Raw genomic sequence first — 72,089 nt, forward strand, 5'->3', positions numbered from 1 at the left:
GATGCCGCCGAGGGTTTTCTCGGAACTCTGCTCAGATGCCGCCAAGGGTTTTCTTGGAATTATGCTCAGATGCCGTCGAGGGCTTTCTCGAAATTATGCTCAGATACCGCCAAGGGTTTTCTTGGAATTATGCTCAGATACCGCCAAGGGTTTTCTTGGAATTATGCTCAGATGCCGCCGAGGGCTTTCTCGGAACTATGCTCAGATGCCGCCAAGGGTTTTCTTGGAATTATGCTCAGATGCCGCCGAGGGCTTTCTCGGAATTATGCTCAGATACCGCCAAGGGTTTTCTTGGAATTATGCTCAGATACCGCCGAGGGTTTTTCTCGGAATTATGCTCAGATACCGCCGAGGGTTTTCTCGGAACTATGCTCAGATACTGCCGAGGGTTTTCTCGGAACTATGCTCAGATACCGCCGAGGGTTTTCTCGGAATTATGCTCAGATACCGCCGAGGGTTTTCTCGGAATTATGCTCAGATACCGCCGAGGGTTTTCTCGGAACTATGCTCAGATGCCGCCGAGGGTTTTCTCGGAACTATGTTCAGATTACATTTAAATTATGCTCAGTTTATATTCAAATTATGCTCAGTTTATACTCAGATTATGCTAAATTTATGCTCAGGTTTTACTCAATTTCACACAGTGCACACACTTGCACATTTGCACTTTTTAGTCAGGGAGAATTCTCTAAAATTCAAGGATCTGACACCATCAGTGAGAGTTTGCGCTCAAGGACCTGACAACCTTTTAATTCGGGGAGAGCTTTACCCTCAAGGATCCGAACACCTTGACAAATTGCTAAATCAGGCTGCAAAATGAACTGTCACTAGCTTTGGCATTCAGATATCGCACTATCTACCAAAATAGATTTGCTATCTAATTTGCTTCAACCCTCTGCCAAAGAGGGGCATCTGTAGACACCCCATTTTTGCACTCGCCTGATTAATCAACTCGTCAATCCGATTGCAATGATTCCCAATGATGGATGTGTATTCCATTGCTTTACTTTGTTACCAGATTTGTTTCAGAAATCCAGATGAGGTATCTCGAATTGACAAAACCTTAGAAACCACGCTACGCTAGGAAAGTACGACCCCAGAAACATAGAAATCATCATCTTGCAGACCAAAAAGAAGCTTCACGATAAAAATCACTAAAAATTGATCAAATTACCAAAATACCCCTGACATCAAAACAACCCTAGAGCCTACGTTACGCTTAGGAAAACTCTCTCGAACACATAAAATAACAAATCGAAATCAAATAGATCATTTCATCAATTTTAACAGAATTTGACAAAATTACGAAAATGCCCCTCATAAAGTTCACAATCATTTCACATAAAAATTTTCATAAATGATACAAACCAACGTTTCCATTGAATTCCTTACAAAAAACTGATTCTAAAACATCCTAGAACATCAAAAACTGACTTAAAATGTGAAAAGTCCTCTCCGGGGGCAAAACGGTAATTTCACAATTTTCATAATTAAAAAATTCGAAATTAATAAATAAAATATTAAATAATTAAAGTAAAACATTAATGAAATTAATTTAAAATTTTGAACCTAAAAAATCGATCAATCGGACTCTCAGGCAAAATTGTTGAGGGTTCGTGGGATATTTCTTTAAGGACCCCTCCATTGGGGGTCCAAAGAATTAAAGAAAGAATAGAGGGGGGTTCTCCAAAAATTAAAAGTAAATCAAGCAAGACTGAAGTCAAGGTATTAAAGTCAATCAAGTGAGACTGAAGTCAAAATTAAAGTCAATTAAGCAAGACTGAAGTCAAAATATTAAAAGTCAATCAATTAAGACTAAAGTCAAAACATTAAAAGTCAATCAAATAAGACCAAAAGTCATAATAGAATTCTAATTAAATAATAACTCTATCTAATAGAGTTCTAACTTAAAAATAATTCTACCTAAAACAATTTGAATTAAAACATAATTCTACCTAAAACAATTCTAATTAAAACACAATTCTACCTAAAACAAGTCAAACTAAAACACAACTCTAATTAAAAGATCTCTAATTAAACACTAACTCTATCCAAATCAACCCCTAAAAAACATCTATAAATAGAGGTGCTCACACCCTATTTTCGTATCAAATCATAAACCCTAAGAGAAGTAGGTCTAGAAGCTCCCCTAGCCCCCCATAAACCCTAGTTTTGGAGCCCCAACTCCTTAGCTAACATCCCTCCTTCAATTTTAGTCTAGAAAACACCCAAAAGCCTTCTAAAAATACTCCCAAATCCTCAACGAACTTGAAGAATTTAGATTCAAAAACAAGGAGATACCTTGCCTCGGAGATCCGAAGTCAAATCAGGAAGCAGAACGAAGCAAGGGAGCACGGTACAAGGAGCTCTTTTTGTCAGATCTGAGGGAATAAAGTTTTTGCATCGGAAAGGTATTTTTTTTTATTATTTTCTATTTTTATCTAGGTTTTAGCAATGTAATTTACTTAGGAATTTAGTAGAGACCGGCTTTGGCCGGGCGGGATTGGTGCCTAACACCTTCCAATCCCGTAACATGATCCCCGAATTCAGTTTTTTTTTGGTTTTAGATTAGTTTTATCCGTTTAGAGTCATTGATCGGTTCCTAGACCGTAATAACTAGGTGGCGACTCCCAAACCTCAAGGGTCAAAAGCGGATCCACGCACCCCGCGGATCGAGGGCGCTTTCAGCCGCCAATCAGAATGGGTATGGAATAGGAGCAGTCCTGTTTTCTCCGGAAGGATGTCACGTTCCGATTGCTATTAAGTTAGCTTTCTCTAACACCAATAACACAGCTGAATATGAGGCATGAATTGCTGGACTTGAAGTTGCGTTGAATCTGGGCATTACAAAAATCGAAGTTTTTGGGGATTCAGCCTTGGTCATACACCAGTTATTGGAAGAATGGAAGACTAAGGACGAAAAGCTGAAGCCTTCTCATGAGTATTTGTTAAACTTAGTGAGTAAATTTGAAGCTATTCTGTTCCAACACGTGTCAAGGGAAGATAATAGATTTGCTCACTCGTTAGCCACTCTATCTTCAATGATCCATTTGCCCCCTGGCATGGAATTGAGGTCGATCACTATCGAAGTAAAAAACAAACCTGCATATTTCTGTTAGATCAATATTGCTACTCGACTGCCTGATGGAAAGCCGTGGTACACAGACATTAAGAAGGTGTTGGAAAAACAAGAATTCCCAGAAGAAGCATTGAGGAAGGAACGACAAGCCTTACTAAGATTAGCATCTCAATTCATCCTGTACGCAGGAAGTTTATACAAAAGGTCTTATGATGGGATTCATTTGTCGTGTGTCGATGAAGATCAAGCTGAACGGATAATGGTTGAACTACATTCAGGAGAATGCGGCCCTCACATGAGTGGGAAAATGTTAGCTAAGAAAATTATGAGACAAGGGTACTACTGGCCTACAATGGAAACAGATTGTTATCACATGGTCAAGACCTGCCACAAATGCCAAAAACATGCAAATCTCATACATGTGCCACCTTCTCGATTAGTTGGTCTGACGTCAATATGGCCATTCTCAATTTGGGGAATTGACATTATTGGTAAAATATCGCCTAAAGCATCAAACGGGCATGAATACATTTTGGTTGCTATTGATTATTTTACTAAGTGGGTCAAAGTTGCCTCTTATGCTGTCCTCACTGTGTCTCGAGTTGCAAAGTTTATCCAAATGAACATCATTAGCCGGTACGGGGTACCTTCGGAACTGATTTCTGACAATGGGTCACATTTCAAAGCTGAGGTTATTACTTTGTGTTCAAAGTTTAAAATCTCACACCACAAATCATCTCCTTACCGCCCTCAGACTAATGGAGCAGTCGAAGCAGCTAATAAGAATCTTAAGACTATCATAAGGAAAATGTGTCAATCACATCGAGATTGGTCTGAAAAGCTGTCATTTGCACTATGGGCATATCGAACTTCAATTCGATCCTCCACTGGAACTACTCCCTACTCTTTAGTGTACGGCATGGAAGCGGTCTTGCCAGTTGAAATGGAAATTCCATCTCTCAGGGTTTTGTTGGAGAGTCAGTTGTCAGAAACAGATTGGGTTCGCCAGCGGTATGAAGAATTGAAATTGATCGAAGAAAAATGACTAAGAGCTCTGTATCACTGCAAGCTTATCAAAGAAGGGTCGCCCGTGCATTTGACAAAAAGATCAAGGCCCGTCACTTACAAGTCGGGGATTTAGTACTCAAAGAGAATCGGGCACCTATCTTTGACCCTAAAGGGAAGTTCAAACCAAATTGGGGAGGTCCGTACATCATCAAGGAGATATTACTAGGCAAAGCTGTCAGGCTTCAAGATCATGATGGAATCGAGTTACCAGAACCAACCAACCTTGACCAAATCAAACGGTACTACATTTAAGGAGGCCATTTTTGGTCGAATCAATTTTTCTATTGCCTAGTTCATTATCTCCTTTCTCAACCCCTTTGCAGCCTGTTCAAAAAGAGAAAAATTGTGCCTTTTACTTCTTAGCCTGATTACCTAACCCAGGGGAGGGAAAAATCCGAACTACGTTTTGATCTGATCCTAAAAATTTGGGGTACGTAGGCAACCTGAGAAGTTACTTCAGGCCCGACCACACCAAAATAAAAAATAGATTCCCCGACAAAGAAAAAATCTAAAAAGAAAAAATTCAAAAGAATGGGAAAGAAAATTCAAGAAAATATTTTAAATGAAATGCTACACAAGGGGCATTTGGGTTGTTGAGCCTCAAAATCCCTTTCATTTTATGCCTAGTCCCAAGCCTACCTATAAAAGTCCTCCTAAATACCATGTGAAAAGGTCAAGGAGGGTAGTAGAAAATGATCAGACAGTAATTCTAGAAGGTCAGAGGAGAAGAAAAAGATAAAAAAATGATGAAGCCTGCTAAGTTGAAAATCCGAAAAGGGCGACTTAGGCAAAAATTAAGGCAAGCTCGCAAAGTTGAAAATCTGAAAGGACAACTTTGACAACAATCAGAGCCAAGAAAAAAAAAAGCTCGCTAGATCGAAAACCTGAAAAGGCGATCTAGGCAAAAGTTAGAGCAAGCTCGATAGATTGAAAACCTTAAAAGGTGATCTAGGCAAAAGTTAGAGCAACAAAAAAATAGAAGAAAATCCCAAGCTGAGAGCGGTCCGAGCTGAAACATCAAAAGTCCGAATAATCAAGTTCAATACTCAGCTTAAACCAAACATAGATTTAGAAGCCACAAGTATCTTGTCTATGATCAATCTGAAAATTCTTACTTCCCCAAGTGAACCAAGGGAGAGAAGAATGAATTCTATGATGAGTCTCAAAAGGGAAATAATTTTGTTCTCGTGAACCTGACTCAAAACCTTCAATAAAATTAATCAAAATTAAAAGTTGGATCTTTATTGCGCTTGTGGTAATCAAATATTTCAAACCTTCATACAAGGGGTATTTTTCTTTTTCCTCTAAATATGTAACTTTTCCCCCTTACACTAGGGGCATTTTTTTTAATTTTTACACAATGTATTCAATTATTTTCAATGCCATGTTTATTGTCAAACTAGGGGCATTTTATTTTTGACCAATGTTAATCCTAAAAGATAATGAGAACTCCAAACTTAAGGTTACCCTCTTGATAACAGTTTTTCGAAAAACTCTTGAGGTTCAAACTCAGGTTTTAAATTCATAAAACTTTTGAATAAAACCTTGAGGTTCATACAAATGCATTTTGGATCTCACATAGGAGATAGGGCATTCATTCTGGCCCAAATCTGTTCGTTCCCAGATTCAACCCCTATTTTTCAGATTCATTTTCAATCGTTATTTCCTAGATTTATTCCTTCATTCTTAGTTTTACTCAGCCAGATGCCGCCAAGGGCTTTCTTGGAATTATGCTCAGATGCCGCCAAGGATTTCTTGGAATTATGCTCAGATGCCACCGAGGGTTCTCTTGGAATTATGCTCAGATACCGCCAAGGGTTTTCTTGGAATTATGCTCAGATGCCGTCGAGGGTTTTCTCGGAACTATGCTCAGTTACCGCCAAGGGTTTTCTCGGAATTATGCTCAGATGCCGCCGAGGGTTTTCTCGGAACTATGCTCAGATGCCGCCAAGGGTTTTCTTGGAATTATGCTCAGATGCCGTCGAGGGTTTTCTCGGAATCATGCTCAGATGCCGCCAAGGGTTTTCTTAGAATTATGCTCAGATGCCGCCAAGGGTTTTCTTGGAACTATGCTCAGTTACCGCCAAGGGTTTTCTTGGAACTATGCTCAGATGCCGCCGAGGGTTTTCTCGGAATTATGCTCAGATGTTATGCTCAGTTACCGCCAAGGGTTTTCTTGGAACTATGCTCAGATGCCGCCGAGTGTTTTCTCGGAATTATGCTCAGATGCCGCCAAGGGTTTCTTGGAATTATTCTAAGATGCCGCCGAGGGTTTTCTCGGAATTGTGCTCAGATGCCGCCAAGGGTTTTCTTGGAATTATTCTCAGATGCCGCCAAAGGTTTTCTTGGAACTATGCTCAGTTACCGCCAAGGGTTTTCTTGGAACTATGCTCAGATACTGCCGAGGGTTGTTTCGAAATTATACTTAGATGCCGCCGAGGGTTTTCTCGAAACTATGCTCAGATGCCGCAAAGGATTTTCTTGGAATTATGCTCAGATGCCGCCAAGGGTTCTCTTGGAATTATGCTCAGATACCGCCAAGGGTTTGCTTGGAATTATGCTCAGATGCCGCCGAGGGTTTTCTCGGAACTATGCTCAGATCCCGCCGAGGGTTTTCTCAGAATTATGCTCAGATGCCGCTAAGGGTTTTCTTGAAATTATGCTCAGATGCCGCCAAGGGTTTTCTTGGAACTATGCTCAGTTACCGCCGAGGGTTTTCTTGGAACTATGCTCAGATGCCGCCGAGGGTTTTCTCGGAATTATGCTCAGATGCCGCCAAGGATTTTCTTGGAATTATGCTCAGTTTATGCTCAATTTATATTTATTTCATACTCAGACTTGACTCACTTCTAACTCAAATTCTTTGAAATCTATCTCAGATTTTAAGTCCACACACTTGCACAGTTGTTACATCAGTCAAGGAGAATTTTCTAAAATTCAAGGATCTGACACTGTCAGTGAGAGCTCGCGCTCAAGGATCCGAATACCCCGACGAATTGCTAAATCAGGCTACAAAATGAACAGTCACTAGCTTTGGCATTCGGATATCGCATTATCTACCAAAATAGATTTGCTATCTGGTTTGCTTCAACCCTCTGCCAAAGAGGGGCATCTGTAGACACCCCATTTTTGCACTCGCTTGATTAATCAACTTGTCCACCCGATCGCAACGGTTCCCAATGATGGATGTTTATTCCAGTACCTTATTTTGTTACCAGATGTGTTTCAGAAATCCGGATGAGGTATCTCGAACTGACAAAACCTTAGAAACCATGCTACGCTAGGAAAATAAGATTCTAGAAACGTAGAAATCATCATATTACAGACCAAAAAAAAGTTTCACGATAAAAATCACTAAAAATGACCAAATTACCAAATACCCCTAACATCAAAACAACCCTAGAACCTACGTTACACTTAGGAAGACCCATTCAAGCACATAAAACCACAAATCGAAACCAAATAAACCACTTCACCAATTTTCACAAAAAATGACAAAATTATGAAAATACCCCTCATAAAATTCATAATCATTTCACACAAAAATTTCATAAATGATAAAACTAACATTCTCATTGAATTCCTTACGAAAAACTGATTCCAAAACATCCCAGAACATTGAAAAACGACTTAAAACGTAAAAAATCCTCTCCGAGGGCAAAATGGTAATTTTACAACTTTAATAATTAAAAATTTCGAAATTAATAAATAAATCATTAAAAAATGTAAAGTGAAACATTAAATTCAATCAAGTAAGAACAAAGTCAAAACATTAAAGTCAACCAAGAAAGACTAAAGTCAAAGTATTAAAGTCAATCTCATAAGACTAAAGTCAAAACCTTAAATCAAAACACTAATCAAGTCAATCTCATAAGGTTAAAAGTCAAAACCCTAAATCAAAACCCTAATCTAAACTAATCAAGTCAATCTCATAAGACTAAAAGTCAAAACCCTAAATTAAAACCCTAAAGACTAAGTCCATCTCATGAGACCAAAGTCTAAACCCTAATTGAAACCCTTAAAGAAACCCTAATCAAACTCTAATGCTTCTAAAAAAATTTATAAATAGGAGCCTTCACACCCTATTTTCGTATCAAAGAAAAAACCCTAGGAAAAGTAGGTGAAGAAGCCTCCACAACCTTTCCAAAACCCTAATTTTGGAGCCTCAACTCCCTACCTAACACCCCTGCTTCGATTTTAGCCTAAAAAACACCCAAAAACCTCTCAAAAACATCCCAAAAATCCACAACAAATTTGAAGCACCCAGATCCAAAAAGGAGATACCTTACCTCGGAGATCAGAGATCAGATTCGGAAATAGAACGAAGTAAGGAATACGGTATAAGGAGCTGTTTTCACCAAATCTGAGGGAAGAACACTTTTGCAGATCGAAGGTAAGATTTTCATTATTTTTTTAATCTAGGTTTGTCATTAGCGATGTAGATTTATTTGTGATAAGTAGAGACTGGCAATGGCCGGGCGGGGTTGGTGCCTAACACCTTCCAACCCTGTAACATGATCCCCGGATTCAGATTTTTTGTAGTAGATTAGTTCATTATCTGTTTTAGAGTCAGTTTGGTTCCTAGACCATAATAACAAGGTGGCGACTCCCAAACCTCAAGGGTCAAAAGCGGATCCGCGCTCCCCGCGGATAGAGGGCGCTTTCACTATCCCAACAAGAAATTTATCGAGTACGAAGTAAAATATTCAATGCTTGAGAAGACTTGCTGCGCATTAGTCTGGGCATCTCAACGACTGTGTTATTATTTGCTTAGTTGCCTCAACTATGCTTATAGCCAGGATGGACCTGCTGAAGTATCTACTCGAAAAATCAGCTCTAACAGGTCGCACAGCAAAATGGCAATTATTGTTATTTGAGTTTGATATCACCTATGTCACTCAGAAGGCCATCAAAGGGCAAGCCATTGCAGACCACCTAGCCGAGCACCCATTGCTTGATTACAAGCCATTAAAAACAAACTTCCCCGATGAAGCCATATTATTTACTAAGATTGAAGATGATGATGATGAACCAGGCTGGAAGATGTATTTCGACGTAGCAGCAAATCAAAAAGAGAACGGAATAGGGATAGTCTTGATCAAACCAGATGGGTCCCATGTGCCATTTGCTATCAGATTGAAGTTCCAATGTTCTAACAATGAGGCAGAATACAAAGCATGCATAGCAGGGTTGAAAACAACATTAGATTTCGAGGTAGATGAAATCGATGTATTAAGAGATTCAAGCCTAGTGGTCTATCAAACGACTGGAGAATGGAAGACCCAAGAGTAGAAATTGGTCCCTTACCATAAGTATCTCGAAGAATTAAACTCAAGTTTTAACAGGATTTCATTTATATACATGCCAAGAGCTAAGAATCAATTCGTAGATGCACTAGCTACGCTTGTTTCTATGATTAGTATTTCAGAAGATCTGGTCATCGATCCCATTGAGATTGGAATTCAAGATGAGCCAGTTTACTGTCTACCTGTCGAAGTAGAAAAATGTGAAGAAAAGCCATGGTACTCGGACATCAAGGCATATCTCGAAGATCAAACCCTTCCCTCAGATGCAACGCCAAATGATCGAAGGACTATTCAGAAATTAACAGGACAATTCTTCTTGAACAATGGTATTCTGTACAAGAAATTGCACCAAGAGGTCTTACTTCGATGTGTGGTAGAAACAAAAGAAAAATGACTAATCGAAACCGTACACGATGGAGTATGTGGACCCCATATGAATGGTCATATGCTAGCCAAGAAGATTATGAGGATCGGATACTATTGGTCGACAATGGTGAGTGAATACTATCAGCATGTCCGCAAATGCCATCTATGTGAGATTTATGCCAACAAGATTAATGTTCCACCTTCAAAACTGCATAATATGATCACTCATTGGCCCTTCTCGCTCCGGGGCATGGACATCATTGGACATATCTAGCCAAAAGCTACAAACATGCATCACTTCATCTTAGTTGCTATCGACCACTTCACCAAGTGGGTAGAAGCTGCTTCATATGCTAACGTAACAAAAAACAACATCATGAAGTTTGTCAAATACAACATTATCTGCAGATATGGGCTTCCCAATGGATAGTAACTGACAATGCCAAGAACTTCAAGCATAAAGATATGAGCAAGATGTACGAAGAATTCTAGATCACTCATCACAACTCTGTATATAGACCTAAGATGAATAGAACAGTCGAGGCAGCCAACAAGAATATCAAGAAAATAATCGAGAAGATGGTAGTTACGTACAAAGATTGGCACAATTCGTAGCCATTTGCCATAGACAGATCTATCCACAACAAATAGCTCGTGCCTACAATAAGAAAGTCAAGCCTAAATATTTCTCGCTAGGAGACTTTGTTTTGAAAAAGATTCTGTCAATCTAAGTAGATGCCAGATGAAAGTTTCGACCAAACTATGAGGGATCATTCATTGTACAAAAGGTAATGACAGGAGGAGCTCTGATCCTTATAGAAATGGACGGACAAGTCTTCCTGTAACCGATCAATGCTGACACTGTAAAGAAGTACTATGCCTGAAATCTGACTTTGAGATGACGAAAGGTCATCTTTACTACCCTGAACAAACTATTTAACCCTGGTCAACCCTTTGAGCCATCACGTTCATTTCTTAACTTAAGACTTGGGCAAGTCAACAATTGCAAAAAAAAAAAAAAATGACACAAGAAAGAAAATCAGAGAAAAAAAAAATCAAAAGCATCAAACTACTCTTGGCCCGCACGAAGATAAATTGTGAATGACTAAAAAAAAGAGTAAAAAACTGGAACACTTGATCTTGGCTCGACCTAAATCTCCAGTCAAAACAAATTCGAGAGACGCTGAGAGGAGACATAGATCACCTTTTCAAAACAGAAATAGATGAACCCCATGTCTAGCCCACTATAGATAAATTAAGACCTAACCTTACACTAAATATGTACACTATAAACAAGCCTGAAACCAAGTTCAACCAAAGAGCACTGACTAAGGAAGTTCTAAACAACCTAGTGATGATGGCAACACCAATGATCTTGCAACTTGATCCGGACCTCAAAGTCTTGTTAGTCGTTGGAAAACTCAATAGGGAAATCCAGGTCAGATATTGGAAAAAAAGAGTACTCGAAGCGTATAGTAGCCGATCTTGCAGCTCAACTTGAGTTGTCGAACCACGAATAGTCGTCAACAAACTCGAAAGGAGAATCTAGATCTGTTACTCAAAAAAGAGCGTCACTATAAGAGTAGAGTCGCCGATCTTGCAGCTCAACTTGAGTTACCAATCTACAAAGACGTAGAGACTCCGAAGAAAGAATTACGATATAAAAATCCAAAAAAATATAAGTATAGTCTGAAAGGGTATAGTGAAAACCCGAAGGGCGCTATGAGTAAAAAAATTAGACTATGGCAAGATCAAAACCACCGGCATGATGAAAACCTCAAAAAAGGCGTCGATGAGTAAAAAAGTGGAAACCTGGTCTGGTGAGAATCGTAACTTGTGCCAGAGGCAATAAGGTAAAAAAAAAACTCCTGGTCCACAAGAGTATAAACTGTGAATGGTAAAATCTTTCCAAGAAAACCCATGGCCCGAATAGAAAATAGTCTTCCAATACCAGGGCAATGGGGATGACTCTAAAAGAACTGAAATGATAATTGATACTTGTATCCCCTGTGATTGGCAAAATCACTGAGACCGTTACAACCAAATTGTTTTACAAATTCTGAACTTATCATACTCATTTGATAAAGACATTTCATTAAATTTCAAAAACTATTATTTTTGCCAATGATGACAAATCTAGGGCTCATTTAATAAAACTTCGTGTTTTCAAAAATAATAGATACACTTAAGGCTAAGTAAGTACAAAACCTATTTTCTTTGCATTAATCTTTCAACATTTTGCATACATTCAATTGATGACAAGAAAATACAAAAAATGGGAACACAACACAGTCAGTCAAACATTATGATGAGAAATGAAAAAAGAGTCAAGGCGTTCCTCCAAAGCACGGATTCGGGCAGTCTAGCTCATTATCACTCTTTCAGCATCTAAAGCATCACGACTCACCAAATATGTTGCAAAGTCATCAAAATGAGGATACTGGGCAAGTCTGTCCTTCAACTCAACAACTTCGGCTTGAAGCCTAGCCACTTCACCACTATTACTGGATCTCGACCGGGCAAGTTTGGATGTCAGTCGAGCAATTTCTCTCTGCATTTTCTTCTCGGATTTAAGTCAAATAGCCTGAGTTCGTTGATGATCAGTTTGCGACTCCTATACTTGATCTCGATAATCAAAGAAGGATGAAGCACCAGGATGTGCTCGGGGTACTATCGACACCGATGGCTTCCCAGAGATGAGTTCTTGAATCCAATGCAGGTATGACAAGAACAGGTGTGCTACGAAGATGGGTCGACTCAGAACCTCAACTCGATTCCATTCTTTCGTGAGTCAACTTAGAAGTGCAGTTGATAAAGGACCAACCAACTCGCTAAAGTCCTTAGGAATAAGCACACCCTGATCATAACCAAACTATTGAAGAACTCGAAATAGTACGTAGTGGGTTGCTCTCCTGAGACCAATCAAAACAAGGAAACAGGCCCCATCAAATGCAATTACTAGGGACCCTCGAGGTTGGAATGCACCAACCCATCGCACCTCTTCATCATCAAGGTTGTAAATAAAGGCATACCATTCTTCTTTACCACCCGAGGCTAAGGAAGCAACTTGCCTCGACATCATGAGCACAAGATCGGCATTAACGCAAAATGAATGATTAACTGTTTCGGTTGAAGTCACAACCAAAGCTAAAAAAATAAGAGCATTCTAAATTTTTGAAAAACTAGTAAATTTAAATTCAAATCTATGCTAAGTTTGGAGTTTACCTGCAGGAGTGGAGCACATCCTCAAAATATTCGAGCATGACTAGACAAACAAGCCGTGAGGGATTGAAACATCTCACTCAGAAGCATCAGTGCCAATCGGCGTCCCTCCAGGACTTGTTGTATCACATGAATATCCCCACCACCCGCAAACAAGAGTTGACTTACCGTCATTAAAGTGATAGCATTAAAATGAACCAACGGTTTCGAGGGATCCGTAAGACGCTCGACCAAGAATGATTTAGACATCGTCTTCAAAATCGACCTGCCGTTCGGAATTTTCAAAAACTTACAGTTTATCCCCAAGAAGTCGGAAGCCTCGCCTCAATGACTATCGCGCAAAGATGGAATAACGACTACACTCAACATCTTGAAGCTCAACAACACTTCAATCTCCTTAATAGTGGGAATCATTTCCTACTCCCCAAATCGAAAGAGGTTGAGTTTGGGAATCCAACACCCCAATATAGCCTCAATCAAATCCCATTGCAATAGGACCTTAGGCAAGGAGAGTATGCACACCAGCTTGTTCAAACCCTATTGAACCTTTTCACAAAAAAAATCAAAAGAATTTAAAAGAAAAAATCAAAAATCAAAAATCAAAAATCAAAAAAAAAAAAAATTCAAAAATCAAAAAATCAAAAAAAAAAAATTCAAAAAAAAAAAAAATTCAAATAAAATTTCAAAAAACCTTTTCGAGTTTCACTTAACTCCGATTTGTCAAAACACGATCGAAGAAACATCTGAATTTCAAAAACTCATCAAATTCGAAATCTCACACGAGTTCCATGCCAACGAGATTAAGGAATCAATAAGGCAAAACTCTGTCAGACCCTGTGCTTGAGTAGTCATTTTCTACAAAGGTTATCAATTCAATCGGTAATTCAAGGTCATGTTTTTTTGTAGAATTCTTCTGGTCCATACAAATAGGGATTTAATCTATTCATTGCACGTAATTCCTATAAAGAAGGACAACTGTAGACACCTCAATTTGAACAGGCCCCTACTCGAAAGGGTCCAAAAATATCGATTTTTTAACAAAATTTACTAACGAGCATCAAAGGCCCAAATCAATGAAATACAACATTTTGATCGATTTGGAGGATCTTAAGACCTTTTAAGGGCCTAGGGGGCCCACCCAAAAAGATTTGATGTATGCCTACCTTCATCGCTCCGCTCCCGAAATAAAAAATACTGGATTTCAATAAAAGTCGCAAACGGGCCTAAAAAGCCCAATTTGCTAATACGTGGCATTTTGATCAATCCAATGATTACTAAAATTCCTAAAAAAAAATAAAAAAAATATAGAATGAGACTTGGGATACCCACTACCCTCCACCACTCCACCGCCAAATCCGAAAAAACCTAAGCCTACGTAAAGCCCACAAACCTTCAACACTCACAAAATATATTTCTCACCTTACCCAAACTTAATCTTACATCACCTAAAAATCTAAAACATACCCACCCTCAAAATTCCAATCCAAAACAAACCCTACCCAATCCAAAATAACCTACAACCCTCCTAAAATCCAAGCCCAATACACTAAAAGCCCATAAACGATTATTCATATCCAATACACTTCCATACCCATAACCCTAACCCACCAACCATTATCCACATCAACCAATCACCATCTTGATTATAAAAAATGACATATGTCATTACCCCATCTCACCTCCCTCATCTAACCATTTACCTCCATCACCTTTGTCTATCAATCTATCTACCCACATCACTTCTATCCAAAAATCACTTCAACCCATACCCTTCCCTAACCTACCCACCTTACCTTCTCTAACACAATCAACCACCCACATCACAACCCATATCCTCTACACCTTAACCCATCACCTTTCCCTAAAACACTCCACCAACTGACATCAACACCCACACCTCCCTCATCATTTCTTACAAAACCAACCTACACTCATTCTCTCTAATCAAACAACTACCATCACCAATCAATCAATCTCATCACCCCACTCTCCCATCTCCATTTGCCACATGTCATCATCCCCTCAATTCTCCCAAAATCCAACCAACCAACCTCTTATACAATCCATTTCTTTAATCTAGATACCTTACCTTATCTACCAACCTAGCACTCAATCAAACACCTAACCCCGTACACAACCATTTTCCATCACTCATCTCATCTCACTAAACACTCCACCTAAATGGTTTGGGTAAGATCCAAACCATTTGGATCAAAACACCGCCCATTTCTTCCATTACATAATTACCTTCTTATCTACTCAAAATTACATATCCCTCACACTCAATCCCTAACCATTCTATTCTTTTTCCACCCTTTACCCCATTATACCCCCTAAAATATCCTTCCAACACCTATAAATACCCTCTATCCCCTTCCAAAAATGGGGACCAATTCTCTCTTACCAAGTCTCACATTAAAAAAATCTACTCTTCCTCATCTCTTCTCTACTCTACACTAATCTTCTAAAACCAATACTTTTATTTTCTACTAAGAACTCAAGAAGACTCAAAGGAGAAGAAGAAGAAAGAAAGCAATTTTGAAGCTTCAAGGTGGGTTAAAGGAATACACCCCCTCTCTCTACCCTTTCTATATCTCTCTTCTACTATTCCCTTCATTTTCTTTAATTTTATTTTAGAAGGACCTAGGATGTAATGCTACCCCTCCCTTATCTCCGGTAGATCGGACTTCGATTTGGTTGAAAGTATAAGGGTTGTAATCATTTTCAAAACAAAATCGATTTTAATCCTTAAATTATTTTGAGGCAATAGGTATGTGGTTCCATTCTCAACTCATGAGAATGAACCCTAACCCTTAGCCAATATTTTTTCAAATCACATGTAATCTTCAAGGAAAAAGTTTATAAGGATCATTTCCATCAATGAAATGATCCTATAATCAAGCCAAAAATAAATCCCTACTTAGGGTACAAGTTGTCAACACGTGGCAATTCATTTTATTTTTATTTTCAATTAAAATGACCAAGTTGAGTTGAGGTTACCGCCACTTGGCAGGAAGAAAAGGGTGCCTAACACCTTCCCTTTTCTCCAATTGAGTCGCTTTCCCCGATCTCAATGTTTGATTAGTACTTTATCCATCGTGAGTCACTAAACGCCAAAATGTCATTTTTTCAAAAAAATATACATCGGGTGACCATTCACACCCTCTTATAATATGAATGGTGGCGACTCCAATCTTTCGTAGAAGTGGCCCTCGTAATTTGGAATCACGTATCTACAAGAGTAAATATAGAAAAGATAATAAAGTTGAGAGGTATGTTTGAAAAGGTAAGAGAGAGAAGGGAATAAGGTTAAAATTGTTTCTTGAGGCTTGTTTGAAGGGGGTAAAAAAGGTAAAAAAATAAATTTAGAGGGTGTCCTTGGGAAAAAGGGGGAAGAAGAGAAAAACCAATAAAGTTGGAGAAAGGCAATATATAAAGTTGAAAGGGTATTCTTGAAAAGGTGGGTAAAAAACAAAAGGCAATAAACTTGGTGGTTTTCTTGGGAAGGGGGACGATAAAGTTGGAGTTTTCGTTGTGATACATTCTTTATAGGGGATAAAGATTGAGAGGGGGCACTATCCTACTTTATTATATAGATATATTTAACTTTTAATTTGTTTCGAGGAAATCCCTCAGATTAAGGCATGCATATGAAAAAATATCTTTATTGGAAAAACATAAACATTCATGTGGTTTCTTAAAATATTGAGGTCATAATACGTATATTAGAAAACAATTCAATATTCAATTTTCTCTTTGGGAAAATTCTAGCAGGTATTAATAAGTAGAGGGTTTGGGGTGGATTTACATGGACCGAGGTTGAATGCTTATACCTAGTGTTATAACACAAGAACCATTGCATCATCTCAACCATTTGATCCATAATGCATGACACAAAATATAAATATATATGTATCATATTTAAAAGTTATTTGGGCTAATAATTGTTAGACCAAAAACTTGTTGGTTGACATTTTATATATTCATCCAAAGATTAAAATGATTCGAGATGTGGAAATACATATAGATGGCCATCTGTAGGAATCCCATATTGACATCACCTCAATATTCTCATGAGCTTGACTAGATTCCCAAAATGTCTAATATATTCGCCAATTAAAATCTTGAGCTTTTGATGAATCAAATAATCATAATTAAAACTCGTACACTCCCATTTGATTATTAGGTCAAAACTACATATCAATGATCACATATTTATTGGGAGAAAATTGATATTTATTTTTGCATGATTCTCCAATATATGTCAACATATTTTTACATGCATACTAATGGGGTGAACTTACCCTTGATGGAAAAATCTTGAATGTATAAAAAGAACATTAAGCATGTGAGTGACATGAAAAATGAGTTGTCCCTAAGTTCATTTCCTATGGCCTTGATCAAAGTTTGAAGTTTACACAGACTTCATGTATTTGGGTTTCCTGCATGGACCTACCAACTCCAAGTCACCTATAATGTTGGCTCAGGATGAAAAACACCAATATCTCATGAATGCCAAAAAAAGTTGTTCATAATACAAAATGATTGCATATATCATATTTATTTTTTATTATAATGTTTGAGTTGCTTTTTGAAAAGGCTGCCAGGCCTTACAAAATTCGTGGATATAAAAAAATTGTCTTTCAATAGTGATTGTGTTATGAGATGTCTAGTATTCTTATTGGGCTTGGAGTTTAAGAGGCAAGGCAATATCAAAAGAGACCTTTCACGATGCGTAGTGGGCAATGCCTCCGAGGTGAATTTTTTTGGGTAAATGTTAGATTTTCAAGGTTTTTTATGTGTTTTTTTTTTTTACTTTGTGAGGTTCCTTACAGCTGTGGATTGAGAGTTTGTAATCTTTTTCATTGATCGTGGATTTTTCTCCTTTTCCTTCGTGGGTGTAGGCAATTTGCCGAATCACATAAATCTTGTGTGTTTGTTTTGTTATTTTTTTTAATCTTATTATGCTTTCATACAACAAGTGGCATCAGAGCTAGGGTTCATGTTTTTGAACCACGAAGATGACGATCACAAAGTTTGAGGTCGAGAAGTTCAACGAAAAGAACGATTTCTCTTTTTTGCAAAAGAGGATGAAGGATCTTTTTATTCAATAAGGAGTTCACAAGGCACTGGCAGGTAAAGATATAAAACCTACAAAGATTGATGATGATGATTGGGAAGAAATGGATGAGAAGGCAGCCAATGCAATTTGTCTCAATCTATCGGATGAAGTCATCCACAACGTGATCAACGTAGAAACAACCGAGGCTATATGAAAGAAACTGAAGAGTCTGTACATGGGGAAAATCTGATGAATAAGTTGTATGTGAAGAAACAACATCACAGTTTACAAATACAAGATGGTACAAATTTGCTAAAACATCTGAACTAGTTCAATAGTTTGAACATGCAGTTGGTGAATTTTGGGATTAAAATTGAAGAAAAGGATAAAATGTTACTTATGTTGGCATCACTCCCTGATTCCTTTGATCATCTAGTTACAACCTTTTTGTATAGGAAAAAAAACTTTAGACCTGGACAAGGTAACTAGAGCTCTTTTATCTTATCAAAAGAGGAAGAAGTCTATCGATGACGATTTGTAGGAAGAAGGACTAATGGCAAGGTCTGAGTCAAAGCATGGTAGAAATAAGGAAAGGGACATGAGTTTTGGTAAGAAGAAATCTTGATTTAGGTCGCGACCATCTGCGAAAGATGTGGAATGCCACTACCGTCATAAAATGGGGCATTACAAGAGAAACTATAAAGCCCTAAAACAAGATCTAGAAGACAAGAAGAATAAAAAGCCTTCAAATTTGGCAAGTACCATTGAAGACAAGTTAGAAGACAGTGATGTTGACGAAGATTTTTATCGGTATCTTCAGCTACCAATTTTTTGGTAGATTCTTGGATCTTAGATTCAGGTTGTTTATACCACATGTGCCCAAAAAAGGATTGGTTTGATATGTTTAAACCTTGCAATGATGGTAGTGTTCTAATAGGCAACGATGCTGCTTGTAAAGTCGTTGGAATAGGGACGATTAAAATCAAGATGTCTGATAGTGTTGTGTGGTCCCTTGCAGATTTTAGATATGTCCTAGAGTTGAAGAAAAATCACAAAAAGTTCTTTGGTGATCATGAAGGGTTAGAAAGTTGGAAACTTTTATAGGCTAGTTGGGAACACCATAGTAGGTGGAGTTGCAGTATCAACCCAACAAAATTCTCCATAGATAACACGATATTCTGGCATATGCCCCTTAGGCATATGGGAGAGTGTGGCATGATGGAACTCCATAAAAGAAACTTGTTGAAAGGAGTAAAATCATGCAAGCTAGATTTCTGCAAATTTTGTGTGTATGAAAAGCAGTGTAGAGTCAGTTTCAAGGCAATGTTTGATACCAGCAAAGGTGTTCTTCATTATGTGCATTCAGATGTTTGGGGGCCAGTGACAGTATCTTCACATCGTGGCGCACAATATTTTATTAGTTTTATTGATGACTACTCCAGAAAGGTATGGGTTTATTTTATTAAGCACAAGTCAAATATTTTCAATAAGTTCAAACAGTGGAAAATAGAGATTAAAAATTAAATAGGGAGGAAGATAAAATATCTCAGAACAGACAACTTGGTATATAAAGATTCAGAATTCATTGAATTATGTAACTTAGAAGGGATTATTCGTCACTTCACAATGAAGAAAACCCCACAGTAGAATGGGATTGTAAAGATAATGAATAGAACATTGTTAGAAAAGGCTAATTGCATGAGGCTGAATAAAGGTTTGTCTAAACTTTTCTCTGCCGAGGCAGTGGACACGACATCCTACATCACCAACCAATCTCTATCTGCAACCATCGACTTCAACATTCCAAAGAAGCTTTGGTTAGGTTAAACTAGTAAAATTTTCAGTTGTTAAAATGTTTGCTTCCCCTAGTTATGTGCATGTGCCAAGTGAAGAACGGACGAAAATGGACCCAAGATCAAGAAAATGTTTATTTCTTACTTTTGAAAAGGGGGTCAAAGGCTACAAGATTTGGGATCCAATTTCAAGAAAGGAGATTGTGAGTAGATGATCACTGTCTCAAAATACTGATTTATCCACACTTTTCCTATGCATTAATCTCAAAATTTCATCTCTATTTCATTAAATTAGGTAAATAATTGTGTTAAGCCTCAATTTATCACATTATATGTTCTACCATGCTAATTAGGCTTAATTGCACAAAATCGATACATTTACCGGAAAACTGATTACGTGTGTTCACTATACAGGTCAAATATCAAATCATCAAAGATTCACCAAATCAATCAATCAAGTATGCATTACAATTTAGAAGACCAAGCAAACAACTATGCAAAACTAGAGATCCAAGTGTCTCCAGATCAATGTGGCGCACTATTTTTCGAGTTGAGCACCCTAAAATTGCTCTAGTATGCTCCGTAATGATATTATACTCAAGAGTGATGGAGGCTATTTTAAAATCCTTCTAGAGCACCTAAGGTGTATAAATAGATCATTTTTCCAATTGGAAAAGGGATCTTGGTCCTTTGTTCATTCTCTCTTCTCCCTCTAATGCTCTTAAAAAAATTTATGTAATTTTTCATTTTTAGATAAGTTTTATTTCAACAATTCTTTATAATTTCTCAAAGAAAGAGATAGTGTACATTGGTTACTATATGAATACAAGTATTGGTTTCATGACTTCTCCTTGTATCCTTACAATGACCTTAGGTTAGACTCCCTCCATTAGTGAGAGGAGTAAGCCTAGGAGCAAGCTTTAAATTCCGTGTTTATGTTATTTATCCTTCCATGTTCTTTATGATTATAAAGCTCTCTTTAAGATTTTATCCATTCTAATGGATCAAAACTTTAGATGAATCTCTACACCTCTTATGTTTAACTTATATGTTTTATACTTAGAAAAGATCAAGATAAAACATAATTTAAAAAATTGATAGTAAGGACTTCACACATTAGTGAGTGAATGAGTCCTAATTATTGTATTATTTCAAGTGTCATACTATATCTTCCAACCCAAGGAGCTCAGACCAAGCCCTCGGGATTGAGTGCAAAGAAAGATAAAACTTAGATATAATTTTATTTGTTAATCCTAGATTACTTTAACCACTAGTGATCTTATTATCTTGTTTCTTAGTATAAATTCAGTTTTTATTATTTTGTTTTCCAGCAACATTTACTTTCTATTTTTGTTTCACAAAAATATAGAAATAGATTTTAAAATTGTAACTTAGATTAACTTCATTTGGCTTAGCTTGGTAACAACACCTCATTTTTCTTGGGTTTGATCCCCTTACTTGCCCACAAGTTAAGAATAGTATAAACATATTAATTTCTGATGAGATGATGACAACATCAGAATTTTGATGCTATTGTCGGGAAAATGTGTAGTTGTTTTACGTTGGTTTGAAGTTATTTTTGTCATTTTTCTTCATTTTATTTCTATTTCTGTTTTCTGTAAATACAAATTTTTTAAGAAAATCAAAAAAATATGTCTTCATTACAACAAGGGAGATTATCTAAAGATCTATGGAAAAATTTCATATACAAATCTCAAGATTTCAATGTGACAACCAATATTCACTATGCCACATTGAATCCAGAGAGTTGAGTCCTCTGATTTTGACACACTTCATAAGTTATCTTCTAGATTGTAACAGTAGGTTTAGTTTCTACTTTTTCTTTTTTTGTTTTGTTCAGTTTCTAACACTCTGTTTCTTTTGTAGGTTGGAGAATTTTTGGACAAAAATATCAAGTTTGATTCATTAGATCCAAGATTCATTTCATCTTGTTGTGTGTTTTTCTTTTTCTGCATTTTTAGTTAGGTTTTTTTTCTATTTTAGATCTATTTGTATTAGAAACTTTTTAAAAATTTCATTAGTTAATTAATTATCCAAGAAGGCTTGAATTGTAATAGACTAGGGAAGGATGACGGTTGGACGATACCGTCACGACTCCTTAGGTTCGCACACCAAAATCAAAGGTGGTGTCTTAAGTTAACTCAACTCATCTTTACCCTATCTAGCATGAGAAATGAATTCGATACACCTTGTCTTTGTTTGTTAATTTTTCATTTTGCATACACTTGAATTAGTTTATTAAGATTAGTAAAGAGCACCCCTCTCCTGGGGATAGCACCATAAGATAAGGATTGGGGGTCGTTACCAATTCCTTTATCTAATTAGGATAATTAATTCATTAGTCACCCAATCAAACTAATTAAAATCAATTAGATTTGACTATAGGGCCTACGAGTACAATAGGAGAAATCTACTTCAAATTGTGTCGATTGCACTTCTTGATCATCTTTGGCATCTAGTAAGATTCTACCCTTAAAGAGGATAAAATTAGTCTATTCGAAGAAAAAAATGTGATTTAAGATTGCTCTTACTTATGCATTGTGTGTCACCTCCGATCTGGAGATCTGAATGATTCGTATTTGATTTCATAGAACCGAGTCGGAAAGCTAGTTACATAATTTCTACCCAATTAGAGGCCATCTAGAGTTAGGCAACCTATCTAGGTCCAATCTTTTCTTTCATGATTGTTTGAAAGACTCTGTGATTTGTATGCTTGGTAGACGATCTAGGAGTAACATATTATAACCATTTGATCCTGAGATCGAACGTACCATCAGTGAAATTCATAAAAAATCCTCATTGAATATGATGGGTGATCGAGAGAAAATTCTCAATGAGTTCTTCTCTCCCACTTTCGTTATCCTACCTACGAGTATTATGTTATCATTAAAGACTACACCTTAATTTGAAATTAGGATAGCAACCATAAACATGCTACCTAAATTTCACGGTTTAGAGTGTGAACAACCTTACACCCACCTTTATCGATTTTTGACCCTATGTCAAACCTATAGAAACTAGAATCTAGATGAGGAAAGTGTTAAGCTTATTTTATTTCCATTATCCTTGGAGAATCATGCAGCTGCGTGGTTGAACTCCCTAGCTTCCATTTCTATAATTTCATGGGATACTCTATCTAAAAAATTCATTACTAAATTTTATCCCGTGGCTAAAATTGAGAGAATGAAACACATAATTAGGAATTTTAAAAGACGTCCGGATAAAGACTTTTCCCAAACTTGGGATATACTCAATCATTTGTTAGTTAAATGCCCTTACCATGACATTGACAAAGTACAATTGATGCAATACTTTTATTGAGGATTAACCATTAATCAACGTACCTTAGTTGAGTCTATGCATAAGGGTCAATTTATGAACCAAACTCCCAACCAAACGTATGATTTTCTTGTTGAGCTAACTAAGAGTATGCAAAATTAGAGCACTAATAATGTGACGCCCCGCCGAACACTAACACAAATCCCCATGTCAGATCTCGAGGTACTAGGTGGCACCTCAAAATTTCAGCATGATCTCCTCTGTTTATATTAGCATTCCAAGGCGTTCAACCTGCACCTAATAAACGATATACAATCCTGCATACATATACAAAATAGAATACTAGCGGAAGCCTATATACGTCTAATAACGTACGAAAGATCAGAGTGCGGAAGAACAAAAATTATATACAGGATTATACAGGAATTCCTCACTCTAACAAAATTCCTAACACTCAAGACAGAATCCATAAGACTACCTGGAGAAACTGACACCACTAGGGGGTATAGCCCTAGTACTTACCAGATGACGGACTCTGGTTGTCTATCTGACCAATCAGATGATTCTCATACGTGCTCTATACTTGCATCGCCAAGCTTCAAATCTGAAACTAAAAAAAATGGAGAAGGAAATGGTGAGTAACGATGGTTACCCAATAAAGAAACCAACAATTTCTGCCAATAACCTCTCCTAATATGAACGAATAAACATACTGAATCATTTAAAAATATGTAAAATTTTACAGAAGAAACTACGATTAACTGGTACATATAGCCAGGGATGAGCAACTAACCATTTTAAAACTCACATTACATCAATTATCATTACTCATTATAACATCCTCTTCTTATACAAATCTAATTGATCAAATAGAAACAGTAAACACGGATCTTATTTTATATATCAAAATAAGCAACAGATAAATAATACACAATGGTGGAGTATTGGAATTAGAGAGTTGGGATTCACGACTGGATCGCTCCCAGTCGAGACATGATGTTACAATTCTTCTCTGGCTTTTAGTTCCTGATTTTGTGGCTGGTCGCTGTTTACCACACTTGGTTGACCATTTATCCGGCTCAGGCTGGCCGTTTGACGTGACCGTAAGTAATGGGTCTCTTTTCGATGTGTCAGAACGTTCGACTACTATAGATTGTTAGTGATCACTGACTAATCATCTTCGTCTATGCCTATCAGGCGTGCATGTGATTCTCAAATATACAAACCATTCGTATACGACCACCTTTACATAACAAGTTCACTAGTAAAGATAGAGAGGAATAACCCGGATTCCAATTGTGACTCCACTCTCATACGCGTCCCATACCACGTATGAGCTTGGTGGTCCCTACCGTACATCCTAGGATAGTACACCACTCCGGATGATATGACGCACTATCCCTTCAAGCATTCACAAACTCTTTAACAGCTCACAAAATAGCTACATATATATGTCATTTTCATTTGAAAACAAAAGAGAAATTAACAATACAAGGTTGAGAATAGATATCCAGTTTCCTACCATGCAAGTATGGCCACCCGGCCTAAAATAAATAACATAACGGAGCGCCTCGCGCTAACAGAAATTTAAATAAACATGCAACCAACAATATTATCCCTGGATATCTGTTCACCAACCTGCACACAACACAACAACGTAAAATGCAGACATCACCCCTCGGGTGTGACTCTGACATTTTACCGTTTCATACCCTTTTTCCGATTTTTACAGTTTTCAATCTCTTCAATAAAATATCCATTTTCTGATATTCATCAACTCAATATGAGTTCATTGAATATTAAATCACATTTTCCAATTATAGAATTTATTTCTATCAATAATATTAAAAAAATACAAATTTCATATCAAAACGGGGTCCGAGCAGTGCACAAGACCCAATTTATAGAAATAACCCGTTAAAATATCCTACCCACATATAATTTGTTAAAAAATACAATTCAACATATCAAACATGCAATTTCTGGCGTGAATTTTGAAATAACAAAAGAATTCTATATTTTGGAAATACATCAAAAATTTTCAAATAAAATCCTAAATGCAATTTCCACAATTTACGATTACTAATAGAAATTGAGAGTTCCTTACAATCTTCAGGCGAAACGATCGAAGCACGGGCGCAGAAATCGAGGCGATCGACACGAAAAATTGAGGCGAACCAAACTTCGAAATGGCTGATTTTTGAAACCGGCCCAGTGGTTTCAAAGATCTCGATGTGCTCGTCTCTTCTCCCTTCTACGGCGAAAGACGGTTTGACCCCGAAACCGATGAAAATCGAGGTCGAAGTTACGAAATCTCCGTATAAAAATACGGCTGATTTTTGACTATACGGGGTGAAAAAGACGAGAAAATGGAAGGAATTTGGGTGGGTTATGTAGAGAATGAGGCTGCGGACATTTCTCTCTTCTGCGTCGGAAGACGGTTTGACCCAGAAACGGACGAAATCTGAGGTTAAGTTTCGAAGGAAAAACAATTTTTTTTTTTGTATATGTCTCTGCTGTAATGACGCGTTGGGGAAGATGAGTTATATAAAAAAAAAATTAAATTTTATTTATATAAAAGTTGGGACGAAATCGGTATTTTGCATATTATTTTGATCGATGATAACTTGATCATCAGAACTCCAAAACTGACAAATGAATACTCTATTTCACCTAATTTTTCGTTCCGGATCTAATGATGCAGTCAATTTTTAAAAATTATGTCTCCATCAAAAATTTACATTTTTAGCCTGAGGTGACCCCTAAACTTGATGTCGTTTTCGTTTTTGACGATAATTCGACTTCCTGATCTCCAAAAATGATAAATAAATAGTCTATGTTTAATAATTTTTCGTTATGAACCAAATGGTATGATCGAATTTTAAAAATTATTGCTCTAACAAAAAGTCACTATTTTAGCTTGGTCCGACCCGATAATCGAGGATTTTGCAACTTTTATATTCGGACTCGCATTTGAGCGTGCTTACAGGCTAAACTATGTTTTTCGATCATTTTGAATCTAATGGTGAGGTTAGATTCCATTTAAAATGATCAGAACAAGGTCCTATAGTTTTACCCTAAGTCCCACTTTTAAGATTTTCTTACAATTCCACTATTTATTTTTTTCTCGAGATACGAATTAAAAATTTGGGGTTTTACAAATAATGGAGAATTTGATAGGGAAGATCCTATTAAGAAGCCAAGAATGTATGAAATGAAGGTAGACCCTGATCTCAATAACGTTATATTTAATCTAGTAAGTGGTATACATAGTCTTACAAAGAATCTAGATGTTTTCACCATCTCAACATCCAACCCTCACTATGATTCTCGCTTAGTTTTGCAAGTATCAGTTGAGCCAATTTCTTTGTGTCTTGTGCGATGACAACGACCATTTGGTTAAACGTTGTCCCAATTTGCTAAAAATCACGTGTTTTGTTTCGAGTCTAGTCCTAAATGGGGTGAATAGGATAGTTAAAATTTCTTTCGATTTATCTAATTTCAACTTAGATTGATAATTTGACAATATGTTCTAAGTCATTTACCTAGCCTCAATTTTGCACTCATGTCTCTAATTTGCATTTAATGAAATTACACTTGAAATTTCAACATTCATTTAACCATATCATTCAATGACACATTCATATACGATTTACCTATTCGACGTTCATGGCATCTCATGACATTCAAAACATTCAAGTGTAAATTACGGAATTATGAAAATATGCACGAGACATAAGACATCTAATGGATCGGAAATATGCTTACATCAATTTTCGCGACTAATCTCTAGTTTGCAATGCAATTGAAGTTCACTTAGAATCTAAACATTCATGGCATGACAAACATAGCATAATGCTCATTCATAACATGCATTCATCTAAGTATAAATTGATAGAGGCATGTTCACAAACACGAGACAAGTATTTTATAATGGTTTGACAACGTGCCTACATCCACTGCCAAGGTTCCTACCTATGAACTTAGTGTTTACTATCAAAGAGGTTTATAATTCACCTCGAACCCTTTACATAGAATTTTTATACCTAGGTTAAATTTTAAAGCCTTAAGATTGAGAGAACGTATCCTCTCAAAATTTGTGAATTTTGTTCATAAAAAATTCACGAACCTCTATTCTTGTTAAGAATCATCGATTCTAACAAGAGCTTGATTTTTTAGGGCTCAACCAAGTAACCACTTACATATATTTTTAGAAATAAAAATAAAATCAAAGATTCACTCAACTCTATAAGATTTGCCAATGACGATCTTGAGTTCTTCAAGTCCTTAAGTCTATGAGAGCTTTTCGACGATCCGATATTCCAACTATGTCTCCAAGTTCTTTGGCTCTTCGTGCTTCACCCATTCCTTCAACATCAGCTCCTTGTTCCAATAGATGTGCCAATGTATGCAAGGATTAAGGGAATGGAGAAAGAATTGAATCAAAGGAAGGGCTTAGGTTAAATGGGATTTCAACTAAGTTTTGAACATTCCAATGTGTAGACAATGCTCTCTAGATGATAGAGGGAAGAACACAAGTTCTCTAGGGATCAATCACACTTACAAATGAACTCAAGAATGAGTTATATAGCATTTAGAGTAATTTTTGGAGCTCAACGATTGAATTTATGACTGTTTTATGCTTGCTACTGGTGGCACCGGTTGTTGAACTAGAAGGAACATGCCAAAAAACTAGTGGAACCGATTTTAATACTAAAAATGTCTTTGGGGGGTATTTCAGCCATAACTTTCAACAGTAGCTCCGTTTCATATGCCATTCGAGAATCTGATAGATTTTACTATATAAAATATCCCAAAACTACTACTAAGGGGTGGATTATGATAAAAATGTGTGAAATGAACAAAATACCCTTTTTGTAATTTTTGATCAAAATGAGCATTTGGGAAGTCTGGTGACAAAATGGTTCAAAGATGTGCTAGTTTTTACCTATATAATATCACCAAAAATAATCAAGGATAAAAGATGGTCTTAGGGTGGTCAAATCTCTTATGTGCCCTCTATGACCATTTTCGATTCCTATAAAATCCGATGAAAGAACAAGTCGAGGAAAGAGTTTTCCTAATCACTATAGGTCGACTTATCTATCATCTAAGTATTGGGAAATGGTCTTAGGTAGTCTCATTACCTTTTAGGCTTTGTGAACACACATTGAAGCTTTTTGTCAAGGCACGTGCGGTTGAGTAGTTTTACCAGAATCTTCATATGTCTTTAATGACAAATCGATCTGACACTCAATATATATCTCGGGATTGACAAAATATGAAATTAACATTTGCCATACATTAAGGTCGAACAGGCTAATGCTGTCAATGGATATAGTGCTTTTAGGAAACCAACTCAGAATTCTTATAGCAAACATATCATCTAGATAATAGGATTCGTCATAATTTTTCGTATGAACAAAACTAACCTATTCAGTTTAGTGGTCTGCCATATTACAATAGAAGTTATCTTAAGCAAGCTGGTCCTTCCATAAACTAAACTATTGTTCCACAAGTGCTGCATCAATCTCGACAATTTACTGAATGTAAAGCGATAATTCCAGATCCTATAACCAATTATAATCCGCCTGGCTAACAATAGTCATCTTTAGAATCTATGATGGTAGAGTTGATAAAGCAGCAATAGTCATCCAAACTCAACAGCAGACCAATCAAAATCAAACCAAGATTAATAAGGTCACTGCTCGGTTCATAGTTAAGATGAAAGTCAAGTAGAAGAAATCATAAAATCTCCTAAAAAAGATTGAAAAGGATTTGGAAAAAATTTTCATCTTTCCACCAATTCCAAAAGCTCTATTTTCCCATCGTCTTAGAGACAATAAGAAGAGTAAACAATTCGAGGGTGTCCTAAATAATGGAGATCGAGTTGCTGTTTCCAAGTCTTCTCAAGAACCATTGCAAGGAATTGGCGGTCCGATGACTAGGGCAAGGACAAAGAAGATGGAAGAGGCATTGCAAGGCTTGATTGTGGAAGTCCAATACAAAGAGGCCATTCTAGAAGATTCTAAGGCTAATTTTGGAGATATCAAAGTTTCATCAAGGATGGTCAACTATCTTTTTATGCAAGAGATCAATTTGGAAGATCAATTTGAATGCTAGGGTTAATTGGGAATTGTTATGTTCTAATTGTCCTTAGTTTTGAATTCTTTATTTCCTAAGGACTAATTAGACTTTCTTTATTTTTCCAAGGACTAATTAGAATTAATCTTGATCTAATTTGTCTATAAAAGGGCACCTCATTTTGTAATTGAGACATAATTGATAATTTACATCTTATGAGATTTTGAAGTTTATTCAAAGAAACTTTAGTTTTGTTCATGATTTCTTTATGGATTCTTTATGAGTTTTCATTCGAGTTCTTGAAGAAAAGACATGACTCTTCGACTTATCAAGGAAGTGATCAATCCTTGTGGTGTCATTAGATTGAGGTTTCAAGGACTTAGTTTCCTTGGGGTTTTAGTCCGATCAACATTTTAATTTATTTTAAAACAATTCTAGAATATTCGAAGCCTTCGAATAAAAGGGTTCCTAGAAGAGATCATCAAGAGAAGGTCTTAATCCAAGAAGGTTCTCATCATTTGGTATCAGAGCCAAAGATTGCTGGAAAATACATCAAGAATGAAGTAATCCTTCGAAGACTTGGTTCGGGTGACATTCAAATTGGAGATCAAACGTGGTAGAATTTGCTCCCCAACAAAATTTCAAATCAATTCAAAGCCAACGGTGGCTAGAAATCAGGTTTTTCTTATTCTAAAAATCATTCTTGATATGTTCTTGATTGGAAACACATGAACATTCATTGAAATTTTCGTTCTTATCTTTTGATATATATATATATATATATATATATATATATATATTTTATCGAATATCAACAAACCATTGAAATGGTAACCGATCATGTGTTAACGATCTATGTTTGTTAAAATATAAATGGGTAATTTGTATCAAAACATCTACTGATTTTTTCATCTTCGAATTCCTTCACCACGTGATATTTGTTTTTTTTTTTCTTTTTTTTTCTGTCTTGCTGAATTACAAATTGATGTTATCATTTTAATTTCTTGCTGTAAATTCAGTCAGTGGGCAACTGTCTTTTCTGCCATTAAAAGAGACAACAACAAAGGAAAATTCAAATATTTTCATGTGTTCTTGTTCTTGATATACTTGAGTTTTTCTGAAAATAAAATGTTCTTGTTGTTTGTATTTGTTTAAAATTCATAAAATGAAAACATTTCTTTAAAAAAAAACACGTTTTCCTTTGAACATTGGATTACCATTCAAACAAACCACGTTGTTGAATTCCTGTTGAATATCCGATCTGATCAAAAGATATAAAAAAAAAAAACAACAGAATCATTTGCTGGAATTTGCTTTCAACATATTGTAATTCACTTATTTTCGGATCTGTTGAGTGTGCCATCAGCTTCAAACATAGAGACTTTAGAAAACTTATGTTTCGCAAGTTTTAAAAAAAAATTTAAAAAAAAAAAAAAAATTGGTGAAACATTTCTTTCACACATTCTTTCTTGCTGAAATTTCAGAAGAGAAGCACATATCTTCCAAATATTTTCTTTTGCAATTGGATCACCAAACAAGAACACAAGAACCATTGAAGTTGCTATTCTTTAATTTCACCTTTTATTGCTGTATTTGTTTGAGGTTTCTCTGAGATTGCCACAACAACCACTCTTTAAAAAAAAATTAAAAAAAAATCTTTCCAACAAACGACCTCACAAGACATATATCTCTCACTGGTTCAAAATCCACATTTGAAATAAAATTGAAACGTGGTCCAAGAAGCTCTCTTTGGTTTCTTTTAATTGTGTTTCAGTCTTGTATGACCTCACCTTTGATGTGTTACATTCAAAACGTTATTTTCTGTTGCTGAATATCTGTTCAAACATTGATTTCTTTTGCTGAATTTCAGCCACAACGTATATATATTTGTACATGTATATTTGACTTGTTGTGTATCACGACCTTATCGAAACAAAAACACTTATTGTTTTTGCTGATTTTTCTACTACAACGTGTCTATATATATATATTTGCTTCTCGACCTTACTTGCTGAATTGAATTCTTGGTTCATTTTAAAATTGTTCTATCTTCAAAGAAAGAAAGAAAGAAAAAAAAAAAAAAGGATGGCTATTCGCTGTTTGTAGTTGCTGAAAATTGATAAATTGGAGCTGTTAACTTCAAACGGCCATAACTTTTGATCTGGGTATCGGAACGACTATTAGTGCATATCAAATCGAAGCTCTTTTCGAGATCTACAAGTTGAACAGGCATAGCCTTGTTCCACACCGTTTCGACCTTCAATTCCATCATTTTCATCACTTTTCGGGACTTACAAGATTGTTGCATATTTTTTTTTGTTGTTTTCATTTATTTTAACTTACAAGATATCAACCATGAGTAAGGAAGGGGGAGAACCACATGAGACCGATTTAAAATTATTCATCAAGGCCGTTCATGATCAATTTAAATTGTTGAATTCAAGGTTGGACAATATGGAATCCTCTAATGAATCTAAACCATATCGAAGACATGAGTTCGACGGAGAAGAAGATATTCATTCCGAAGCGGAGAGAGTACATTCTCGACGGGATAAGAAAGTAGATTTCAAAGAAGATAACAATTTGGGTAGCATAAAGATGACGATTTTGACCTTTCACGGAAAGAATGATCCTGAATTATATTTGGAGTGGGAAAGAAAAGTTGAGCACGTTTTTGATTGTCATAATTATTCCGAGGAAAAAAAAATAAAGCTAGCCGCAGTGGAATTTACAAACTATGCCAGTATATGGTGGGATCAATTGGTGATCAATAGGCGTAGAAATGGTGAGAGACCTATTCGATCATGGGATGAGATGAAGTCAATGATGCATAAAAGATTTATTCCTAGCCATTACTATCGAGATTTGTATATTAAATTGCAAGGGTTGGTTCAAGGTTCCATGAGTGTAGAGGATTATTATAAAGAAATGGAGATTGCCATGATTAGAGCAAGCATAGAGGAAGATAGAGAAGCAACCATGGCTAGATTCATTGCCGGATTGAACAAAGAGATTGCTGATGTGGTTGAGTTGCACCATTATGTGGAGATGGAAGAGTTATTGCACAAAGCCATTAAAGTGGAAAAGTAAATCAAGTCTAGAAGGTTCAGATCTGGATCATCTTCTAATAATCCGTGGAGACCAAATTGGAAGGACAACAAAATTCCTTTCAAACCAAAAGAAGACGCAAAGTCGAAGCCTTTGGTTTCTATTCCTAAAGATAGACCTGAAACAAAGCCTCTTATTAAGTCACGTCAGATTAAGTGTTTTAGGTGCCAAGGGTTTGGACATATTGCTTCTGAATGCCCAAACAAAAGGGCTATGGTTGTATTGGCAAACGGAGACATTGAAAGTGCTAGTTCAAGTGACAATGAGATGCCTCCATTAGAGGATTGTTCTGATGTTGAAGTAGAAGAGCCTGTGCATGGTGATTTACTTGTCACCAGGAGAGCTTTGAGTATACAGCCTAAGGATGAAGGAGATGAGGAGCAACGTGAGCATATTTTTCACACACGATGCCACGTGAAGGATAAAGTCTGTACATTGATTATTGATAGTGGGAGTTGTACCAATGTTGCTAGTACCTTGTTGGTAGAGAAGTTGAATTTGAAATTGCAGAAATATCCTAAACTGTATAAGCTTCAATGGTTGAATGATTGTGGAGAAGTGAAGGTAAACAAGCAAGTTCGGGTTCCTTTCTCAATAGGCAAGTATGTGGATGAGGTTATTTGTGATGTGGCACCGATGCATGACGGTCATATATTGCTCGGTCGACCATGGCAATTTGATAGGAGAGTGTCGCATGATGGGTATAAAAATCGTTATTCTTTTGTAATGAACAATCGAAAAATTGTATTGGCCCCTCTCAAACCTTTGCAAGCTTATGAGGACCAGGTTAGGATAGCAAGTGAGTGCAAAAAGAGAGAGAAACAAAGGTGTGTGAGCAAAAAGGAGAGCAAAGTGAGCAACCTGGAGAGAAGAATAAAGTACTGAGTGTACTTGCTGACAAATATGATGTTAAAAGTGTAATGATAGCAAGGCCACAAGTTCTAGTTCTTATGTACAAAGATGTTTATTTTTCTACTAACGATCTTAACTCATCTTTGCCTAGTGTTGTCTTGTCTTTATTGCAAGATTTTGAGGATCTTTTTCCCGAGGAGATTCCATATGGTTTACCTCCTTTAAGAGGAATTGAGCACCAAATAGACTTCATACCTGGTTCTGCTATACCAAATAGACCTGCTTATAAAGCTAATCCCGAGGAAACAAAGGAGATACAGAGGCAAGTGGATGAACTGTTGCAGAAGGGATTTATAAGGGAAAGTCTCAGCCCATATTCGGTTCCTGTTCTCTTAGTACCAAAGAAAGATGGAACATGGCGCATGTGTGTGGATTGTCGAGCTATTAATAAGATAGCGGTAAAATATAGGCATCCTATCCCTAGGTTAGATGATATGTTTGACGAATTGCATGGCTCTCGTTTGTTTTCTAAAATTGATCTAAAGAATGGGTATTATCAAATTCGCATGAAAGAGGGAGATGAATGGAAAACTGCATTTAAAACTAGATACGGGTTGTATGAATGGTTAGTAATGCCCTTCGGTTTAACTAACGCCCCTAGTACATTCATGAGATTAATGAACCATGTCTTGCGTGCTTTCATGGGAAAATTTGTGGTAGTTTACTTTGATGATATTTTAGTCTATAGCAAAAATGTTGATGACCATGTGAAGCATTTGCATGCTGTGTTTAGTGTGTTAAGAGAACATCAATTATATGTTAATCTTAAGAAATGCACATTTTGTATGGAATCTGTTGTGTTTCTTGGATTTGTTGTTAGTTCGCAGGGAATTAGCGTTGATGAGGAAAAGGTAAGGGCAATAAAGGATTGGCCTACACCTAAGAATGCGAACGAGGTAAGAAGTTTTCATGGTTTAGCAAGTTTTTATCGAAGGTTTGTTAAAGATTTTAGTTCTATTGCTGCACCTTTGAATGAACTTGTTAAAAAGAATGTTATTTTTAATTGGGTTAATGTGCATGATCAGGCTTTCTAAACTTTGAAAGATAAGTTAACTAATGCACCTTTGTTGTGTTTGCTTAACTTTGATAAAGCTTTTGAAATAGAGTGTGATGCATCCGGGATTGGAGTAGGAGCTATTTTGATGCAAGATTCTAAGCCCATAACTTATTTTAGTGAAAAGCTAAGTGGGGCAGCATTGAATTATCCTACTTATGACAAAGAGCTTTATGCACTAGTGAGAACTCTTTGAACATGGCAACATTATTTATGGCCAAGGGAATTTATCATTCATTCTGATCATGAGAGCTTGAAATTCCTGAAGACCCAAGATAAGCTTAATAAAAGACATGCTAAATGGTTGGAGTTTATAGAAATATTTCCTTATGTAATTAAATATAAACGTGGGAAGGAAAATGTTGTGGCCGATGCATTATCAAGAAGGTACGTATTACTTACTTCATTGCAAACTAAACTACTTGGTTTTGAATTAATTAAAGATTTGTATGCCAATGATTCTGATTTCAGCCAAGTATGGAATGCATGTGCTAAGTGTGCATTTGGTGACTTTTATAGGCATAAAGGATTTCTTTTCAAGAAAGATAAATTGTGCGTGCCAAATTGTTCTGTTCGTGAATTACTTGTAAGGGAAAGTCATGGGGGAGGTTTAATGGGTCACTTTGGTGTCCTAAAAACTTTAGATATCTTACGTGAGCATTTTTATTGGCCCCATATAAAGCATGATGTTCAATTGTTTGTGACAAGTGCATTACATGTAGGCAAGCAAAGTCTAAAATTCGACCGCATGGCTTGTATACCCCTTTGCCTGTACCTAATCAGCCTTGGACTGATATTTCTATGGATTTTGTTTTAGGATTGCCAAGGACTCAAAATGGTAAAGATAGTATATTTGTTGTTGTTGATAGGTTTAGTAAGATGGCCCATTTTATTGCATGTACTAAAACCAATGACGCAACACATATTGCTGAATTGTTTTTCAAGGAGGTAGTTCGATTGCATGGGCTACCTAAATCAATTGTTAGTGACAGAGATGTTAAGTTCCTTAGTTATTTTTGGCGTACTTTATGGAGTAAATTAGGAACTAAACTTCTATTTTCTACTGTTGCACATCCTCAAACGGATGGCCAAACTGAAGTAGTTAATAGGACACTTACTACCTTGTTGCGTGCTATCATTCAAAAAAATTTAAAACAATGGGAAAAGTGTTTACCACATATTGAGTTCGCATATAATAGGACTATTCATTCAACTACTTCATTTTCTCCATTTGAGATTGTTTATGGTTTTAATCCTTTAACGCCTGTGGATATTTTACCTTTGCCTACTAATGAACATGCTAATCTTGATGGTAAGAAAAAGACAGATTTTGTGAAAGATTTACATGCCAAAGTTCGAGCTAACATTGACAGGAAGAATGAGCAATATGCTAAGCAAGCCAATAAGGGTCGTTTGAAAGTTATCTTCCACCCTGGAGATTGGGTTTGGGTGCACTTGCGTAAGGAGCGGTTTCCTACCCAAAGGAAATCAAAATTGCAACCTCGAGGAGATGGTCCATTTCAAGTCTTGGAACGGATCAATGATAACGCCTACAAAGTTGATTTGCCAAGTGATTATGGTAATGTTAGTGCAACTTTTAATGTTGCTGATTTATCCTTGTTTAATGTAGGTGATTCGAGGACGAATCTTTTCGGAGAAGGGGAGAATAATGGAGATCGAGTTGCTGTTTCAAGTCTTCTCAAGAACCATTGCAAGGAATTGGCGGTCCGATGACTAGGGCAAGGACAAAGAAGATGGAAGAGGCATTGCAAGGCTTGATTGTGGAAGTCCAATACAAAGAGGCCATTCTAGAAGATTCTAAGGCTAATTTTGGAGATATCAAAGTTTCATCAAGGATGGTCAACTATCTTTTTATGCAAGAGATCAATTTGGAAGATCAATTTGAATGCTAGGGTTAATTGGGAATTGTTATGTTCTAATTGTCCTTAGTTTTGAATTCTTTATTTCCTAAGGACTAATTAGACTTTCTTTATTTTTCCAAGGACTAATTAGAATTAATCTTGATCTAATTTGTCTATAAAAGGGCACCTCATTTTGTAATTGAGACATAATTGATAATTTACATCTTATGAGATTTTGAAGTTTATTCAAAGAAACTTTAGTTTTGTTCATGATTTCTTTATGGGTTCTTTATGAGTTTTCATTCGAGTTCTTGAAGAAAAGACATGACTCTTCGACTTATCAAGGAAGTGATCAATCCTTGTGGTGTCATTAGATTGAGGTTTCAAAGACTTAGTTTCCTTGGGGTTTTAGTCCGATCAACATTTTAATTTATTTTAAAACAATTCTAGAATATTCGAAGCCTTCGAATAAAAGGGTTCCTAGAAGAGATCATCAAGAGAAGGTCTTAATCCAAGAAGGTTCTCTTCACTAAAAGTCTTCCAAAATGTGCACATCAATATTCTATTCTTAGAGGCCATTAAGAAAATACATTCTTATGTAAAATTCTTAAAATTTTGACTACAACTAAGAAAAAAATACCATTTTCTTGGGAAACCATCTGGACAGCCCAAACTCCATCTCTCATCCGGCAAATGATTGCACTAAAATTTAAAGATCCTAAATGTTTGACAATTTTCATTTATATTGGAGATCAAGTGATTAAAAAATGTCTCTTAGACTTAGAGGCGAGTGTTAACCTTTTACCTCACTCGATTTATAAACAACTAGGTTTGAGAGTTTTAAAACCTACCGATATCACATTGAGCTTAGCTGATAAGTCTACTAAGATTCCCAAGGGTGTAGTTGAATATGTGATAGTAAATGTTAAAGATTTTTATTTCCTTATTGACTTTGTTGTCTTAGACATAGAACTAGTCATGAATTAGGATAGTCATGTTCCTATAATCTTAGGAGGTCCATTCTTAGCAATTTCTAACGTAGTAATTTGTTGTAGAAATGAGATTATGACTTTAGCATTCGGGGATATAAAAGATAAATTTGTCTTCCATAATTTTCAAGGAATTGATATAGATGATGATGTGAAGGAATTGAACATGATAGATGCATTAGTTAATCAATCATGTCAAGATTTAGGGTATTCTAATCCCCTAGAAAGATGTTTGGCCCATTTTTGCCAAGATTTTGACATAGAAGAATCCATAAGCGAAGTCAATGCTTTCCTTGAATTTATTCCTTATTTAGACTCTACACATTGACAAGAAAAAATTGAAAGTTTTCATGTTCTTACTTCCACTCTCGTTCCTTCCCAAATTGGTCATCACAAATTATAACTCAAAGTACTTCCAATTACTTTGAGATACGCATTTCTTGGCATGAATCAAACTTTTCCTGTGATCATTTCTTCTACCTTAGTGTAGTCTTGGAGGAAAACTTGTTAAAAGTTTTAAGAAAACATCAAGAAGTTATTGATTGGACCATAGCTGACATTAAGGAAATTAGTTCGTGCGTGGTAATACACCATATTCACTTAAAGGATTTTGATAAGCCTTCCTTAGAACCTCAAAGACGACTAAATCTTGTCATAAAGGATGTAGTCCAGAGTGAAGTGATAAAATTACTAGATATGGATATCATCTACCCTATTTTCGACAATCGTTGGGTGAGTCCCATTCAAGTTGTTCTTAAGAAGTCTGGTATTATTGTGGTAGTAAACCAAGACAACGAGTTAATCCCCACTCGAGTCTAAATCGGATGGAGAGTGTGTGTCAATTATAGGAAAGTCAACTCAATGACTCCCAAAGATCACTTTCCGCTATCTTTCATTGACCAAATGTTAGAGCATCTAGTAGGACACTCCTATTATTAGTTCTTGGATGGTTACTTCGGGTACAACAAAATACCCATTGCTCCCACCGATAAAGAAAAATAACTTTTACATATCCCTTCAAAATTTTCACGTATCGTCACATGCCCTTTGGGTTGTGCAATACACCCACTACCTTTTAGCGGTGTATGATGAGTATATTTTTAGACATGATATAAAGATATCTTGAAGTATTCATAGATAATTTTTTAGTTTTAGAATCAAGTTTTGAGGAATGTCTCTGTCACTTGACTTTGGTCCTCGAGCATTTTAAATAAGTCAACCTAGTCCTCAATTGGGAAAAATACCATTTTATGGTAACATTCGGAATTGTGCTAGGGCACATTACCACCTCCTAGAACAATCAAAGAAATTAAGTCATTCCTAAACCATGCAGGTTTCTACCGTAAATTCATTAAATTTTTTTGAAAGATCTTGAAGCCTTTAAGTGAACTCTTAGGCAAAGATATTCTTTTCAACTTCTTAGAGTCATGTCTATTCCTGTTCAACCAACTTAAGTCTAAGTTAACCTCGACACCCATTATTCAACCTCCAAATTGAAACATTCCATTTTAGGTTATGTGCTGCGCTTCAGATTATGCGATAGGCGCTATTTTGGGTTAACGAATTGATAAATATCGTCACGTTATCCAATATGCCAGTAAAACCCTTAGTGATGCTCATCTTAACTACTCTACAATAGAGAAGGAAATGTTAACAATGGTCTATGTCATTAATAAATTCTATTAACTCGTATTTTTGTAATAAAATTTTTATAGCATTATTGAGGAAATATCTCATAACTCATAAAATTGCAACACCTTACCATCCTCAAACATGTGGATAAGTAAAGATTTCTAACAGAAAAATCAAGAGCATTCTGGAAAAAATAGTCAATCTTTCACGGAAAGATTGATATTTGAGATTAAATGACTTGTTGTACGCCTATCGAACCACTTTTAAAACACCAATAAGGATGTCTCCCTATCGGTTAATTTTTGATAAAGCCTGTCATCTCTCTATAAAACTTGAGCATCAAGCATATTGGGTAATCAAGCGCTTAAACTTTGATCTCGATAAGGCCGGTAAAAATTACAAATTACAACTCAATAAATTAGAAAAGATCATAAATGACTCTTATGATTGTGCTAAATGCTATAAAGAACGTACAAAATTTTATCATGATAAACACATTCTTCGATGAAATTTTGAATTTGATCAAAGAGTTTTGTTATATAACAACATACTACACATTTTTCCAATAACACTAAAGTCTCGCTGGACTGACTCTTATATTATCCAAATAGTTTACCACCATGGTGTTGTTGAACCTTAATCCTAAGGACGGATACACTTTTAAAGTGAATGGCCAACACTTCAAATTGTATCTTGAGTGTGTATCACCAGACGAAGTTCTTCTCCTCGACGACCCGACTTATTAAGATTAACAGAGTTTTTGTTTGGTTGAAGATGTTAAACTTAGTACTTCTAGAAAGCAAGCCATTCTTTTTATTTTCATTTTTAGTAGTTTTAGATGTTTTGAATGAGTATTGTACCTTTTCGCTTCAATTAGGTATGGAACTTAGCCATTTTTCTCATTGGGAATAGTTATCGGTTCAGAACCAAAGTAGTAGATTCTAAAAGAAAAACCATAATTGGTTTCATATGTTTAGAGTTGCATAACACTTAGTAGAAAGAAATGGTCTACCTTTCGATAGGTTTCCCCCTTGCTGGCCCTCTTCAAATAATCATCAACAAATTGGAATGGCATACCCGATGCACCCAAGCTCTACGTGCTAAAAAGTGATGAGCTGATCCCTTATCACACTAAGTGATACTCATAGCTACCTTCCCATCCAAACTTAGGTAATTAGTATTTCTTTTAGTGTTTATTTTCTTTTGTTTTGTTTTTAGGACTTTTTAGCAAGTTAGAATTGCCTTAATTAGTATTTCTTTCATTTTAGGATTGTTATCTAAGTAATTTAGGTTTTATTTTGTCTTAAGGTTAATTTGGGAATTTTCCATCCACCCTAAACCAAATAAGAAGCCCTAATCTCTATTTCTACTTCTCCACCTACATTTCAAGTTTCGTCCAAAATCATAGCCATTAAGAATGCATTTTTTCAGATCTCCCTCCTCAACCATTTCTGTGCAAATTAGAGGTCATCAATGCAGTTAGCACCAATTTGCGATCAATATAGAGTTACTACGTCATCATCACCCTCACATTTACTGTGTCGTAGTCAACTCTCATTTTGTCATAGTCCTCTTACTAACAAACATAGTCAAATTTTCACAGACAAATTGTTTGACCATCCTGATTGTATTAGTATCCATGGCAACAATTTTTGAGAAGTTTTTTTTTATAGCTATTACTTCCAAGGCATCAATGGAATGTGATTTCGCGAGACCATCGTCGAATAAAGATGGAGCAATTAACTCTACACCGTTTCCAAAATCTATTGTAAGAAATTAGTGAGAGCGTTTTATGCTTTCATTGTTTTGGGTAATCCCATTATTCCTTCGCTCACTATGAAATTCTGTAGCATCACGTTTGTCATTGGCTTTTAGGATATCAATGCGATCTTAGGAATTACAAAAATCAAGGATGAAACTTGCCATATGTCATCCATTTGAGTTCTTCGTCACTCGATTGAGTCTCAATTCACAATGGATTAACTAAAGGAATTGAGGATTACCATCAAAAAGCTTTCGAGCCAATCAATATCTTTGTTGGCGATGGGTGGCATCAAACATCCTAGGGACATAAAACAATACTTTGCTCTTTGTAAAGCACATGTATATTATGCATGTGATCCATACTAAGTATCCCACTTTTTGTGTATCTTGTCTCATCTTAGAGACTTTGATTGATGTCTATGTCAAGCCTAAGAAAGGGCGCTCACTAGTTTTCCCACACTTGGTTTATCAAATTCTACAGAGGCAGATGGGAATACTAATGGCAGTTCTAGCACCCCAAGGTGAGATGATCCAGCTTTCAGAATTTAAAGGTGTGTTGTCTTTTGCAGAGATGCCCCGGGTTTATGGCAGCTATACCTGAGCACTTTGAGGATCATGGGAGTCCTTATGGTTATGAGCGCCCAGGATAAGAATTTGATAAAGCCAGAGATAACAAGACTAGATCATCTAGCCCAAATTTTGAGGATACATCCTTCCTGGATGATGCCAAACCACGTCCCCTACAGAAAGCATTTACAAAAAAATTTAAGGGGATGGATACACTTTATAAAGGGCAGAAGGTACTAGATCGATGACTCGATGTGACTGAATAGTGCAAGATGGTGCGAGAGTTTAAGACAGTCACTACTAGAGGTAGAGCTCACATGGATTAGGCTTTTCATTAGTTGTTTCATTAGGTATTAGTATTGTATTAGGATTTGTTTTATTAGTAGTTTTTATGTGTTTATATGAATGTTTGTACTACCTTTTTTTGTTTTTAGAATTTGGCAGTATGTTTAGAAATCTTTTTTTTTGTAGTTATTTCGTCTTGAGCTAGTTTACACAATGTAGGTTGAAAATACTAGTGTATATTTATCCGACATAGCCTAGGAACCATTTACCTAGACTATGAGTACAATATCTTTTGTAGTGCTTCTGGCATCATACAACATGATCACGATTTATACAGTAGATACAGTTGACATTGCGACAATGGTGAGTGTGTTGTCTCATTTCAGGGGACATTATGTTGATATCACAAAAATGTAGGATCATTTTCAGATGCTATCTAATCCATTTCATTTACTTTTATCAATTTCAGTTTGCATTTGCATGTGCATACTAAAATATTGAGGACAATATTATGTTTAAGTTTGGGGGTGTAGGATTGGATTTTTACCTGTTTTCTTTTATTTTCTAGTTCAAAAATCATAAAAATTTGAAAGATATTTTGGTGGAAACTTTGTTGTATTTTATTTAAGATTTTAGATTGTTTCTTTAAGTACTTTGTTAAAAACATTAAATCAGACTTTAGTTGGAAACTTTGATCTAGAGTCTCCATTCGTATTTCTCTTAGAAAAAAAAAAGAATAAAGTTACCTTTCACTTATAGTTACTTTTAATAAGATTACCAAGAGTCTAAGTTGAATTGAGTGAGCATTTTACCTTATTTCTACCTAGAGTATAAGGAAAAACTGGATTTGATGAACTTTGACTTCCTTGTTCATTTGGTTGGCTGATTAGAAGAAAAATAAAACTGGTGGAATATATCGTGAATAACAACCATTGAATTAGATTGGGTACCTTGAAAATAATTGTTATTTTTCTTAGAAAAAATAGTAGAGAAAAATAAAATGCAAAAGAACAAGAAAAAAAAAAGATCCCTCGAAGCGAAAAAAAAAAAAAAAAAATTTTAAAAAAATCAAAGTAGAAAAGTTTAAAATTTTAATATTGTGAAAGTCATCAAGTATAAAAACATGAGTATATTGGAATATCACAGATAAAGTCTCTTAGAGGTATTAAAGTAAATATCCACACTTCTCATTACCCCAAACAAGATACTAAGTTTAAAATTAAGCCCTAAGTTGATCCAATTATTCTGGATTAGTTAGAAGAATGAAACTCACTTTAAAAAATCGAATCTTTAAAAGTTTCTAAGTTAAAATCACTATATCTTAAACGTCAATTTAAGTCTAAGTTTTGTCATAGAAAAATAAGAGTTGAGACTTTATACCAAATATTACTTCCAAATGCCTGACAAATTTTAAAAGAACTTGTGCTTTTAAATATAAGTGTTGATTTTGACCATTATTAATTCAAAAGTTATTTTGAATTTTATTAGTATACTTTCTACAAACCTTCACGAGTCAAACTCATTCATTAGGGGTAACCTTGCGGTTTAAGGGCTTATTGTATTCGCTAAATGCAGTTAAGATGCCTGCGAAAATGGCAAATTTATTTTTTAAAGGACTAGAAAAAGATAAGTTTGGGGGTGTGATCAGTGTTTCAAAACACTTATTTATCTACACTTTTTCTAGGTATTTATATCAATTTTAGTCCTTATTTCATTAGATTAAGTAAATAATTGTGTTAAGCCTCAATTTATCACATTACATGTTCTGCCATACTAATTAGGCTTAATTGTACAAAATTAATGCATTTGCCAGAAGGTTGATGTACAGGTCAAATATCAAATCATTAAGATGAAACACAAAATCAATCAATCAAGTGTGCATTAAAATCTAGAAGATCAACCAAGCAACCATGCAAAACTAGAGATTCAGATGTCTCCAGATCAATGTAGCGCAGTCCAAATCCAATGTGGCATAATGCTTTTTGAATGGATCGCCCTAAAATTTCTCCAATATGCTTTACACATGATATTATACGTAATAGTAATGGTGGCTATTTTTGGATCCTTGTAGAGAACCTAAAGTCTATAAATAGATCATTTTCCCAATTGAGAAAGGGTCATTGGCTTTTGGTCTATTATCTTTTCTCCCCTTAATGCCTTTGACATTTTCTTTATAATTTTCCATTTTTATATAGGTTTTATTTCAATAATTCTCTATAATTTCTCAAAGAAGGATATAATATACATTAGTTATTATATGAATACAAATGTTGGTTTCATGACTTCTTTTTGTATCCTTGCATTGACTATAGGCTAGATTCCCTCTATTAGTAAGAGGAAGAAGCCTAGGAGCAAGCTCAAAATTCTACTTCCATGTTATTTATGATTTTACAAGGTTTATCCAATTCCAATGGATCAAAGCTTTAGATGAATCTCTACACCTCTTATGTTTAACTTAGATGTTTTATGCTTAAATAGGATCAAGATAAAACAAAGTGAATTTAGATAATTAGTATTAAGGACTTCACACATTAGTGGGTGAAGGAGTTCTAACCATTGTATTATTTCAAGCTTCATGCTATATCTTCCAACCCAAGGAACTCACACCAAGCCCTTGGGGTTGAGTGCAAAGAAGGATAACACTTAGACGTGATTTTATTTGCTAATTATAGGTTACTCTAATCACTAATGGCTTTATTCTCTTGTTTCTTAGTATAAATTCCTTTTCTATTGCTTTATTTTTCAACAACATTAACTCTCCATTTTTGCTTCATAAAAATACAAAAACAAAATTTAAAATTGTAACTTAGATTAACTTCATTTGATTTAACTTGGTAATAACCCCCTTTTCTCTTTAGTTTGATCCCTTACTTCCCCACAAGTTAAGAAGAATATAAACATATCAATTTATGTTGAGATGACGACGACATCAGTAGAAATGTGGTATTTGATGAAAGATACATATTAAAGAAGAATGAAGTTCAAGAAAATAGCCTAAAATAAATAGTTGAGGTGGAGTTTAATGAAGACAGATCATATATGGAAAGAGTTGAAAGTTAAGATCTTTAAACTGATCCACAACAGTTATAGGTTGAGTCTTATTCATTAGCTAGAGACATAGAAAGACGTGTCAAAAAGCACCACAAAGGTATGGTTTTGAAGATATAGTTACTTTTACCTTAATGCTAATGGAGATCCATTGTCTTACTAGGATGCAGTTAATAGTAAAGACGGTAAAAAATGGTTCGTTGTAATGCCAGAAAAGATGGAAATCGCTACAAAAGAATGAAATTTGGAATTTGATGAAATTGCCTAAAGAAGAGAAAGTTATTGGTTGCTGGTAGATGTACTGCAAGAAAGAAACACTTTCATAAAAAAGAAATTAAAAAATACAAGGCACGGTTAATAGTTAAGGCTTACTCGTAGAGAGAAGGCATTGCTATAATGAGATTTTCTCACCGGTTGAAAAACATACATCTATTCAAATAATCTAAGTTATGGTGGCAATGTATAACATGGAGTTGGAGCAGCTTGATGTGAAGACAACTTTCTCCATGAAAATCTAGATGAGTGTATCTATATGCAGCAACCTAAAGGCTTCAATGAGTCAGGCAAAGAGGACGTTGTGTGCAGACTAAAAAGGTCATTGTATGGCCTAAAACAATCTCTTTGGCAGTGGTACAAACGTTTTGATTCATTCATGATGACACATGAGTATATGTGTTGTGAGTATGACTTTTGTGTTTATTTCAAAATACTTGTTCGTGGTCTCTTACTATGCTTGCTCTATATGTCGATGATATGTTAGTTGTTGCAAAACGTAAGCATGAAATCAACATGTTGAAATTTTTATTGAGTGGTGAGTTTGATATGAAGGATCTGGGGGCAATAAGAAAGATCTCTGGCATAGAAATATGCCATGACCGTAGGGCTGAAAAATTATTGTTTTCTTAGAAAAAATATCTTGAAAAGGTGTTGGAGAGGTTTAGCATGCTTGATGCGAAACCTGTGAGAACACTTAAGGTTGACATCACAGTTGTGTCCAACCATTAAATGTTGAGGTGGAGCATGTCTCAAGTGTCATATGCTAATGTAGTTGGTTGCCTTATGTATTTCATGGTGTGCACTAGGCCTGATATTTCATATGCAGTTAGTGTGATCAGTTAGTATATGAAAAATCCAAGAAAAGAGCATTGGAATGCAGTGAAGTAGATTCTAAGATACTTTGCAGGAACATGGGATTCAAGCATCATGTTTGATCATAGTAGGGCATTAAGTAAAGTTGTGGATTATGTGGATGCCGATAATGCTAGAGATCTTGACTCTAAGAGGTCCATGACTGGTTATGTGTTTACATTTGCAGGACCGATTTTTTGGAAATCAATTTTGCAGGATGTTGTTGCTTTATTTACAATTGAAGTAGAGTATATGATAGTGATAGAGGCAGGAAAGGAAGTTATATGGTTAAAGGGGCTGGTTGAAGAGCTTGGCTTCCAACAAGATGATATTTTGCTACATTGTGATAGCCAAAGTGCAATTCACTTGGCTAGGAATCATGTTTATCATGCCAGAACCAAACTCATTGATATTCGATTTCATAAGATCGGAGAATGAGTATCTTTGGGAGAGACAAACCTTTCAAAGATTCACACCAAGGAGAATGTAACTGACATGTTGACAAAACCGGTTCCTACAAAAAAGTTAGCATTGCTTGGACTTAATCCACTTCACTTGCTTTTCATGGTGATGCACCCCTACCTGTAAAAGGGGGTGCAAAGAGGTATCCATGTGAGGTACCTCATGGTGGCATCTACAAGCTCTCTTCATGGTAGTTTGAGGAAATATAAGCCAAGGTGGAGATTGTTGTCAGATGTCTAGTATTCTTATTGGGCTTGGACTTCAAGAGGCAAGACAGTATCAAAAGGGACCTTTCCCGATGTATAGTGGGCAGTGCCCCCGAGGTGAAGTTTTTTGGGTATATATTGTATTTTTGAGTAGGGTTTCTTATGTGTCTTTTTGTCTCTATGAGGTTCCTTGCGGTTGTGGACAGAGAGTGTAATCTTTATTGTTGATAGTCGATTTTTCTCCTTCTATATGAATGTAGGCAATTTGCCGAACCAAGTAAATCTTGTGTGTTCGTTTTGTTACTTTTTTTTAATCTTGTTACGCTTCCTCACAACGGATTGCCTTGTATGTGCACAATAATACTAACAATGTTACGATATTGGAATTTTCGGAGTTAGTTGTGCTAAACACCTAGAACACCTTGGTACTTGGCACTCATTCCACATGTCAACATAACACTAGGTAAGTTTCGAGTGAAAAGGTTAGCATTGATCAATTTGAGATTATAGATGAATATCGCATGCTAATCGGACTATCTTATCTACTCCCTTGTTGGCAAGTTCTGAAGCCAATGCACGTTTTTAAGTTTAATAAAAATCCCATTTTGAAATCGCCTCGACCCCTGCGGCCGTCCGCTAAATAGCGGATTAGGGGTCCGATCTATGTATCTCGGGGATTTTTAAAAGAATAGGGAGTCGCCACCTAGTTTAGGTCTAGGAACCAAAATTAACTCCAAATGGATATGGGTCGGTCCGTGGATCAACGAGATGGGTAAGGGGTCAGGTTACGGATTTCGGAAGGTGTTAGGCACCGAACCCGCCTGATCAAGATGACCAGTCTCTACTGCGATCCAAAAATATCCTACGGTCAACATTCAAAGACTAAAAATTAAACTAGGGTCCAATCATCATCAAATTGCACCGGATTTACTAAACAAATCCTACGGTTAAAATAATTACATGATTTAATGAGGCATACATGACACCAAAAATTAATGGATCAATTCGATCATACTTTGAATAATAGAAAATTGATTTTCAATGTCACGTATATGAAATTAATGAATTGACTCATTGATGATATTTATCAAAGAAATTTGATTTCTGAGTCGTCACGTGCATTAAATTCAATGGGTTAACTTGCAAATTTTGAGTTGCCACATGTATTAAATTGGTGAGTTAGCCACATGTTTAATTTTTAAATAAAATCGATTCAAATTTCCAATGTCCCAAAAATCAGCGAGTCGACTCGCAATTTGTTAATCAAAATAATCTTTGATTTTTTTTTAAAAAATCGCCACATGTATTAAATATGTGATTTAACCCACGTGCACAATTTCTAAAAAAAATCGAACCAAAGTTCCAATGTATCAAAAATCAGCGAGTCGACTCGGAATTTGTTAATCAAAATAATCTTTGATTATTTTTAAAAATTGCCACATGTGTTAAATATGTGATTTAACCCACGTGCACAATTTCTAAAAAAATCGAACCAAATTTCCAATGTACCAAAAATCAGCGAGTCAACTCGCAATTTGTTAATCAAAATAATCTTTGATTATTTTTAAAAATCGCCACGTGTGTTAAATATGTGATTTAACCCACGTGCACAATTTCTAAAAAAAATCGAACCAAATTTCCAATGTACCAAAAATCAGCGAGTCGACTTGCAATTGGTTAATCAAAATAATCGTTGATTATTTTTTAAAATCACCACATGTATTAAATATGTGATTTAACCCACGTGCACAATTTGAAAATAAAACCGATTCAAATTTTCGATGTCCCCCAAAATCAGCGAGTTGACTCGTAATTTTTATTGTGAAAATCGATTTTTTATTTTTTATGTTTAGTGTACACCATTAATTTTTATTGAGTCGATTAAAATCAACATTTATGAGTCGACCCAACAACATCAAAAAGTGATGAATCAACCCGATAAATATTAACATCCAATGAGTCGGTCCATCAACTTGGTATACGTGAATTTATTCAATCGATCTATTAATCAAAAAAAATATAGGTGAATTGATACGTTAATAATTCGTAAACTCGAACATTGTCATTAATGCCACGTATACCCCAAAAATCAATGAATTATTTCAAATGCATATGAAATCAAGAAACAGTAAAAAAAAAAAAAAAAAACAAAAAAAAAAAAAATAAAAATTTACCTTTATCGAATAATTTCGGATGTGTGAATTCCTTCAAAAAGAACTCGAAATGATGTGTGAGTAATTGTTGTGATCTTGCGTGCTTTTAAGAAGCCTGTTCCCAAAATCGAGTTGGTCTAGGCTTGCTTAATGGCTATGAGCTTGCTTAAAGGCCGAAATTGAGAGAGTTATGAAAAAAAAAGATTGAACCAATGGCTTTTGGGGATACTAACTGTGAGGATAGAGATGCTCCATGGGTTGCTAATAATAAGGATGAATAGAAGGCTGAGTCGGTTGCAAAAATTAAATTAAGTGAGAGCTGAGTTAGGTTGTAAAACTGTGAGGATGAAGAGTGTTACAGGCTGGCTTATGGCTGCTATAAAAAATGAGGAAGTAGGTGAAGGTATGTTGCAGGTTTTTTTTTTTTTTTTTTTTTTTTTTGGGAAGAAGGTTGTAGGCTAAGAGATAGTTGCAGATTTTTAATGGAGAACTAAAAAATGGCAGCAAGGTGAAGATGGAAGGAAGGCCTGATAGCTATTGTTTTTGGACGATTTTAGATATGAATGGAGGGTTGCAATAGCTACTGGTTTTGCTCCAATATGGGGAGAAGGGCTGTTCAAAACATGAGAGAGAAGAAGATGGAGAGATCAAAGAGATGAAGGAGCTGAAGTTGCTGGTTTTTAATGGCAGCCAAAAGAAAAAAACGTTTTTCTTCTTCTTCTTTTTTTGAAAAATGACAGTCAACCAGAGAACTCCCTCTTCTTGGTTCCTTTTGCTCTTTTTTTATAGTCATTCCCTCCCATAAAAACGTGAGAGAAAGAGAGGAGAGAGGGTGGAGATGTGGGTAGTTGTATGGGTGGTTATCTAGCAAAAAACGTCAGAGAATGTTGCTGATTTTTGTTGTGAAGAAGAAGAAGGGTAGAGGACGTGGGTTGATGGGAGAGATCAAGGGAGAGAGTGAAGAGGAGGAGAAGAACGTGGCTGCTATGTGGGTGGTCCAAAACGTGGGTTGTTGAGAGAAGGAGGAGTTGGAGAAGATGACCATGGGAGCACGTGGGGAAGAAGAAGAAACGTGGTTTCTTCTTCTTTCTTTTTTTATTTTTGAATTTTTTTATTTTTTATTTTTTAAAAGAATGAAAGAGGGGGATCCTACGCTACTCGTACTACGGTAACTCTCCGTCAATGAGTCATAATTGGTCGGTTTAATTTTCCTTCCGATTGGTTGATTTCGAATTTTTTTTATTTTTTATTTATTTTAGTCGATGTTTTGATTAAAATTTAATTTGATGTTTTAAATTACATTTGAATTTGTATTTTATTTTAAATTTTGAATTTCGATTAGAATTTAATTTGAATAATTTAGTTGTTGGTTGATTTAATTTTGATTTTTGATTGGTTGATCGTTCGATTTTATTTTTACATTTTAATTGGTTAGGTGATTCGATTTTTAATTTTAATTTAAATTTTGAACGGATTGATTAATTTGCATTTTAATTTGAAATTTAAATTGATTTCAATTTTTAATTGGTCGGTTGATTGGATTTCGATTTAAATGTGATCGAATGGATTTTGATTTGTTAATTACATTTTTGGTTGATTGATTTAAAATTTTAATTCAATTTTGCATTTTAATTGGTTGAGTGATTTTTAAATTGATTTTCAATTTGATTTTAATTTTGATTTTGTATTTTAATCGGTTTCTTGAAAATGTAATTTTTATTTTGTATTAAAATTTGATTTTACGATTTTAAATTAATTTTAAATTTTGGATTTTAGTTTAATTTTCAATTTAAATTTTATTTTGGTTTAATTTTTTTATTTTGAGTTTTATTTTCCTAGGGATCAAGGTCTCTATGTTAGGATTAGATGTTAAGGGGCGTTTTGGTCATTTTTACGATTTTTGACGATTTTTCTTAAATTTCTCTGTTTTCATCGATTTGGATCCCGTTAGACTCGAAATCACGTTCTGAGTGTAATGGAGGTACTTTCGAGACTTTTCGGACATCCGAAATTTATGAGGGGTATTTTCGTCATTTTGATGATTTTTTACAAATTTCTCTGTTTTCATCGATTTGGGTCCCGTTAGACTCGAAATCACGTTCTGAGTGCAATGGGGGTACTTTTGAGACTTTTCGGACATCAGAAATTTATGAAGGGTATTTTCGTCATTTTGATGATTTTTACAAATTTTTAGGAATTTCAACGTGAGTTTTCTTTTAGTCACTGTGTGAGTATTTCTAAGTTCTAAAGTTATATTTTTCTAGCGTAGCGAGGTCTCTAAGTTATCGATTTGTGTAACGAACCTATGCGTACGTGCTTGCTAAGTCAGGTGTAAGATGTAGCGATCCTAAGCGTGCGTAAATTTCTAGGTAGAGTAGTGACGAGTAGGGAGGATGAAAAGAAACTAGAAACAGAAGGAACCAAGCAGTACTCACAAGCCTTCGAGTTCTTTTATATTCATCATTAGGAATCCACCAAAATCGGGTGACGAATTGTCGAATTAGGCAGATGCAATAATGGGGTGTCTACAGATGCCCCTCTTTGGCAGAGGGTGGAAGCAAACTAGATGCCCAATCTATTGTGGTAGATAGTGCGACATCCGAATGTCAAAGCTAGTGACAGTCCATTTTGCAGCCTGATTCGACAATTTGTCAAAGTGTCCAGATCCTTGAGAATAACCTCTCCTTGGAAAAATGTCAGATCCTTGAATTTTGAAAAAAATTCTCCTTGACTAATGCAAATGCAATGTGGGTGCACGTGTGTGCCATTGTGTAGTGATGACTTTGAAAATGCGCATCTCCATTCTGCACATTCATGCTGAGAGGATAGCAAACTGTGTAAGGTCAACATAAAATCCGTGCAACATGTTTTTGCAGAAATTCAGATAAACTAAGTAAAATCTAAAAATAAATTGAGCAGGTCTGAGTAAAATATGAGTAGATCTGAGTAAAATCCGAGATGACCCTCGGCGGTATCTGAGCAAAATCCGAGAAAGAATCTCGACAGGTCTGAGCAAAATCTGAGTAAGTCTGAGTAAAATCCGAGATAACCCTCGGCGGTATCTGAGCAAAATCCGAGAAAGAATCTCGACAGGTCTGAGCAAAATCTGAGTAAGTCTGAGTAAAATCCGAGATGACCCTCGGCGGCATCTGAGCAAATTCGAGAAAGAATCTCGACAGGTCTGAGCAAAATCTGAGTAAGTCTGAGTAAAATCCGAGATGACCCTCGGCGGCATCTGAGCAAATCCGAGAAAACCCTCGGCGGTATCTGAGCAAAATCCGAGAAAGAATCTCGGCGGGTCTGAGCAAAATCTGAGTAAGTCTGAGTAAATTCCGAGATGACCCTCGGCGGTATCTGAGCAAATCCGAGACAAATCTCGGCGGGTCTGAGCAAAATCTAAATAGGTCTGAGTAAAATCCGAGATGACCCTCGGCGGCATCTGAGCAAATCCGAGACGAATCTCGGCGGGTCTGAGCAAAATCTGAGTAGGTCTGAGTAAAATCCGAGATGACCCTCGGCGGCATCTGAGCAAATCCGAGACGAATCTCGGCGGGTCTGAGCAAAATCTGAGTAGGTCTGAGTAAAATACCGGAGTAAAAATCTCACTCCACAGGAATCATTTTTATTTATTTTTTATTTTTTTAGATGGTCAGGTCAACATTTGAACCTCAGGGGTTTTCAAAAAAATGCTATCGAAAGGGTGACCTTTAATTTCAAATATTCCTTATCCTTTGGGGTTGGAATTGATCAAGCTTAAAAAAAATGCCCCTAGTTTGATAAGACATTACACTGGGGATAATTGAACATATTTTGAAATGTCGTGCCCCTACTGTAAAGGGAAAATAAATACGCTTCCAAACAAAAGGAGAGGTGCCCCTAAATATGAAAATTAGAAGTCTTAGATTATCACCAGTGCAATAAGGATTCACTTTTAATTTCGATTTTATTGAAGATTATGAGTCAAGCTCATCTGTTGGGAACAAATATTCACTTTTAAGATTCATCTTGGAGATCACGTTCTTTCCCCTTTGGTTCACTTGGGAAAGTAAACTTTTCCAGATCAGTCGTAGACGAGATACATGTGTCTTGTAAGTCTTTGCCTGTCTTAAACTGGGTATTGAAGCTTGGTCATTTCAGATTTCTGACGCTCTGACTCGGCTCGTCTTTTCAGATCCTCGGCTCGATGGAGATTCTCTTTCGATTGCTCTACCTTTTGCCTAGATTGCCTGTTCAGGTTTTCAATCTAGCGAGCATGCTCTAATTTTTGCCTAGACCGCCTTTTTAGGTTTTCGATCTAGCGAGCTTATAAATTTCTTTTTCTTTACTCTGATTGTTGCCAAGGCCGTCCTTTCGGATTTTCAACCTTGCGAGCTTGCCTTAATTTTTGCCTAAGCCGCCCTTTCGGGTTTTCAACCTAGCAGGCTATTTTTTTTTTTTTTTTTTTTTTTTTTTTTTTTGAGTTCTGGAGTTACTGTCTGATTACGCTTACTATTTTCCTCGACCTTTTCATGCGGTACTTAGGAGGACTTCCATAGGTGGGCTTAGGAATAGGTTAAAAAAGAAAGGAGATTTGAGACTCGAGAACCCAAATGCAAATGCCCCTTGTGTGGCATTCCTTTAAAATAGTTTTCTTTTCCTTCCCCATTTTGACAAATTTTCTTTACGGGAGAACATATATATATTTTTTTTGAACTGGTCGGGCCTGAAGTAACTTCTCAGGTTGCCTACGTACCCCAGAATTTTGGGATCAGACCAAAACGTAGTTCGAAAATTTCCCTCTCCTAGGTTAGGTGAACGGGCTAAGAAAGAAGAAAGTTTTTTTTTTTTTTTTTTTTTTTTTTTTTTGGCTGCAAGGGGCTGAGAAAGGAGATATTTAATTGGGTGACAGGAAAATTGGTTCGACCGAAGATGGCCTCCTCAAATGTAATACCGCTTGATCTGGTCAAGGTTTGTCGGTTCTGGTAATTCGATGCCATCGTGATCTTGGAGTTTGACAGCTTTCCCAGGCAGTACCTCCTTGACAATGAAAGGACCTCCCCAATTGGGCTTGAATTTGCCTCTAGGATCGAAGATGGGTGCTCGATTTTCTTTAAGTACGAGGTCTCCAGCATGTAAGTTGCGAACTTTAACTCTTTTATCAAATGCCCGAGCGACTCTTCTCTGATAGACTTGTACGTGGTATAACGCTTTAAGTCGTTTTTCATCGATTAAGTTCAACTCTTCGTACCGGTGACGAACCCAGTCTGCTTCAGATAACTGACTTTCCATTAGAATTCTGAGGGATGGGATTTCCATTTCAACTGGCAAGACAGCTTCCATTCCGTACACTAGTGAATAAGGGGTGGCTCCGGTGGAAGATCGTATCGAGGTACGGTATGCCCAGAGCGCAAATGGTAATTTTTCAGACCAATCCCTATGAGATTGACACATCTTCCTGATGATTGTCTTGAGATTTTTATTGGCTGCTTCAACTGCTCCGTTAGTCTGGGGACGGTAGGGTGATGATTTGTGGTGTCGGATCTTGAACTTTGAACATAGGGAATTAAATTCAGCTTTGAAATGTGACCCGTTATCAGAGATCAGTTCAGAAGGTACCCCATATCGACTGATAATATGTGTTTCGACGAACTTAGCAACTTTGGATGCAGTGAGAATAGCATATGAAGTAGCCTCCACCCATTTTGTAAAATAATCAATAGCCACAAGAATATACTCATGTCCATTCAATGCTTTAGGTGTGATTTTGCCAATTATGTCGATACCCCAGACAGAGAATGGCCATGGCGAAGTCAAACCAACTAATTGTGATGGAGGTACATGTATGAGGTTAGCATGTACTTGACATTTATGGCAGGTCTTGACCAGGTGATGACAGTCTGTTTCCATTGTTGGCCAATAATACCCCTGTCTCATGATTCGTTTGGCTAACATTTTTCCACTCATATGCGGTCCACAGTCTCCGGAATGCAACTCTTCCATTAACTGTTCAGCTTGATTTTCGTCAACACATGACAAATGAATTCCATCATAAGACCTCTTATATAAGTTTCCTGCGCACAGGATGAACTGGGATGCGAATTTCTGTAAGGTTTGCCGTTCTTTCCTTGACGCTTCAACTGGAAACTCTTGTCTTTCCAATACTTTCTGGATGTCAGTGTACCATGGCTTTCCGTCAGGGAGTCGAGCAGCGATGTCGACCTGATGGCAATATGCAGGTTTATCTTTGATTTCTACTGTAATAGGCCTTAGTTCCATGCCTGAAGGCAAATGAATCATCGAAGAAAGCGTAGCCAGAGCATCAGCGAATCTGTTCTCTTCCCTTGAAAGATGTTGGAACAAAATGGCTTTGAACTTCCTTACTAAATTTAGCAGATACTCGTGATAGGGCTTCAGTTTCACATCCTTAGTTTTCCATTCTTCCAACGACTGATGTATAACCAAGGCTGAATCTCCAAATACTTCAATTTCTGTGATACCCAGATCCAAAGCAGCCTCGAGCCCGGCAATGCATGCTTCGTATTCAGCGGTATTATTAGTATTGGAGAAAGCTAACTTAATAGCAATCGGAATGTGACATCCTTCAGGAGAGAATAAGACTGCCCCTATTCCGTACCCGTTCTGATTCGCCGCTCCATCAAAGTATAACCGCCATACTTTATCTCGCAATTCTTTTTCAAGGTTCAAGATATTTTCATCTGGGAATTGATCGATAGGTCTTGTTCCTTCTGCCACTGGGTGATCCGCCAAGTATTCTGCTATTGCTCTTCCCTTGACAGACTTCTGCGTGACATGCGTAATATCGAATTCTGATAACAGCAACAACCAACGTGCAGTTCTACCTGTCAATGCCGGCTTCTCGAAGAGATACTTTAGGGGGTCCATCCGAGATAACAGAATGATTGAATGAGAGAGCATGTAATGCCGAAGCCTTTGAGTAGCCCATACTAGTGCTAGGTAAGTCTTTTCGAGAGATGAATACTTTTGTTCATATTCTAACATCTTCTTGCTGATATAGTAGATGGCCCTCTCTTTGTGATTGTCTTTGTCGTACTGTGCCAGCATGCATCCCATAGCTTCTTCCGTGATTGACAAGTAAAGGAGGAGAGGTTCACCTGGGGTAGGTGGAACCAAAATGGGTGGATTTGAGAGATACTCCTTAACTTGGTCGAAAGCTTTTTGGCATTGCTCATTCCATACTGTGGGCTCATTTTTCTTGAGAAGCTTGAATATAGGTCCGCACACATTGGTGAGCTGAGCGATAAATCTGCTGACATACTGAATTCTGCCTAAGAACCCTCGAATCTGTTTTTCAGTCTTAGGAGGTGCCATTTCTTGTATAGCTTTGATTTTTCCAGGGTCTACTTCAATCCCCCTTTGACTGACTACGAATCCAAGTAATTTTCCAGAAGTCACTCCGAATACGCATTTTTGAGGATTAAGGCGTAACTGGTATTTTTGGATCCTTGTAAGAAACTTCTCTAATGCAGCGACGTGTCCCGATCGTTCTTTGGATTTCACTATCATGTCATCCACATAGACCTCGACCTCCTTGTGTATCATGTCGTGCAATAAGGTCGTAGCTGCTCTCTGATAGGTAGCCCCAGCGTTCTTCAAACCGAAAGGCATGACTTTGTAGCAAAATGTTCCCCATTGCGTGATGAATGATGTCTTTTGCATGTCACGAGGGTCCATCTTTATCTGGTTGTACCCCGAAAATCCATCCATAAAAGAAAGCATGGCGTGCCTTGCTGTATTATCGACTAATACATCTATGTGAGGCAACGGAAAACTATCTTTTGGACTGGCCTTATTTAAATCTCTGAAGTCCACGCACATTCTCACTTTCCCATCTTTTTTGGGAACGGGGACTACATTAGCAATCCATTCTGGGTACTCCACCACTTCCAAGAATCCAGCATTGATCTGCTTAGTGACCTCTTCCTTAATCTTCAAAGTCCATTCTGGCTTCATACGTCGGAGTTTCTGCTTTACTGGCCGAGCATCTGGATTCAATGGAATCCGATGTTGGACGATATCTGTACTTACTCCTGGCATGTCCTCATACGACCACGCAAATACGTCCTTGAACTTTCTGAGCAAATCCACTATCCCTTCGCGTTCCTCGGGAGATAAGGTGACTCCAATTTGAATCTCTTGAGGAATATCTTTAGTCCCGAGATTAACTAATTCTGTTTCTTCCATTACAGGTTGAGCCCGACGTTCATCTTCTTGTTCAAGTTGTTTAATTAATTCGATAGGAGTTTCTTCATCAGAAGATTCATCATTCGAAGTCAGATTATCAGTTAAATCATTATTGCACTCGGGGTAATCAGAAACTTCTTCTATTTCATTAAAGATAGATGGGGTGACAGGACTTACTGCAGACTCGACAGACTCATCATGACCAGACCCGACATACAACAAAGGACTCATTATATGGTAATTGGAAAGAGACCCGACTGCGGGTTTGATTACAGACTGCGGGTTTTGAGCACTACTTTTGACTGACAAGACTGACACATTTCCTTCTTCGAGATACATCTGAGAAATATTGAGTGAATCCACAGTTGTCTGCCAATCATCTGCTCCTTCGAGTTCTTTAGATGCTTCGTCTTCTTCCTTGTCAGGCCAACTCATTCCAAAGAAAATCTCAAATCCCGGTTGACGGGTACCTGTGACGTGGTCGATAAAGGGTTCTGGAAAACCACAATAAGGGAAATCTTCCCCTGCTTTCACAAAGTGCCCATTCAGGGTTTTGCGATATGGCTTCATGTTGATTAGGTCGATGACATGTCCTTGTCTCTTTGCATTCGCCTTATCTTTTTTTATCTTCCAATATCGGGCCCAGTCTTCTTTGGTAGGTTCGTACCCCAATCCGAATGTCCCAACTACTTCTTGAATGACTGGTGCAGCTTTAATCCCTTGTTGTCTACGACCCAAACCCATGCCTGGGAAGAATCTCATGCTTTTGAACATGCTGGCCACACAACAACTGAACGTATTATCGATAGGTACCAGCTCTTTTGCAGAATCGTCCCACTGAACCGCATGAATATTTTCAAATTCAAACCCGCTGAGTTGTATTTCTTTTTCTTTAGGTTGAATTTCAGGCAGTGACTTATCCTTGGTTTCTATATCGTTCACAATCTCCATAATTTCGGCATCCCCATGAAGTGTGATCACCAAACCGTCCTTGATGAATTTAATCTTCTGATGCAAAGTAGAAGGTACGGCCTTGATATGATGCAGCCACGGTCTCCCTAATAATAGGTTAAAGGACGACTGAATATCCAAGACTTGAAATTCCACAGGGAAGTCTGCTATACCTGTGGATATTAGTAGCTGCAAAGTTCCTAGTACATCCCTCTTCGTATTATCGTAAGCTCTGACGCCTTGGCTAGTTGGTTTGAAGTCGTCTGTCTTGAACCCGAGGCAAGTCGCGGTCTTCAGAGGACATACATTTAATGCACTTCCATTATCTACCAAGACTAGAGGGACTCTCATTCCATTGCAATCAATTGTAATGTGCAATGGCTTTGTGTGGCTCGGCCCTTCTTTTGGGAGATCTGAATCTGAGAAGGATAGACTATTTTCAGCATAGGTTGCCCCTACTATACTGGCTAATTGATCCGGAGATGTGTCGAGGGAAACTTGGGCTGCGCTTAACGCTTTGAGAACAGCTTCCCTGTGAGCTGTGGAGGCCATGAGCAAACCCCAAATTGAAATGTTGGCACCTGCCTTTTTTAACTGTTTGATCACGATATCATCCTCTTCAATAGTTTCCTGAATGGGGTATACTTTTTCCTTCCTTGCCAAGGCCGCTGGATTGTCAACACTGAGTTCCGGTGGCTTAAAGACTCTTCCTCCTCGTGTCATGTGCTTGACTTCATCACAAGATAGTGGAAATGGCTCATCTTCTTTGGCCAATAGGTAAGGATCTTCATCTGTTACAGAGAATGGGCTTTTCGAGATCATTTGTGACAAGAGGTGGCTGGTATATGACGGGCTATCGTAGCGAGGTGGGGATAGATAGTATGATTCATCTTCAGTTAGATCAAATGGCTCGTGGCTTGTGGCATAGACCTCATCATTGAAAGATATTCCAACAAGAGGATAACTAGGTGGTTTGGCGTAGACTGGGTGGATGAGAGAGACTGGGTCGAATGGTAATTGGGTGTTTGAGACCATATTCAATGTTGGTGGAGGTTGATATGCAGGTAGTGGATTGGTATTGACATTTGGTGGTGTTGGGGTAGGAATGATGACTTTTTTATCATCAATGAGATTTTGGATGGCATGGCGGAGAGAGATGCAACGGTCAGTATGATGACCAGGGCTTTGATGGAATTCACAAAAGACGTTAGGGTTATGTGAAGTTGGTAGGGGGTTTGGTAGAGGTCGAGGCTGGAGAGGGGTGAGGAGCCCTTTTTTCAATAGTTTCTGAAAGGCCGCAGTGAGGGTCATCCCTAGATTTGTGAACTGTCGAGGGGGGGCTCTACCCAAATTTGCCTGATTATTGGTTCGAGCTGGAGGTTGAACTGGGGTAGTGGAAGTATTGGCTATATAGGCATGGTTGATGTTGGGTTTGGAATTAGTGAAGGGTTTTTTGGCTTTGTTGTCAGAAGAGTTGGAAAGAATCCCAGAGGCAAAAGCGTCCTCAAGTTGGCTTCCAGCTTGTAACAAGGATTCAAATGTGGGGAGATACTGGGCAACTAAATGCTGGGCATACCCCTATGAGAGGTTTTTGAAGATGATTGCCACTTGTTCCTTTTCTGATGGTCTATCCCACATCTGTGCAGCCTTAGCCCTCCAACGGCTAATAAAATCGGTAAATGTTTCCCCACTCTTCTGCTTAGTGGATTCCAAATCTCTTCGAGAAGTTTCGATTTCAGTGCTGTACTTGTACTGGTGCCAGAACATCCTTGACATATTTTCCCATGTCCCAATTACAGCTGAGTCTTGGGACATCAACCATCGCAACGCTGATCCTGATAGAGTACGCTGGAACAATAATGTCATCTGTTCATCACTGAGGCCCATTGTACGCATGTTGGTGACATATACCTTGAGATGCGTTTTTGCGCAACCTACTCCACTGAATTTTTCCATTTCTGGCATAACAAATTTCTCGGGCAGACGGATCTTAGGGATTTGATTCAAAGCCTCTATTCCTGCCGCGATTTCATCAATCCCTTTTATATTTTTCACGGCTGTTTCCAACTGAGTCATTCTGTTGGCTAACATTGGATTCTCATTAAAATGCTCCTCATTTCCGTCAAGCTCATAAACCTCATCCAGATTCTTAGCTGTGCTACCTTCCGGTCCCTTGCCCCTTTGATCATCTGGCTGGTCTCTTGTTGACTCAGAAATCTGTTCTAGCACTTCTACCTTGTTTTTTATGTTGTTCATATCCATTGCAAAGACTGCCAGGATCTTACGAATTTCCGCGAGTTCAGATTCAGAAGCCATTTTCGATGGTTCACTTGGCACTGATGTTCTTTCCAAACGACCTGACTCTCGACTCCAACCAGGTGGCGGACGCTTAAGTTTGGGCGCAATAGTATCCTGAAACCCCATCAAAGGTGAATTAAGAATTGATCCCTTTTGATAGCATTTACTTTTATTATTATAATTGATAAGTTGTGCTGGTCGAACTTATGTCTGATGAGGTGATTTATTGTTAATTAGGGCCTTATAAAAAAAAATAGACTTCTCATTAAAAATCGTACCAATGAAACAAATGCGAATACAAAAGAAATGAGGAGACTCTCCTCTTAAAGCAAATATGACTCGATCTAGGACCTGTATGCTCTTCTACTTCTCTCTTTTGCTTCTTGAATGCTTGTTGATCTTCTGATTCAATAAGTAACCGATTGTCCCAAGCAGTAGCTATGTGTTCTACCAAGTGCACAGTCAACTCCTTAATAGGATGTCGATTCCTCGGAAGCATTGGGATCCATGAAGGGAATCCTATCTGTCTTGGTATCATCCTTGGGCAATAAAAAGATGTATTCAACAAACCAGTGAGCATTACGTGATCAGACCCTTTTGAAGCAAGCACGGTGCCTTCATCCATTCTTGATCCCAATTTATCCCAATTTACATCTTGTGTAGTCAAATTTGAGAGCCAGTCCTTCCAGTCTTCTATGGATGCAAAGTCCACCAATGTTTCCTTTCTTGTGAATTTTTCCCATTTACTTTCCTTGATTTGCGGGAACTCTGCGATGCGAAGTCGGATACATAACCACAGATAAAGCAAATGTGGACTTCCTCGAAATCTTGTCCCTCCTGGTGCATTCTCATTTGATAATCCCTCAAAAGTCTCGGCGAGTATTGTGGGGACTGGGTTAACCTTGTTTTTAAGTTGTCCGGCAATATCTGCAAAGAAGCTTGGTAACTGATGACCCATCCTAAATGAAACCAGAAAATATGTTGACAATACCCCCAGACATAAAGTAAAATCCCTGGCCTTCCTGTGAAGTTCTGGAGCGAAATCCCCAGGATTTTCTTGTTCAGGAGTTTGGTGTACTTCTAGGAGTCTCCGCATGTTCAGTAAACCGTGGTCTGTGAATCTTCTTGCTTTTTTTGGCTTAACTCCTAACCCTTTCGAGAGTTCTTTTGTGAATTTGGATTTCGATGGAAGACGAATCATCGGACCCAATATGCTTATCCCCATAATATTACAATAATCTTCGTGAGTTGGACAAAGTGTGACTGAACCAAAACGGAATATGTGGTAATTCGGATCCCAGAAATTAGCCGCGGCACATAAAAGGTTCCAATTGACAGTTACTGACTTGAGAGAGAATACGTTTTGAAGTCCATATGCACCAAAATTGTACTTTTCGACGGTGGTGAACGCATCTAAAGCTCTTTCCATCAACAATTGTACATCACCATGAGCCATCTAACCAAGAAACTAACTCTCATTACTGACATATTTAAAAACAAACCCCGTCCATTTTTGGTACGATTTTTAATGTGATTCAACCATTTTAATTTAAAGAAAGGTCCGATCCATTGAATAGAATTAACCAGAAAAGGTTCAGTTATCACATTCGGACCGATTCTATACAATGGATTCAAAAAACAATACATCACCTCATTGACATTTAATTGAACCAATTAACTCGATCGGCTCGTATATTGATCCAAAAGATCAACGTACCAATTGGGCTAATGGGTTGAAAAATGATGGGCCAACACAACTTTTTCAATTATATTTATTGGGTTGGACCGATATTGCGGGTTCCATTTGAGCGGTGTGGATCGGTCCACCCACTTACCTTTTGGTTAGTTTGGAGAAAAGCAACCCGGGAGCACTTATGATCGATTCGAGTCGTGGCCTAGTAGGACCGCGCCTAAGTTCTAAGCTTTCTATATGATTGAGGCTAGGTTAGGACGAAGCTTAGGTCACTTCAGCCCGAAACACCGATATACTATTCCAGTTTTACCTAGTCAAGCAGTACGTGGTGTTCCAGTTTGATATACCCGAAGGTACTGTACTGAAGTTGTAGCGTTCACGGGCGTCCCCCGTGTCCCGAAGGACCAGGTTAGCTTAGATCCGGCTACTGGGTTTATAAGGACATGACATGATGCAAATATGCGTATGTATGCTCGTGAGTGTGTGCAAAGGGACAAAGTGCGCCCGGGGCGTTTTTCGCAAATATCCAACCATTCAAATTAAATACATCCAATCATCAAATTAATCAACAGAGATAAATAACTGAATATATCTAATCACATGCCAATAAAAAAAAAATACAAAATCTAACCTAATCTAAGATTCTCATTGAGTCAACTGGGTTGACTCGATGAAAAAGTCAACCTAAGGATAGTCTTGGATCGGGTCAAGTTTGACCCTAAAGTCCCCAGTGGAGTCGCCACTGAAATCGCCTCGACCCCCGCGGCCGTCCGCTAAATAGCGGATTAGGGGTCCGATCTATGTATCTCGGGGATTTTTAAAAGAATAGGGAGTCGCCACCTAGTTTAGGTCTAGGAACCAAAATTAACTCCAAATGGATATGGGTCGGTCCGTGGATCAACGAGATGGGTAAGGGGTCAGGTTACGGATTTCGGAAGGTGTTAGGCACCGAACCCGCCTGATCAAGATGACCAGTCTCTACTGCGATCCAAAAATATCCTACGGTCAACATTCAAAGACTAAAAATTAAACTAGGGTCCAATCATCATCAAATTGCACCGGATTTACTAAACAAATCCTACGGTTAAAATAATTACATGATTTAATGAGGCATACATGACACCAAAAATTAATGGATCAATTCGATCATACTTTGAATAATAGAAAATTGATTTTCAATGTCACGTATATGAAATTAATGAATTGACTCATTGATGATATTTATCAAAGAAATTTGATTTCTGAGTCGTCACGTGCATTAAATTCAATGGGTTAACTTGCAAATTTTGAGTTGCCACATGTATTAAATTGGTGAGTTAGCCACATGTTTAATTTTTAAATAAAATCGATTCAAATTTCCAATGTCCCAAAAATCAGCGAGTCGACTCGCAATTTGTTAATCAAAATAATCTTTGATTTTTTTTAAAAAAATCGCCACATGTATTAAATATGTGATTTAACCCACGTGCACAATTTCTAAAAAAAATCGAACCAAAGTTCCAATGTATCAAAAATCAGCGAGTCGACTCGGAATTTGTTAATCAAAATAATCTTTGATTATTTTTAAAAATTGCCACATGTGTTAAATATGTGATTTAACCCACGTGCACAATTTCTAAAAAAATCGAACCAAATTTCCAATGTACCAAAAATCAGCGAGTCAACTCGCAATTTGTTAATCAAAATAATCTTTGATTATTTTTAAAAATCGCCACGTGTGTTAAATATGTGATTTAACCCACGTGCACAATTTCTAAAAAAAATCGAACCAAAGTTCCAATGTATCAAAAATCAGCGAGTCGACTCGGAATTTGTTAATCAAAATAATCTTTGATTATTTTTAAAAATTGCCACATGTGTTAAATATGTGATTTAACCCACGTGCACAATTTCTAAAAAAATCGAACCAAATTTCCAATGTACCAAAAATCAGCGAGTCAACTCGCAATTTGTTAATCAAAATAATCTTTGATTATTTTTAAAAATCGCCACGTGTGTTAAATATGTGATTTAACCCACGTGCACAATTTCTAAAAAAAATCGAACCAAATTTCCAATGTATCAAAAATCAGCGAGTCGACTCGGAATTTGTTAATCAAAATAATCTTTGATTATTTTTAAAAATTGCCACATGTGTTAAATATGTGATTTAACCCACGTGCACAATTTCTAAAAAAATCGAACCAAATTTCCAATGTACCAAAAATCAGCGAGTCAACTCGCAATTTGTTAATCAAAATAATCTTTGATTATTTTTAAAAATCGCCACGTGTGTTAAATATGTGATTTAACCCACGTGCACAATTTCTAAAAAAAATCGAACCAAATTTCCAATGTACCAAAAATCAGCGAGTCGACTTGCAATTGGTTAATCAAAATAATCGTTGATTATTTTTTAAAATCACCACATGTATTAAATATGTGATTTAACCCACGTGCACAATTTGAAAATAAAACCGATTCAAATTTTCGATGTCCCCCAAAATCAGCGAGTTGACTCGTAATTTTTATTGTGAAAATCGATTTTTTATTTTTTATGTTTAGTGTACACCATTAATTTTTATTGAGTCGATTAAAATCAACATTTATGAGTCGACCCAACAACATCAAAAAGTGATGAATCAACCCGATAAATATTAACATCCAATGAGTCGGTCCATCAACTTGGTATACGTGAATTTATTCAATCGATCTATTAATCAAAAAAAATATAGGTGAATTGATACGTTAATAATTCGTAAACTCGAACATTGTCATTAATGCCACGTATACCCCAAAAATCAATGAATTATTTCAAATGCATATGTAATCAAGAAACAATAAATAAAAAAAAAAAAACAAAAAAAATAAAAATAAAAATTTACCTTTATCGAATAATTTCGGATGTGTGAATTCCTTCAAAAAGAACTCGAAATGATGTGTGAGTAATTGTTGTGATCTTGCGTGCTTTTAAGAAGCCTGTTCCCAAAATCGAGTTGGTCTAGGCTTGCTTAATGGCTATGAGCTTGCTTAAAGGCCGAAATTGAGAGAGTTATGAAAAAAAAAGATTGAACCAATGGCTTTTGGGGATACTAACTGTGAGGATAGAGATGCTCCATGGGTTGCTAATAATAAGGATGAATAGAAGGCTGAGTCGGTTGCAAAAATTAAATTAAGTGAGAGCTGAGTTAGGTTGTAAAACTGTGAGGATGAAGAGTGTTACAGGCTGGCTTATGGCTGCTATAAAAAATGAGGAAGTAGGTGAAGGTATGTTGCAGGTTTTTTTTTTTTTTTTTTTTTTTTTTGGGAAGAAGGTTGTAGGCTAAGAGATAGTTGCAGATTTTTAATGGAGAACTAAAAAATGGCAGCAAGGTGAAGATGGAAGGAAGGCCTGATAGCTATTGTTTTTGGACGATTTTAGATATGAATGGAGGGTTGCAATAGCTACTGGTTTTGCTCCAATATGGGGAGAAGGGCTGTTCAAAACATGAGAGAGAAGAAGATGGAGAGATCAAAGAGATGAAGGAGCTGAAGTTGCTGGTTTTTAATGGCAGCCAAAAGAAAAAAACGTTTTTCTTCTTCTTCTTTTTTTGAAAAATGACAGTCAACCAGAGAACTCCCTCTTCTTGGTTCCTTTTGCTCTTTTTTTATAGTCATTCCCTCCCATAAAAACGTGAGAGAAAGAGGGGAGAGAGGGTGGAGATGTGGGTAGTTGTATGGGTGGTTATCTAGCAAAAAACGTCAGAGAATGTTGCTGATTTTTGTTGTGAAGAAGAAGAAGGGTAGAGGACGTGGGTTGATGGGAGAGATCAAGGGAGAGAGTGAAGAGGAGGAGAAGAACGTGGCTGCTATGTGGGTGGTCCAAAACGTGGGTTGTTGAGAGAAGGAGGAGTTGGAGAAGATGACCATGGGAGCACGTGGGGAAGAAGAAGAAACGTGGTTTCTTCTTCTTTCTTTTTTTATTTTTGAATTTTTTTATTTTTTATTTTTTAAAAGAATGAAAGAGGGGGATCCTACGCTACTCGTACTACGGTAACTCTCCGTCAATGAGTCATAATTGGTCGGTTTAATTTTCCTTCCGATTGGTTGATTTCGAATTTTTTTTATTTTTTATTTATTTTAGTCGATGTTTTGATTAAAATTTAATTTGATGTTTTAAATTACATTTGAATTTGTATTTTATTTTAAATTTTGAATTTCGATTAGAATTTAATTTGAATAATTTAGTTGTTGGTTGATTTAATTTTGATTTTTGATTGGTTGATCGTTCGATTTTATTTTTACATTTTAATTGGTTAGGTGATTCGATTTTTAATTTTAATTTAAATTTTGAACGGATTGATTAATTTGCATTTTAATTTGAAATTTAAATTGATTTCAATTTTTAATTGGTCGGTTGATTGGATTTCGATTTAAATGTGATCGAATGGATTTTGATTTGTTAATTACATTTTTGGTTGATTGATTTAAAATTTTAATTCAATTTTGCATTTTAATTGGTTGAGTGATTTTTAAATTGATTTTCAATTTGATTTTAATTTTGATTTTGTATTTTAATCGGTTTCTTGAAAATGTAATTTTTATTTTGTATTAAAATTTGATTTTACGATTTTAAATTAATTTTAAATTTTGGATTTTAGTTTAATTTTCAATTTAAATTTTATTTTGGTTTAATTTTTTTATTTTGAGTTTTATTTTCCTAGGGATCAAGGTCTCTATGTTAGGATTAGATGTTAAGGGGCGTTTTGGTCATTTTTACGATTTTTGACGATTTTTCTTAAATTTCTCTGTTTTCATCGATTTGGATCCCGTTAGACTCGAAATCACGTTCTGAGTGTAATGGAGGTACTTTCGAGACTTTTCGGACATCCGAAATTTATGAGGGGTATTTTCGTCATTTTGATGATTTTTTACAAATTTCTCTGTTTTCATCGATTTGGGTCCCGTTAGACTCGAAATCACGTTCTGAGTGCAATGGGGGTACTTTTGAGACTTTTCGGACATCAGAAATTTATGAAGGGTATTTTCGTCATTTTGATGATTTTTACAAATTTTTAGGAATTTCAACGTGAGTTTTCTTTTAGTCACTGTGTGAGTATTTCTAAGTTCTAAAGTTATATTTTTCTAGCGTAGCGAGGTCTCTAAGTTATCGATTTGTGTAACGAACCTATGCGTACGTGCTTGCTAAGTCAGGTGTAAGATGTAGCGATCCTAAGCGTGCGTAAATTTCTAGGTAGAGTAGTGACGAGTAGGGAGGATGAAAAGAAACTAGAAACAGAAGGAACCAAGCAGTACTCACAAGCCTTCGAGTTCTTTTATATTCATCATTAGGAATCCACCAAAATCGGGTGACGAATTGTCGAATTAGGCAGATGCAATAATGGGGTGTCTACAGATGCCCCTCTTTGGCAGAGGGTGGAAGCAAACTAGATGCCCAATCTATTGTGGTAGATAGTGCGACATCCGAATGTCAAAGCTAGTGACAGTCCATTTTGCAGCCTGATTCGACAATTTGTCAAAGTGTCCAGATCCTTGAGAATAACCTCTCCTTGGAAAAATGTCAGATCCTTGAATTTTGAAAAAAAATTCTCCTTGACTAATGCAAATGCAATGTGGGTGCACGTGTGTGCCATTGTGTAGTGATGACTTTGAAAATGCGCATCTCCATTCTGCACATTCATGCTGAGAGGATAGCAAACTGTGTAAGGTCAACATAAAATCCGTGCAACATGTTTTTGCAGAAATTCAGATAAACTAAGTAAAATCTAAAAATAAATTGAGCAGGTCTGAGTAAAATATGAGTAGATCTGAGTAAAATCCGAGATGACCCTCGGCGGTATCTGAGCAAAATCCGAGAAAGAATCTCGACAGGTCTGAGCAAAATCTGAGTAAGTCTGAGTAAAATCCGAGATAACCCTCGGCGGTATCTGAGCAAAATCCGAGAAAGAATCTCGACAGGTCTGAGCAAAATCTGAGTAAGTCTGAGTAAAATCCGAGATGACCCTCGGCGGCATCTGAGCAAATTCGAGAAAGAATCTCGACAGGTCTGAGCAAAATCTGAGTAAGTCTGAGTAAAATCCGAGATGACCCTCGGCGGCATCTGAGCAAATCCGAGAAAACCCTCGGCGGTATCTGAGCAAAATCCGAGAAAGAATCTCGGCGGGTCTGAGCAAAATCTGAGTAAGTCTGAGTAAATTCCGAGATGACCCTCGGCGGTATCTGAGCAAATCCGAGACAAATCTCGGCGGGTCTGAGCAAAATCTAAATAGGTCTGAGTAAAATCCGAGATGACCCTCGGCGGCATCTGAGCAAATCCGAGACGAATCTCGGCGGGTCTGAGCAAAATCTGAGTAGGTCTGAGTAAAATCCGAGATGACCCTCGGCGGCATCTGAGCAAATCCGAGACGAATCTCGGCGGGTCTGAGCAAAATCTGAGTAGGTCTGAGTAAAATACCGGAGTAAAAATCTCACTCCACAGGAATCATTTTTATTTATTTTTTATTTTTTTAGATGGTCAGGTCAACATTTGAACCTCAGGGGTTTTCAAAAAAATGCTATCGAAAGGGTGACCTTTAATTTCAAATATTCCTTATCCTTTGGGGTTGGAATTGATCAAGCTTAAAAAAAATGCCCCTAGTTTGATAAGACATTACACTGGGGATAATTGAACATATTTTGAAATGTCGTGCCCCTACTGTAAAGGGAAAATAAATACGCTTCCAAACAAAAGGAGAGGTGCCCCTAAATATGAAAATTAGAAGTCTTAGATTATCACCAGTGCAATAAGGATTCACTTTTAATTTCGATTTTATTGAAGATTATGAGTCAAGCTCATCTGTTGGGAACAAATATTCACTTTTAAGATTCATCTTGGAGATCACGTTCTTTCCCCTTTGGTTCACTTGGGAAAGTAAACTTTTCCAGATCAGTCGTAGACGAGATACATGTGTCTTGTAAGTCTTTGCCTGTCTTAAACTGGGTATTGAAGCTTGGTCATTTCAGATTTCTGACGCTCTGACTCGGCTCGTCTTTTCAGATCCTCGGCTCGATGGAGATTCTCTTTCGATTGCTCTACCTTTTGCCTAGATTGCCTGTTCAGGTTTTCAATCTAGCGAGCATGCTCTAATTTTTGCCTAGACCGCCTTTTTAGGTTTTCGATCTAGCGAGCTTATAAATTTCTTTTTCTTTACTCTGATTGTTGCCAAGGCCGTCCTTTCGGATTTTCAACCTTGCGAGCTTGCCTTAATTTTTGCCTAAGCCGCCCTTTCGGGTTTTCAACCTAGCAGGCTATTTTTTTTTTTTTTTTTTTTTTTTTTTTTTTGAGTTCTGGAGTTACTGTCTGATTACGCTTACTATTTTCCTCGACCTTTTCATGCGGTACTTAGGAGGACTTCCATAGGTGGGCTTAGGAATAGGTTAAAAAAGAAAGGAGATTTGAGACTCGAGAACCCAAATGCAAATGCCCCTTGTGTGGCATTCCTTTAAAATAGTTTTCTTTTCCTTCCCCATTTTGACAAATTTTCTTTACGGGAGAACATATATATATTTTTTTGAACTGGTCGGGCCTGAAGTAACTTCTCAGGTTGCCTACGTACCCCAGAATTTTGGGATCAGACCAAAACGTAGTTCGAAAATTTCCCTCTCCTAGGTTAGGTGAACGGGCTAAGAAAGAAGAAAGTTTTTTTTTTTTTTTTTTTTTTTTTTTTTGGCTGCAAGGGGCTGAGAAAGGAGATATTTAATTGGGTGACAGGAAAATTGGTTCGACCGAAGATGGCCTCCTCAAATGTAATACCGCTTGATCTGGTCAAGGTTTGTCGGTTCTGGTAATTCGATGCCATCGTGATCTTGGAGTTTGACAGCTTTCCCAGGCAGTACCTCCTTGACAATGAAAGGACCTCCCCAATTGGGCTTGAATTTGCCTCTAGGATCGAAGATGGGTGCTCGATTTTCTTTAAGTACGAGGTCTCCAGCATGTAAGTTGCGAACTTTAACTCTTTTATCAAATGCCCGAGCGACTCTTCTCTGATAGACTTGTACGTGGTATAACGCTTTAAGTCGTTTTTCATCGATTAAGTTCAACTCTTCGTACCGGTGACGAACCCAGTCTGCTTCAGATAACTGACTTTCCATTAGAATTCTGAGGGATGGGATTTCCATTTCAACTGGCAAGACAGCTTCCATTCCGTACACTAGTGAATAAGGGGTGGCTCCGGTGGAAGATCGTATCGAGGTACGGTATGCCCAGAGCGCAAATGGTAATTTTTCAGACCAATCCCTATGAGATTGACACATCTTCCTGATGATTGTCTTGAGATTTTTATTGGCTGCTTCAACTGCTCCGTTAGTCTGGGGACGGTAGGGTGATGATTTGTGGTGTCGGATCTTGAACTTTGAACATAGGGAATTAAATTCAGCTTTGAAATGTGACCCGTTATCAGAGATCAGTTCAGAAGGTACCCCATATCGACTGATAATATGTGTTTCGACGAACTTAGCAACTTTGGATGCAGTGAGAATAGCATATGAAGTAGCCTCCACCCATTTTGTAAAATAATCAATAGCCACAAGAATATACTCATGTCCATTCATGCTTTAGGTGTGATTTTGCCAATTATGTCGATACCCCAGACAGAGAATGGCCATGGCGAAGTCAAACCAACTAATTGTGATGGAGGTACATGTATGAGGTTAGCATGTACTTGACATTTATGGCAGGTCTTGACCAGGTGATGACAGTCTGTTTCCATTGTTGGCCAATAATACCCCTGTCTCATGATTCGTTTGGCTAACATTTTTCCACTCATATGCGGTCCACAGTCTCCGGAATGCAACTCTTCCATTAACTGTTCAGCTTGATTTTCGTCAACACATGACAAATGAATTCCATCATAAGACCTCTTATATAAGTTTCCTGCGCACAGGATGAACTGGGATGCGAATTTCTGTAAGGTTTGCCGTTCTTTCCTTGACGCTTCAACTGGAAACTCTTGTCTTTCCAATACTTTCTGGATGTCAGTGTACCATGGCTTTCCGTCAGGGAGTCGAGCAGCGATGTCGACCTGATGGCAATATGCAGGTTTATCTTTGATTTCTACTGTAATAGGCCTTAGTTCCATGCCTGAAGGCAAATGAATCATCGAAGAAAGCGTAGCCAGAGCATCAGCGAATCTGTTCTCTTCCCTTGAAAGATGTTGGAACAAAATGGCTTTGAACTTCCTTACTAAATTTAGCAGATACTCGTGATAGGGCTTCAGTTTCACATCCTTAGTTTTCCATTCTTCCAACGACTGATGTATAACCAAGGCTGAATCTCCAAATACTTCAATTTCTGTGATACCCAGATCCAAAGCAGCCTCGAGCCCGGCAATGCATGCTTCGTATTCAGCGGTATTATTAGTATTGGAGAAAGCTAACTTAATAGCAATCGGAATGTGACATCCTTCAGGAGAGAATAAGACTGCCCCTATTCCGTACCCGTTCTGATTCGCCGCTCCATCAAAGTATAACCGCCATACTTTATCTCGCAATTCTTTTTCAAGGTTCAAGATATTTTCATCTGGGAATTGATCGATAGGTCTTGTTCCTTCTGCCACTGGGTGATCCGCCAAGTATTCTGCTATTGCTCTTCCCTTGACAGACTTCTGCGTGACATGCGTAATATCGAATTCTGATAACAGCAACAACCAACGTGCAGTTCTACCTGTCAATGCCGGCTTCTCGAAGAGATACTTTAGGGGGTCCATCCGAGATAACAGAATGATTGAATGAGAGAGCATGTAATGCCGAAGCCTTTGAGTAGCCCATACTAGTGCTAGGCAAGTCTTTTCGAGAGATGAATACTTTTGTTCATATTCTAACATCTTCTTGCTGATATAGTAGATGGCCCTCTCTTTGTGATTGTCTTTGTCGTACTGTGCCAGCATGCATCCCATAGCTTCTTCCGTGATTGACAAGTAAAGGAGGAGAGGTTCACCTGGGGTAGGTGGAACCAAAATGGGTGGATTTGAGAGATACTCCTTAACTTGGTCGAAAGCTTTTTGGCATTGCTCATTCCATACTGTGGGCTCATTTTTCTTGAGAAGCTTGAATATAGGTCCGCACACATTGGTGAGCTGAGCGATAAATCTGCTGACATACTGAATTCTGCCTAAGAACCCTCGAATCTGTTTTTCAGTCTTAGGAGGTGCCATTTCTTGTATAGCTTTGATTTTTCCAGGGTCTACTTCAATCCCCCTTTGACTGACTACGAATCCAAGTAATTTTCCAGAAGTCACTCCGAATACGCATTTTTGAGGATTAAGGCGTAACTGGTATTTTTGGATCCTTGTAAGAAACTTCTCTAATGCAGCGACGTGTCCCGATCGTTCTTTGGATTTCACTATCATGTCATCCACATAGACCTCGACCTCCTTGTGTATCATGTCGTGCAATAAGGTCGTAGCTGCTCTCTGATAGGTAGCCCCAGCGTTCTTCAAACCGAAAGGCATGACTTTGTAGCAAAATGTTCCCCATTGCG

General features: G+C 37.0%; 1 pseudogene; it reads left to right on the forward strand.

The window, feature by feature from the left end:
* The first annotated feature begins 31,857 nt into the window (after positions 1–31,857).
* LOC147404738 (uncharacterized) lies at positions 31,858–46,067 on the forward strand (annotated as a pseudogene).
* The last annotated feature ends 26,022 nt before the right edge of the window (positions 46,068–72,089 follow it).

The sequence above is a fragment of the Akebia trifoliata genome, chromosome 4 (genome assembly GCF_017979445.1).
Source record: "Akebia trifoliata isolate Shusen 1 chromosome 4, ASM1797944v1, whole genome shotgun sequence".
Classification (NCBI taxonomy): domain Eukaryota; kingdom Viridiplantae; phylum Streptophyta; class Magnoliopsida; order Ranunculales; family Lardizabalaceae; genus Akebia; species Akebia trifoliata.